Source organism: Phoxinus phoxinus (assembly GCF_949152265.1).
Source record: "Phoxinus phoxinus genome assembly, chromosome: 18".
Lineage (NCBI taxonomy): Eukaryota > Metazoa > Chordata > Actinopteri > Cypriniformes > Leuciscidae > Phoxinus > Phoxinus phoxinus.
The window spans coordinates 17,217,933-17,276,570 of NC_136893.1; the positions used below are offsets into that span (position 1 = coordinate 17,217,933).

At 38.7% G+C, this 58,638-nt stretch overlaps 1 protein-coding gene across 2 annotated transcripts; it reads left to right on the plus strand.

Annotated features, from left to right (window-relative positions):
- The first annotated feature begins 11,807 nt into the window (after nt 1-11,807).
- On the plus strand, nt 11,808-51,725 carry tafa1a (TAFA chemokine like family member 1a). 2 transcript variants are annotated; one of them, XM_079588589.1, is made up of 5 exons: nt 11,808-12,102; nt 12,777-12,906; nt 42,891-43,031; nt 47,851-47,975; nt 50,658-51,725. In XM_079588589.1, exons 1-5 carry the CDS (start codon nt 12,094-12,096, stop codon nt 50,685-50,687), a joined length of 435 nt encoding a protein of 144 aa, XP_079444715.1. In that variant the 5' UTR covers nt 11,808-12,093; the 3' UTR covers nt 50,688-51,725. The 2 variants fall into 2 exon arrangements, with proteins under 2 accessions (XP_079444715.1, XP_079444716.1); XM_079588590.1 differs by having other exon boundaries at nt 42,894-43,031.
- The last annotated feature ends 6,913 nt before the right edge of the window (nt 51,726-58,638 follow it).

Here is a 58,638-nt window from a genome sequence, read left to right on the forward strand (position 1 = left end):
AGGCAGTTTTGACTTTTGCCAGGCAAAGAGAAAAGCTTCTGTGCCGAATCCAGTCTCGACAACATTCTCCACACCTTTCTCGTGCTCATCCTCTTCCTCCTCGTCCACCACCTACCTCTTACACAAACCTCTTTCTATCTTGTTCGTATCAACATTCAATGTGCCAACTGTGCACTCTGAACTGTACAGTTAGTTTGATCACATTCACAACACAAAAATGTGGGTCATTGGGGGAAACGATGACAACTGTGTTTTAGTTGTGTTTAACTTTTGCTTGCCTGTGTTTAGAGTTTTGCATGAGATTTGCAAATGGTGTCTAAATGCCTGAACTTGTTAAAGATTTTACAGAAAGAGTGATTTAATCGACAAATTGGTTTAGGCTATTGAGAAATTTGGAACAGAGAATGGGGTTTGGAGTTTTAGCAATTCAGAAAAACAGTAACTCTTCTAAAAACTATTCTCTTGTGTCTTTTGCTTGTTCAGTGCAGTGGAATACACAGGACTTTGTCATGCACTTACACGTATGTGCATAAACACACTGTATACATGCTCAATAGATAAACTTGACAGTTATTGAACTGAACTGAATCAACTGAAACTGAAGTTTTAGCTGTATAATTACACTACTGGCTTGTTAGAGCTGCTTTACAACAGAATTTGAATTTGTTCAACTTTGTTTTACAATTGCAAACTGAGTGTAGAGCATAATGTTTAAATGTTTTTATTTGGTATTACAGCAGAAGATCGTTGTAATTACAATCTTTTTTTATACAGACAAATAAAACTTACATCCTAACAAATATGTAAAAAAAAAAAAAAAAAACCCACCCCGACCAAAATCTCAACCCAAAAGTGCTATCCAGTGGTAAAAGCAGGTGATGAATTTTTTTTTCACATATCGAAATCTTATTTTTTAGAGCACATCTAATTCTTTCTAAATGTAGAGTACTAGTCAACTCTGTCAGCCATAGTTTAGTCGTTGGAACTTCCTTTTTCTTCCAAAACAAAAGAATAAGTTTTTTAGCAGAAATTAAACCATATGAAACAAAATGTTGTTGTACCAGTGTAAGTCTCAAAAACAGAAACAGAAATATAATTAATATAGGATCTGGTTCAAATCGTATGTCCAATGTATCTAAAAAAACCTGGAAAATCTTATTCCAGAAACTTTGTAATTTTGGACACATTACAGCAATGAGACAGGCTGGCATCTACAATTTGACATTTGTCACATAATGGAGACAGCTCTGGAAATATTTTGTTCAGTTTACACTAGGAATAATAAAGCCTATGAAGCACTTTAAACTGAATAAGACAATGCCTTGCATTAATGGAACACCTGTGGACAAGTGTAGAGCATAATGTGCTTGCAGTTTTCACACTTGTTTTGAATATTAGACATATGAGTGAACGGTTTCACTGAGTTGGCATCAAGTACACCTTTAAGTGTGTAATCAGTTTTAAAAAGACCACAATGTTTTGATCAGTAGTCTAAATGTAACACGTGTTGTGCTGCTGATACCACAGAACCGGAAGTGCATTTACAGTCAATACACTAATGCAACCGTGCAAGACCGCTAAAACAATCGTGAAGGTCATAGTTCAGGAATTGTTCAGTAAAACGGTTTGTTACTCGAGGTGTTAAGTTGCTACCAGTGGGAATCTGAGGGAATGATGCTGGTAGCGCTGCTGGGAGCAACTAATAGCTCAAGCAACAAATATTTTGCTGATTCAGCTCCATGTGAACAGAGCTATACAGATGGTGATATCACTTCCTGCTATATCCGAAAAGATACTTAAAGAAATCATGTTAACCTGTGAAATTGGTCATGACATGAGTTGAAAGATTATAAATAACTTTAGCACAGAGATGCGGTGTTACTGGTCTGATTTTGCCTGTGCTATGGTTAGTTGCATATATTAAACGTTTATTTCTGATTTTGCCTGCTTAAAGACGACAGCTATATTTACTGTAAACACGTTCACACAAATACATTCATACAGTCATATGGTAATAGTAAAGTCAGATTTAGGATATTTGTATCTATTTTAACAGTTTTTATATGTATATGCAGCATAATGTATCAGCAGATTTTGGATCATTAATAATTAGTCTTTGATAGCTACAGTTTAATAACGGCACGCAGAAATAGGGCTAAACATAATACCCCCCAAAACAAAGTTTATTAGGTTGTTATGGGGAAAAGGTTTAGTGAATTGTCCCCAAATTAAAAACAAGCCATAATAAACAAGTGTTTTGGTGGAAAAAAGCTTTTGCAAACAGTTTTCCGATCAAACTAAATGAATATGATCCATCCTAGCGGTTTAATGGGACCTTTCAGAGTGCCTCTGTAACAGCTTTCACTTTGAACAAAGTCTGAATTGCTCTCACTCATTACTCCAACACACACTCGCGCACCAAGAACAAAAGAGAGAAACGTCTCTCAAAAGACCTCTGCTGTACAGTTCCTCTGAAAAATTGCAGACTTATCAACTGAATGATGATGGCATGTATCTATCAACAGGGCAATACGGGGCAGGGGAACGACAACCTCTCGGCGCTCAGCCTTCTGCAGCGATGTGCCGTAAATTTACAGGGCAATAATTATGAGTCTTTTCAGGAAGATAAAGGCAGGACCCTGTTTCCCAAAAGTAATAAACCTGACTCACGCACCCCTAGTTGAGGATGAAAAATGTTCCCCTGGCAACTGCGTTTGTCGTGCATGCTGGTTTTCCTCAACTGGCATGCTAGGCAAGCAATCTCCTTTCATCACAGGGAGAGAATGCAATTTCAGGGCTCATATCCACCAATTTTGTGTAACTCACATAAGGGAAGAAGGAATGTAAGCTGAAAAACATAATACAAGGTGGGGGGAAAAAACTGCACACTAAACACGTCTCCTCTTGTAGGACTTTAAATACTCAACTTTTTGGTTAAAATATGAGACATTTCAAGCTAAGAAAACAAAGATCTAAAAGAAAAATCCAGATTCAAACGTCACATGATGTCATGCCTGGTCAGATTTATGTGGCAGGAAGCCGTCGGGCGGCTCGATGCAATAAGCCCTCCTAAAATAGACATCTTCTTCGGTCTAATCTTTGCCACTCTAGTTTCTGTTAGGAGAATGGCACTTCTCCCTCCAAAATGGAGTTTGGCAAATTGGTGTGTGTTAAAAGAGAGTGGAGCCATTTTATATCAGCGTGTCCCTGCAGGCATGTTTCCACTGACAGGCCCAGTGCGAGATCTGTCCATCACCGCGTGCCTCTGCTCCTTTCCATGCTGATACGCGAAATGTCCTTCGCCCCTCATTCCACGAGACACAATCACACCAATACATCTGTTTCAGAGAAAGAAAAAAGTGGATGGTTCAGGTTTGATCAGTGCTTAGATGCAAACACCCTCATGTCATCTGTGTCCACCAAAAAGAACTCTGAACATGAACAAATATAGACCGTTTCAACCATTAAACGTGAGAAATAATTGTGTCGTCTGCTCTAGGTAGGTGCTTTGTGTCAGGAATGAAAGCCTCAGACATCAAGCAAAGAACTCAGGCATTTCAACAAGTCTAGTGAAAGAAACAGACTGAAGCTTTATTCTGCCGCGCAGTGACCTTGACATTTTCACTAAGAATGCGGTCTCGCGCTGCCACAGAAAGAGATGAATCTGACTTAATCAGGTAACCGGGAGCTTATGCAGTTTTGAAAAGGTAAGCTGTTGATAAAACACTTACCACTGGCTTTGCAGCGATACAAATAATACCTTAAACACTGAATGAAATAACAAGAAAATTGTTATTTGCTGCTATTAAATAAAGCGGCATTTACCGCTGTTAAATAAAGCAGTATATATAGTTTTTTTTTTTTTTTTGCAAACAAAGCACTCGTGTTGCTTCATAAAATTGAGGTTAAACCAATAAAGTCACATGGATTACTTTAATGATGTGTTTCCTACCGTTCTGGAACGTGAATGTGGTAGTTGAGTAGCTCCCAATGGAGGGACAGAAAGCTCTCAGATTTCATCAAAAAATATCTTTATTTGTGTTCCGAAGATGAACTAAAGTCTTACAGGTTTGGAACGACGAGTTTTCATTTTTGGGTGAACTAACCCTTTAAGGGTTTTGCACACATTATTTGAGCAAATTTCAATTATACAAAATACACCATTTCATTGTATAGATGCAAGGTAGGTTTTCCTTTAAGACATTATTCAAGCTGCCCATGATGTGAAGAGCTGAATGCATGTTGTTTGAACTATGAGACAACATGGCCTTAAAATATACACTATACAGTTCAAAAGGTCAGTACTATTTATTTTTTTGAAAGAAATTAATATTATATTATATAAATTAATATTTATATTTCTGTTTCATATAAATTAATCAAGTTCTGAAATAAATGCATCACGGTTTCCACAAAAATGTTAAGCAGCACAACTGTTTTCATCAGTGATAATAATAAGAAATGTATCTTTAGCAGTAAATATTTCACAATATACCTGTATAAAGCATAAATAAATGTTGCCTTGGTGAGCACAACAGCCTTCTTTTAAAAACATAAAGAATTCTTACCAACCATAAACTTTTGAATGGTAGTGTAGGTTTAAGAAAGAAGACACCCACACACAGACCTTCACTTTTTCAGCTTGAATGAATCATTTTGAGTAGAAGGTATTAAGGTGTTGCAATAAGAATCACTAAACTTGACAAGATATCAGTTATAACAGTGCAAATAAAACTGGTTAACAGGGAAAAAAGGTAAGGCCATTAATTCATGTTACATGATGGGGAAAAAGCTAGTCAGAGTTTACTTAATTTTATACCTTTAAGGGTTAAAAAAATGCCTTAGTTATTTACAAGTTAGAGATTTAATTTCTACAGACCTGAATGGACTCTAAATGTAGAATAAGTTTAATATTTTCAAGTTCTTGTCTGCTATTTTTACATCCACACAAAATATTTTTTTCCTCTGTGTATTCTTATATTACCGATCATCAAAATGCACTTTCATGCAAAGGTTTAAAAAAAATCCCTTTGCGTGAATAAAGACTCTTGAGACTGCATTTCAATCTCAGGAAAACATCACCTCCAATCTTATGACATCATCAAAACATCTATGCCAAACAGTGTTAAGAGTGTCCCTGTCCAGAGCCGTTCAGTCCCTGTCCACCATCTTAAAATGTCACTTAGACCTCTTACAGGCTCAAATCACTTTGTGACTTTCACTTTCACGGGCCTCTCAAAACCCATTTAGATGTGAGTCCGAGTGAAAGGGCAAAGCTGTGACTCAACAACAAACCACACAGAAGGGTGGAACAAACACTGATCTCAAACCTCAATGTCACAACATGCAAAATGTCCTTATCTGCTCTCTATTAGTCTGCACCTGAATAACATTATACAGGGAATTGTTCATAAACATACAGCATGCCTTCTACCGGTGATATTCCATGAGAAAATGGCTAATAGGCCATGTGATTTAAGGTTCATTAGAGTGAAGGCCTAGCAGATGCTCTCTCTGGAGATGTTCATCAGCATTCTGGAGTGAACCTCTACAGTCATATTCCAGTCCATCTGCCTGCTTCTGTCTTTCAGCTGCAAATGGAGCACCTAGGTCCATTAATTCTCAAATAACTGCTCTGCACATCCAAATGCTTCCAAAGAAGGGCATCCATTGTGGACTGTCCATTAAAGCACATTATCTGGGCCAGTCAAAAGTGACAGCAATTGAGGGACTCGGTAGCAAGGATGAAGCAATGTGGTGTGACGTGATATGAGCTGGAAAACTCTTTTTGTAACAGGACAGGAGGAGATAGACTTTGTCTCTTTGGGCTTGTTCACATAGAACACACTTTTGCTTTGGAAAAACGCGAGAAGTGGAATGGGAAAAAATGCAAGGTCTTAAGAAAAGTCGAACTGATGAATCTGAGCGTCGCGTTTTTAGAACGCCGTGTCATGAGCGAGACGCTGCGACGCAAGACGTGAGCGCGTGTTTGCATTGAAAAACAATGGAAAAAGTAGTGCAGTGGAATGGAAAAATGCGTTCTGTGTGAACATGATTGCATGATTGGACAAGAGGTGAAGAAGATGTGAGATTATGCAGTTTCACCCTCAGCACTGTCAATGACATGGCACAATTTTTCTTGTCGGGATATATTCATTTATAAATTATTACCAAGTATAAACATGAGTATGTGTTTTTTAGGATTCATTGATAAATGAAATTAGAAAGAACAGCATTTATTTGAAATGGGAAACTTTTATAACATTATAAATGACCTTCCTGAATAAAAAGTATTAGTTTCTTTAAAAAAAACAAAAACTTTTTAACTTTTGAACCTGACTTTTGAAACGTAGGGTATATTTTTTTAAAGAAAAGTAGTTAAGAAAAATATTCTCATTAAATGAAATGCTTGAAAAGAGAATGCTATTAAGTAGTTTATAATCATCTTTATTGTTATTATTTCTTTAAAACAATTAACCAAACTACGAAATACTTTTGTCCACCAAATCAAAGTCATACAGTAACATGCAGAAATGATATCATAGAGAAGACCACCATTAATTTGTGGCAAGGTCAATAATTCTCTTAGCATACCAGATAATTGTAACTTTTTTTATAACAACGTTAGTTCAAATGGTAAAAATTTATTTTTACAGTCACTATATTTAAATCTGTCTTGAATTTTTTTTTTTACCATACAAAACCAAAACGAATACAATGAGTTAATTTCTAATAACTAGATTTTTCCTTTTCTTTTTTTTTAAAGACACTTCTATTTGTCATTGACCCGATTGTGTAGGATTCATTGTGCTCTATTTCTTCTGTGCCACCACATTCCTATTCATTGCCTGTGGGAACACCAGCAAAGGACAAAGTGCAATGCTTCATTAACGTACAGCATGTGCTCACACTTGCTCTCTCTCCTCGATTGAGCCGCAACCAATTAGAGCTGATAGGCTTCTGCAGTTGTATGCGCAGGAGCTGTCCACTCAGCCGCGGTGCTGAACGGACGGTGGGAGGCTGCTGCCGCTGTCCGTGGTTCTGAGGATTAACTATATCCAGCACTGGCTAAAATGGCCATTGACAATCACTCTAAAAACTCATCCCATCCATCATCCATCACATATTTGCCCTTGGCTTATCACTACTCCTCAAATCTTCATCCCCTCCAGCTCCTTCCATCTTCCTCACTCTTTTCATCAAGTCCCTCTCATCCTTTCTCAGACACCACTTGTCAGTGAGATGTGCTATGTGGTAAGATGAGTGTGTCCATGTGTGTGTGTGTGTGTGTGTGTGTGAGGCCCACAGGGTATCTATCCCTCCATTGAGAGATCAGAGCAGGTGCCAGATGCCTGGAGCTCATAAAAAAGAACATCATGCTTTTCAGCTCACCTTCAGCAGCTCCGCGGTGCCCACACATATCCGGTTAACTCACTTACTGCCGACAACACCTGCACACTACACCACAGTTACAGGATTCTTGTCTCACGCGTCACGTGGCGCGAGCGCTTCTCAGGGCTGCTTTATGTTGTTCATAATGCTGTTTGACAGAGGTCTCGAGTTCATGAACACTGCATTCTTATGCCGCAGAAGGTATAGAATAAACCAGAGCGACTTGAGGACAAGTGACAATTTATCATTTGTCATCGAGTTCAGCAGACTGGAGCTGAAGAAACGCAAGCCACGTTTCTCTCAGACAAGATATTACAATTATTTAACCGTGCCCTCTTGACCTGAACACGCTCAGTCAGACACGACGTGCAGATATGAGATGTTTAATCAGACTTTTCATCACACCCGGCTGGCTTTTGTAACTGGCGTATCAGAAACTCTTACAACATTTGAAAATCACCTGTCGTCCACCGACTTTCCCTAATGAATATAAAAATGCGAATCCATTTAGAGGACTAGATTCAGATGGATGACGTTGACAAGGATGACGAGATACAATGCAAATCCCTGGCATACCAAAAAAAATAAAAACTCTCTAATTGAGCATATTCACAGCAAGGACGTGTGGAGGAAAGAGCAAAGTGTTTTTTTCTGCTGTCATTAGTAATCTCTTCAGGGCAGGTAGGAGAAGTCACTGATGGGAGAACCGGCTGAGAGACAGACTGTATTAGAAGTGAGATAGTGTATCTGGCAGGTTCACTGTGAAATGTAACTGTCAGCCATTAGAAAGAATCAGAGGAGAGAGATTTGTGCTCATGAGATAATGAGTTTCAATCTAATTCCACTGCACACAGAAATATTCTCATACGACTGACGTTTAATTCTCCCACTGGCGGCGGAGGTATTGACATACGCATTTCCTTTGATTTCCCTTTTGTTAAAATCCACATCAATCACACCCCAAAAGGTGTAAATATTTAAAAGTTTCAAGGCGCTCATTATGAAAAGCCTGCTTTATCAGCACTATAGCACATTTCTGTTTCTCTCTCTCTCTACAGCGCCACTGGTTCTCTAGTTTCCTCTGGGATTTGTCTTACATGGTCCCCTGGTTTTGCTGAAATGTCTTTATTTCAGTGTTACCCAAAGAATAACATCTTGATTCTGAATTCCCTTGGCAATATCCTGGTGCTTCGTCTCTCTAAACACACCTCATAGATTAAGGGTAACAAGGGAATCAGGAGAGATGCTGATGCTGTACTATTTCACCAGGTTTATCTTCCTAAAATCACTGAAGTGCTGCTCTCGGAATAAAGCTTCATAAAAATATCACGAGCAATTCAAAAGTCCAGAGATTTTAGAACATACAGAGGGTTCGATTTAAAAAATATATATATTTCATTATATTTAGTTTATTCTATTCTAAGATTTTGAAATGCAATTTAATCCATTCATTTAATCATAAACCTAACCAAAAACACACACCTTTTGTGTGATATCAAACCGATGCTAAAGTACATTGATCCATAATGTAAAAAAAAAATATTTCAAAATGACTAGAAAAACATCCTTAAAAATTCACTGTAAGAAAGTATTCCCTAAAATTCTGCTCAAACCTCTCTTATATCTGTGAACCTTTTAACATATATAAAACATACATTTAATATATATACTGTATATATATCTAACATGCTTTGTTTCTTTGGGTTTTACCATTTTGTTTTAATTTGCTTACAAATTCTACCACAAAACACACACAATGTGCAAAACGTTACGCATCTCTTGCAAAAGCAAACACTTTATTAAAAAACTATTTTAACTCTTCTAAAAATTGTGTTTTTTCATTGTAACTCTACACACAAAGCCACATGCACTCCAATGGCAGTGTTTTCTAAATGTTTTGAATGATGTGTCCGACATACAGCATTTTGTTCAGCATTTTGCAAAAACACCGTTTTACCATTGCAAACTGAGTATAAAGCATAAAGTGCTTGCAGATTTACAGACTTGGTCTGAAGATTAGGTGTATGAGTGAATGGAGTGAATGAGTTGGCCTTAAGTACCACTTTAAGTGTAAGTGTATAAATTATAAAAAAGAGATAACATGATTTTGCATGTGGTTTTGCAAAAGGGACGTCGAATAGTCCTATATGAGGTACGAAATTAACAGTGAAGTCCCAAAACAAAAAAAATTATTAAATAAATGAAGATGTAGAGGTGTCAAAGAAAAGCACACAAATATGCTCATGACTTTTAAACCATATAACAGCTCTGCAGACTTAAAATCTATACTGGAAATGTACACCAAAAAATATTGCAATTTTAAAGGTAAAAGACTGTAAAAATGCTATGGTAAAACCCTGTTAATTGGTTTTATGGTAACTTTCTTTACTCTATACGGTGAAAAATTGTGATATAGATCTAATGGGACATTTCGTGTAATTTTACAATAAAATACTGAACTTACAGTAATTTTCCCTGATTTTGACAGATTTTATAGTGTAAGTGAATACAGTGATATTGGCTAAATTAATTTGCACACAAAAAATGTATAGGCAATGAATGCCTTCATAGGAAAATTCTGTAAGTGTTAATGTCCTTTAAATGTTTAGTAAGTTAGAGATGTTTTACATAATTAAATGTTCCAGGGAATTATGAATGGAAAAGGCCTAAAAAACATTTTTATTCAGATTCTGACAGGAGTTGAACATTCATTGGTGGTAAGCACCCAAACTATTTAAGAGACAGCTCTAAAACCCACTTCACAATTACGTCTGGTTTGGATGCAGTTGTACAAGGGCTTAAAAGGGAGTGAGTAAAATTAAGACTTAGCACAAAATGAGCTTGTACTTGTCCAAAATCCAAACTCAAACTTTACAAGAAAAGCAAAGAAAACTCTTCAGGAGTCGTGGTTGAGCAGATCTACTCTCTCGAGTAGGCAAACTCCACTCAGAGAAGCACTGTTTTTATTGTAGATACCTGTTCTACAGAAGGACTGCAATGACTCGTGTTTAGTGGGAGGGATATCAGGTTCACAGCAGCCAGCAGGTGGAGGAGAGCTGGCCAGGAAGGGAGTCAGTAGGCAGGCTGAGTGGGATTTCTCCAAGGTAGTGATGGTTTCCAGCAATTTCACAACACATAACCATGGTCTGAAGGTCTGCTTTACAAACGTATAAAGGAGCATCAAATCCCATTACAGGCAACCCAAGGTGGTAAAGCTTAAGATACTGTGAGTAAGTTCTCTTTTAAAGCATCTTGGAGCTTAGTCGATCCATAGTTGATAAAACATCATTTTGATGTAATTTGTTAATATGTAATTGAACATTTTATTTACTAATATATATTTATATATACTGTATATTTATATGCATCACTGACACTAAATATATATAACATTTAGTAAATTAGGTGTGGATACATACTGTATAAAACCTATAACATTTTATGTTAAACATAATTACAAAGAAATGTATGCAAGTTTTCATTAATACTAAAAACATCTTGTAGTTTTACTGCTGTTCGCAATTATACCCAATTAAAACTAAATGATTTACCATGTCAAATATATCAGACACTGATCATGTTTGTCACTTTTACAGGACAAATACCATTCAATTTTGTGCATGCTTTACATATATTTATTCAAGATAATTTAAGATGTCTTTCAAATAAACGAGGCCACATCCAAAACAACTCCTTTTTCTTATCTCCAAGTTCAACTGATTTTGAACATTATTGACAATGAGACTTTATTTCCGCACTAATCTTTGCATTTCATGCCCTGTAAAAACAACTAATTGATTATTTTTAGGACCTTCTTATTGTCTCCCAAGTCAATAGTCTGTAGCCTAGTGTGGTTGAAAAAAAAAAAAAAACTTTTTTGTGCATAACAGTGTTGCTTAAGCAATTTGTCGGTGACAAGCAAGTGACTCCAGGTCTGTCAAGGTCTGGGGCTCAATTACAAGCTGAGGGAAAGAGCTTAAAAAAACCGGCGAGTTCCTGAGATCACAACCACAATCTGTTTGCATGTTGAGCGAAAAATATCGAACCCTCAGCTACCCAAGGGGGATTCATGTTGCTCTAAAAACGTTTCTTATAAATGTCAGTTCAACATCACCCATTGGAACGTTATACTACGATACAAATGCCCGGCATCATTTCCCAGTTTCAGGCGGCTGTTAGATCAAGGCAGGTTTTAGATGAGAGATCACATATAGCTTGAAGCTAGGAGCTCTCGCGTATCGGGAAAAATTATTACGTGCAAAGGAGGGAGAAAGAGAAAGATTGAGTGAGGGACTAAGAGAAAGAGACAGAGAGAAAGTGTGTGAGGGAGAAAGAGATGAAATGGGAGAGTGACACGAGAGAGAGAGAGAGAGGGGGGGGGGAGGACGAGAGAGAGAGAGAGAGTACCGCCCTTCAGTTGTGTTTAAATGTGAAGCGGAAAATCATCTCTGTGGCTCAGGGGAGTGAAGAGGCGATTCTAGTGTTGGAGCGGGTTTGCCGTGTTTTAGATCATAGCGCTCTCTCTCTTTCGCTCTTTGTTTGTCCTACAGTGTCCCTGATTTCAGCTTCAGGCTTCAAAGTGAGAAGAACTGAGAGTTTCTACAAGACAACAATACCTGGACCCGGGAATATCTAGACACCTCGCAATGGATGGATTGAGGATGAGGACAAAGTATTGAGTTCTCCTACGGCTGTCCCTGAATGACACAGGTACAGTAGAACAAGCTTTGTTTTCCTCTTTGCATCTGATTCAATAGTAATTGTTAAGAAAAAACAAATATAACATGCTTTTACCTTGATGCATGGAAAATGTTTTTTTTTCTCTGTCTCTGTGAAAAAAGAGTGCACTGAAAGATCAGCATGAATACCTTGAGCTGGTCTCGCATTCGGTGATTATTATAGCCTTCATTAGGAAGCATATGCCGTGAGACTGAATGTCTGGCTCTTTTCATAAGTTCTCCAGACATTTTTATAGTTCTATAGTATGACATTCAATTTCAGTTCACGCTATCTGAAGAAACTGCTTAGTCACAACTCCTATTTATTAATATAAATAGACAATTGGAGACATTAGGTTAGAGGCAGGCTGTCAGGTAGAGAGGAAAACAAACCGAGTGGCACTTTCATGTCTAAATGTGGCCTAATAGACACACTTCAGTCTACATGAAGATTGGAGCTGTGAGAGATTTCCTCAAGTTCTGTCAGACTCTCTCACGCTCGCGTACAAGATAGTGATTTATTTATTTTGAGATTGAATTAGAAATGTCAGGTCTGAATGCACCTCATGGCATTCACGGCACTTAGGTAGGAGTGAATGTAAGTGAGAGGAAGAAAGCAAGATGTTACTGACCGCTCGCTTGCTCTCGCTCTCTGTCTATCTTCAGAGGAGTGTTGGGATGTCGTGGCTGGTGTGGGTGTGGGTCAGTGTGACAGTCCTGCTGATGTGTGAGGCCACTTTCTACGAGACCATCCAGCAGCACCTGGCCCCTCCTGGAACCAACATACAGATCCTCGGTGAGTCCTTCCTTCTGTCCAGCTCCTGCTTCACCGTCCACTCTGACTTTTCTTTGTTTAATCTCTGTGGGGGAAAGGTTCAGGAATGCATTTATCAGGGTGGGCTGCACAAGTTTTATCTACTACTTCAGATGCAACACACTCAGGGGAGGATCTACCGGGACGGCAACTGCCACCCTGAAATAAAAAGCATTGCCACCCCAGAATTATCCCGGTATAAAATAAAAATGTATGCAGTGTTTCTTGTACAGCTTTTCAGCAGTGGTGCGTCCATGTCCGTAAAGACTAAAAATAAGAGAGGCTGCTCACTGCAGAGCCAATGGGTGGAGCTTGACGTCCAGCTCCCCCTCTCTGGATGCAATGGGTGGAGCTAAAAGGTCCAACCACACCCTATAACTCTACCCATAACCCGATCCCTAAACATTACTAGGTCAAGCTCCACCCATTAGACCCACAGAGGTGGAGCTGGATGTCATTTGACTCTCCAGTGAGCACCAAGAAAACACGTCTTTCCATAAATTGTGCTTTCTTGGTTCTTTATGAGTTCTTGGTTTTTCCATTTGTTTGTGAATCGGAAAGTGACTGCTTCTTGGCTAACTCAAAGGTCCTCTGAGAAATGTAATCTCATCCGGATATGAATTGTCCGGGATTCCGTGTTGTTTGGCGAGTTAATTTTCCGACCGCCCGCTCCACTTTCATTGTGGACATAGGCCTTTTTGCCATCTAACGGAAAAAATGAGATTAAATCAATAGGAAGATCCTGAACACGGAAACTGATAGTTATTAGTTTAGGTAAGAATCTAATCTTAATTTACTAGATTGAAAAGTTTGAAAGATACATTTATGCTGGCTTGTTTTAAAGCCAATTTAAAGTCTTGTTTATAAAATGTTAAATAATTTGAAGTTGGGTCAGAACTGATAGATGTTCTGGGTGCTAAGGTGTTGCTAGGTGGTTGCTATGATATTCTGGGTGGTTGCTAGGCTCTTGCTATACAGCTGATGGGATGTTGCTATAGTATATGGTTGACCTCCCATGACATCCACATACAGGCATTTCCACCTGTTAATAACAGAAACTCTAACATCGTTTGCAAAACTGATCCAGTCTCAGTGCTTTGATGTTTTGGCATTTCTTTCTAATGTTAGCATAGTCAATTCAAATTCAAAGCTTTTTTTGCTCTTAAAGTTGCATTAATACTTGTGATTTATACTATCCATGTAGCTTACGTATTACTGATAAAACTACTTTGCTTTTTATGTAGTAGTGATTACAAGCTCATACATTTAGAATATGTTGATGTTTTTGATATACAGTGTTTTTGATATATTTTTTTAATATATTGAATAAGTTTGATATTTAGTTTTTGATATATTGACATTTTGTTATTTATTTTTAAACAGTATAGATGATTACTGTGTGGTAATGCAATATTCGTGAACACGGCTGTGTATGTTAGGCCATAAATCTACTAACTGCACGGGCACTTGCTTTGGTGTTGCCATCTCATAGACCTGGTGCCACCCTTGCTAGATCAACCCCTGATCACACATTAAACCCTTTAAAATTAAACAAGGGTGCATTTATTCCATAATGTTCTGCTTGGTTTCAGTTTATCCTTCTCCTTATACTTTAAATGTAGCTGCTCTAGTACTTTAAACTTACATTTCAAATTTTAAATGGTTAATTAACTTAAAAATGAAAATGTTGTTATCATTTACTCACCCTCAGGTTGTTCCAAACGAATAAGACTTTTGTTCATCTCCATAACAAGTGAAGATATTTTTAATATTGTCTATAGTTTTAATGTTATTTTATTATTACAATATGATATATATATATATTACTATTTTAATATTAATATTCTCTATATGTGTGTCCATAAGAGAGAGAGAGAGAGAGAGAGAGAGAGAGAGAGAGAGAGAGAGAGAGAGAGAGAGAGAGAGAGAGAGTGTAAGCCTTTCTCTGCAAGCATGTCAAATAATAAGCCGATCAGATTTCCCTCCCCTTCTGACGTAGGAAGGGGATCTTATTATAATATTACCGCCCCTCATCTGCACGTTTCCACTCACGGCGCCACCATTTGGTTTTCGCAAGCGACGACAGTGTAACCAGTTCTAACGCAATGGCAAAAGTTCGAGCAAAGCATGCAAATTGCAAACTGTTCTGTAGTTGGCTGCACAGACGAGCACAGAGCACTATTTGACCAAAAAATGTCACAGCTGTGTCAATGAGATGAATCAATGTAACTACTATACATGTATCCATCCACTAACCATTCAGAAACATCCAGGCAGTCTAAAAGTTGCAACCTCTTCCTGAGTCTCTCCATAAGGCTTCACTCCGCTACTGGTGGTTATTTCTGAGATTTTAGATGAGTGAAATTCGCGTTTGTTATTGCTTGAGTGTCCGAAGCACATGTAAAGGGTCGACCGTCTTCTGAACGGAGGCGGGGGAAAGCAGCTCATTTGCATTTAAAGGGAACGCCCAAAAATGGGCAACTTTGACAAGCTATAATAAATGATCTTGGTGGTATTTTGAGCTGAAATTTCACAGACACATTCTGGGGACACCAAAGATTTATATTACATATTGTGAAAAGGGGCATAATATGTCACCTTTAAAATCAGTGACGTTATAACATCCTTGCTGAGTAATATAATGTAGCGATTTAGTAGCGAAGCTAATTTCTTAATAAATGTTGATAAGCGTTGATAAGTTTCTGTGCTAATCAATGTTTCTGTGAGTGCACAGCGTAATCTCTTGACTGAAAGTGTGTGTGTGCGTGTGTGTGTGTGTGTGTGTGTACTTCAATATAAGCTGCGCATTAATATAGAACGGTGATAAAATAGACTGGAACTACCTGTGTATTAAACAATTTTAATGCACAAGTTTCAGCCAATCAGAATATTCAGACAGATAAGATAGTAGGCTATATACACTATTTCAATATTTTTGTATACAGTAAAATGTAAACATTATTATAATAATATAATATAATCCTTATGTATATGACACTCAAAAATGGAAGATTGGTGTCAGAGTATTTGTATTGAATTTTTTTTTATACAGTTTACTTGCATTGGTTAATTCACCATGGTGGACAATCAAAATTAATTGCAGGTGAAGGTTTTAACCACTGGTTTGTTTAGCAGTGTATTATTAAGTGGTGCAAAACAACTTCAGCGAATCCTTAGCTTAATTTAATTCTCATTGGAAACAACTAAGATTCAGGAAAGTACACACAGGGGATGGATTGCTAGCACAGAGCTTCTCAACATAATGTTGCTGCAGGACCCAGATTTGGACATTTATCAAGTGGCAACCCAACACAGCACCAGAATTGTTTTGATCGTTTCAAGCTCGCGGTTGCCGATAATTCACTGCACACAACATATTGTGGTCAGTATTTAATGAAGTTGGGGTCATATTTTTTTTTAAGTTTGCATAATTTTGTTCATGCTTTTCGAGGGGGGCATGTCAAGAAACTGCTTAATTTGGCTAGTATTTACCTATACTGTTAATGTAAGATATATTTTGCACCAAAATACCGCAGTTTTGTAGGAGACATCTTTTGACAACAGCAACAACAACAAAAGCAGCATTTTTTCATCCCTATAAAATGCCTGTTACTGTGCTATCTGTACACAATTATCTGGTTAGTTGTATATTTTATTTCAATTTGACATTGCTTTTTTAGTATTTTATCCCTATCAGGACATGCAAACAACCAGCTGAGAACCACTGCTCTCTGACCTCATAGTGCGAGAGTAGTTTTCAATATTAGTTGATAATAAACTAATATTCTTGCAAATATCCTCAACAATAGTTTATTTATGTTGCAAACCAATTTAAGTTGTATCTAAAACAAACCATATTTGCATATAGAGGAATGTAGGAACAAATAATAAAGTGCCCATCATGGTAAAAATCACAGTCTCACTTTCACAGATCAGGTCAAGAGGATATGAGACATTTGTATCAGAATGTAAATCTATTGCGAAATCCTGTTTATCTAATATCTTCACGGTCTGGGGTGGTTTAAAGGTTCACCTCAATTGAAAGCACGAAGGCTTCTTGTAACCTCACACCTTCAAATGTGAGGGCAAAAAGCAATTCGAGATCGTACCACTTACCTTAACTAATCTTGCTAGAGGCACTTTACTGGGATTGGATCCTGAATTGGAATTGATTTTATTGTACAGACTTTAGAACAATTATAGAGGTACATGCTATTCTTGATTCAAAGCAGCACATCAGTGGAGTTTTGCCACCGTTGACAATAAATGCTTTGACTATTTAGATTTGACCGATTTAGCTCCAATGCCATTCAGAGCGTAGATAGAGCAATGTTAGTAAAGCTAGTCCTGACTAAATAATCGAGCTCCAGCTGAGAGTCTTAACAGAGAACAAGTGTATTTCTTAATCACGTTCATCCTAAATGGAGGGCTATATTGTGGCCCACTGAGCGCTTGGGGGATTCCATTACCCCCAAATCTGAGTATCAAAGCAGATCAACAAAATGCACAGATTGGGCTTTTATGAGCTTTGGTGACGTTGCTAGAAATTCACATTTGTTGCTGGATGGAATGAATGGACAGAGATTACGTTTAAGTGTCCATATGTTCTCTCAAAAGATGAACAATTCTGAGGCATTTAGATGTTTCTTGACTGCAGTGTGAAAGCAGAATAGAATAATTCTGATTAAAAGCCCCCATTCTGCTCCAAAATGATTATTTCTTTAAAAGATATAATCATTTATGGTTATATTTTCTCCAAAACTTGGTTTACAGAGGTTGGAATTTGAGATGTCACCGTTTTCCAAAACCACAGCTTCACAGCCATTTTCTTTTATCGCTTCTCTTCTCATTTTCCTGTATGAAAAACACAAACAACCGGCACCGATGGCTCTAGGATGCATTTGCATGTTGTAAAAAATGTCAGGCTCAGCAAACATTCTGTCAAACTGTCAATCACGTAAGAAAAACTGTTTAAAGGCCAGCCAAACTGACAACATCTGCTCTGCTTTCAAACCTTGTGATTATGTGGACATTTTTTTGATGTAATGACAACTGTGTCCTGTAACCGTAATGCTTTTTCAAGTCAGGGTGAGATTGTGGCTTTGGAGAGGGTGGGAGTGTGTGCATGTGTGTTGTATTAGTAAAGAGAAATTTGTATAAGTATCGAGTGCTTTGAGGCTGGTGGATTGTCCTGAGTATCAGGGTTGACAGGTCATGAATTGTTGCGGCACCTTTGCTTTCGCTGAAAACATCAATGTGACTAGTGACCAAGATTCCACAGCAAAATGTAGGAAACGGTGTTGTTCTGAAACTGATTAATTGAGTTGCATTCAATACAAAGATGTTTTTTGTCCTTATTGAGAATTTTAAGTTTGTATTTGAATTTCAAAAGGAGGTCGAGGTTTATAAGAGCATATGTTTGATTTATGCAGTATTGATTATTATGCAGTATAAACTGCACATATTAATGTGCCAAGATACTATGTCGCATGGCAACTGCAAACAGTCTATAGTTAGAAAAATGAACTAAATATAAGCAATAAGATTTGAGAAGATATGCAATATTGCAAAAAAAAAAATCACGGTCACAGCTAAAACGTGTTGGTAGACACATATCACAAAAATCAGCTACCAAACAATACAAATATTAAATATATTTGTATTATTATTAAAATGTTATTTTATAAAGCAAATTCATTAAGGGAAATTATTACGTTAGAAGATCGGGATAAACTTTAGATTAATACAATACAAGTTAGTAGATATTGTATTTTTGACAATGTTTAATATTTAATAGTTTTTTCCAGTATTTTTATTACATTTAAATGATCTGTGCCATCATTTCACACTCACTTAAAAGTTAATGCTGTAGTGCAAAACACTACATTTAATTACACTGCTAAATGTAATCTCAAAATGAATATCCATCTTCTCATTTTAAGACCATTTACTGGACCATCGACTTTAAGACCATCGGTTAAAATAATTATTGGCATCAGCCAGAATAATATTTTAATATCGGTGCATCCCTATAACGGGGCCAGAAATCGACTTTTACATGTTTTTGACCTTTTTAAATGTGTCTGTGTTGTCTTTCATCCCAAATACTTATATTTAACTAATTACTTCAATCAACCATAATACTATAGACTGTTACACTAAAATTACCATGAAGCACAGTTTCTTGTGGCTTATTGCTTTAATAAATTGAATGCAACCTTTTAAAGGCTGAATAAAGATGATCTTATAATTATAAAAATTCCACATGAAAAGCATTTCAGCAAAACACCAAGCAATCAGAATTACTGTAGCTATATGCATTGAAACACCATGCCCATAGAGTTTTAATTTGACTATGTGATACATCAGCTGCTCTGTGGGCTCAAGGGTCCTGATTTACTTGCTGCTGAGATGCAAATCGATGATTATATGTATTTTAAATGTAGAGATGGGTGAAGTGAGAGACGGAGAGTGAAAGACAGACGGAGAGAGGAGCGTGTAGCACTTCTCACAGATGTGCTGCCGGCTGTTCTTGCTCTCCGGCTTAGACAGACAGATGAGGATGGGTGATTCATGAGACCAGGTCTTTATTCAGCACTGACAGCTGCAACAGCACTAAGCAAATTGTTTTTGTCATGCATGCATAGCTGCCATGTTTTAGTGTTATGAGTCTGAACTCTCCAGATGTAGAAAATAACCCATCTCTAACAAACCGAGACCTGAACCAACCCTTTAAACTCCACACAAACAAACACACACACAGTTTCTCGGGGCCCTGGGAGAACATCACTGAGGCCAAGGACATGTAGGCTATTATGAAAACATTCACACCGGAATCGACCTGGGTAGATCAGAGATTAAAGTGCAAGTGTTAATAGTAGACTGGCGGCTAACTGTATTATGTTGAAAATAACAGCAGTCTAATCCGATAACTGCAGTTCTGCTGCCTCTTTACTTTAACAGCAATACAACTGTGCTTATGAACAGCTCGCTGTGGTTTTAGAGGGCAGATATCATATCAATCTCGCTGAGTTTCTGGGAAATATAGATTGTCTGTCAGATTCACTTTACTTGTTAGCTCCTTGATCAATGCGTCTGGACGTGTGAAAATGCATGACACACGCATATGTATCAACATGCACCCGAGCATAGTCATATGAGGAATCAGATGTACCTCACATCTCCATTTATAAGAGCAAGAGCAAATTTCCTTGAAAGGACTGCATGCTTTTACCAATGTTAGGAATGGTTGGGATTACTATTTTAATGTTAAAATGCATAAGGAGTCTTATGTTTGTGATCCTAAAAAAAGAAAATGTGAAAAAAGGACAATTAAATTGAATAAATATAAATATTAACAAGGTTTCTTTTAGTAAAAAGCAGCATGAAGAGACATCTGCAGAGCTACAGTGTTTCATAAAACACGCAATGCAAATATTTCATTATATCACAGTATATGCTTCACCAGAGCCTGATTCTTTTTAAGGGGCTTTTAAAATGGAAATTAAAATGTATATTTTTGCTGCTGACTTCCCAGCTCAGGAAGAAGGGTTTGGGACAGTGTGCGGCCATCAGCCAATCAGTGGGATCATGACATAATTTCCCTCTCGGCTCTACAGTCATTAGTCACATGCCATTTAAGTTGAGTTAATTGGCTCAAAACAACCTGGCAGCAGAACTGAGCACCCATGAAGATGGCAGCCTCCAGGTCACGTTCTTCTAGACCTGGCCCTACGCCAGCCCAGCAATTGCCACTGAGACGAATGGGAATCCTAACGAATCGCTCTCTCCAGGTACTATATAGACCTTGTTTGCAAATATTTAAACAAACAAATACGCCAACCCCTAACTCATGCCGTTTTGCTTAAACAACAGTTAAACGCGCTCATTGCGGGAAATCAGGCAATTTCTCCCAATCCTTCCCAGGCTATAAAAAAGACATGCCCGGATCCCTTTGTATAAAAGAGTCATCTGGTTTCTGCTCTTCCATTAGAGTTTCTATGGAGGAAATTTCCAGGAGGGCTCAATAAAGCTCAATAACAGAGGAGACGTTGGATGCCGGTTCTCCATCTGCAGCTCTAGGCTGCCGAAGCCGCCCGAAGACTTCCTCGCAAAGTGCCTCTGACAGAATCAGGGCTCGACTGCGGCACGGCATCCTGCGTGTCCTTCTTTGTATTAAATATATCTCAGCGGCATAAGAGAGAGAAGACAGTCATCTGTGATAATTCCCCCCACACGCACCGACGGATGCAGGCCATGGATGTACATCCAAAACAAACATGGAATGTGTTTTTCATCTGCTTCAAAACAAAGGTTATATTCCTGCATGTACGCCAGCACACACTGACAGTTTAATAGCCTTATATAATGCAGTTCCTAAAGGCACATTATTTTAGCAGAGACGTTCCGTCCATCTCTCCCGCTTCCATCCAATCTTCCTGACAGTGCCAGCTCGCCTGTAGGAACAATGGGAGAGTCGTACAGCTTCAGCCCCTGGGCTGTCCTCCATCTGCTCTCTGTCACACTTCCGCTCACTCTCTCCATCTCTCTCTCTGCTTCAGACAGCGGTTCTATGAATGCCAATCTAACCTCACAATACCTGAAGCCACCAGACACATACAACCACATATTACCTCTGAAATCTTCCCTGGCCACAGCATGGAAGTTCTATATAAACTTTATTACATCAACCGTATAAGTTTTATTAGACACGTGACATCTGAACAAAGAGACAGATTTTTATTTCTTTTCTCTTAAATCACAAAACTGTTACCCATTATTGCCTCTCTCATAATTTCAACAGTCTTTAAACTTACACTGTCAAACCAAATAAATATATATACTATAAGTGACACTTCATACCGATTCTCAATATCAACAATATGGTGCCTATAAAAAAGTATTGACCCCCTGGGAGTGCTCATGTTTTATTATTTAACACTAACACACAGACAATTTGTTTTTTGCTAATGACATTTCTTTTGCATTTCTATGATGAGTGATTCATAGAAAAAATGTCTGTCATGTCAATGTAAGGTCTACAAATTGGTCAAAATTAATTAGCTATTGAACACAAAAGAAATATTCACCCCCTTTGGAAGTTTTCATGTTAAATTATTTTCACAGCACTGAACCACAGAAGATTAATTTTTGGATTTTATGACACTGAGAAACAGGATTGTTTTTCTTATATGTCAAAGGGAGAATTTTTACAAATTGGTCAAAAATAATCTGCAAAATAAATTCACACCCGGGCCCTTCCAGTTAAATTAGTTGGATCCATCCCTTTCAGCACTTCCAATCTTAATTCTATGTGGATTTGGATCTGGCCACTGCAGTTTCCCCTATTGTTCTTTTCACAAGTGTTCAAGTCAGGCTGCATGGAGACTGTGAGTAGAGTCTTATTCAAACCACTCATAAATTCTCAGTTGGATTGAGATCTGGACTCTGACCAATCCAGGACATTATTGTCATTTTATGATTGGAATAACTATATTGCTGGAATACAAATATCTATAATGTGGTGTCTTGCAGATTTGAGTCGGTTGAGTGGATTTAGGCATGTGCAGTGTGAAAAATTAGCTAAATATTACATTTAACAGTGATATTAAGTGTTTTTAGCAATTAACTATCTAATATCAACCAAACCCATTAAAATAAAAAAAAATGCCAATGATGATTTAAAAGGGATGAATAATTAAGAATTTTTTTTTTTTTTCAATTTTACATTACTTTGGAGATTTTTCATTTTTCATGTTATAATAAACGAGTCTTATAAAAAGTATTTTTTCTGTTTATCATTAGCTAAAAAGTCAAATTTAGTATACTGTGACTCAGTGCCCGTGAAACAATAAAATTATACATGAAACCAAGTGGGTGATATGGCAATAATGTTAAATCTGTCAAGAAGAGAGCCAAGAATTGACATAATTCAGCTGAAGTGTGAGCATTTCTACTTTATATCTGTATGTTGGGTCGTTACAGACTTTATCCCTGTCATCTCGTTCTAGTTGGATGTGTTAATGCTCTCCAGATCTCCCATGATGCAATAAGAGTAAAGTGACATATCGCCGATGTTGTCATGGCTACAAAATACTTATGATATGAAGCTGTGTTCTCCGTTTGATGATTTGTGGTTTCAAGGGGGATTTGCTGGGGTAATCAAAGTCTTCACAGCACAGTAAAACACTGATCTGCTCTATCCATTAATCTCCTCTAATTGATTTCATATCTCGCAAACGGCAGAAGTTTAATAGGCTTGTTTGTGCCATCAGTTTCAAAACAAACTATTTCTAGGGTGCAAGTGAGAAATCTATATTGCAGATGAGTTCAGACTGATGTTCAGATATTCAGCAGGGAGGAACAGAAACTGCGCCGGTGATGCATAGCCAAACATTGCCCGTATTGTTTTTGTTGTGGTTTTAAATTTATTCTTACTGTGAAGCAAAATGACAGTTCCTGAATTTGAACAAATATAGACAGAGAAACAGACTCAAGCGTGGAGGATAGTGTAGTGCTGTCTCGCTTACAATTCAACTTTCATGCCAGGGAAGATTTCTGCATAATTTGTGTATATGGGAACAACCCAACAGTGTTTTGTGAATCATTTTCTGGGAATAGCTGATGAGAATCAATACCCGAGTCCACTACGGCCTGAAGATGTCAACAGAATATTGCTGTTGCTGCTTTGTGTAACTGGGCATATTTGTAAAATATTGGGATGAATTCGAATATTAGGATTAGAATTAGGATGACAGAGATGAAGAGGAGAAATAATGAATAAATCTAGGGTGCAAGTGCCAAGTTCTTATAAATGTAATCTTTGTATTCATGCTGGTTTTATTCATTCATCAAACACAATCTTTAACAACAACAAAAAGTCAAGTTAAATGTAAAAAAATGTGTTCCTTACATCCTGAAAAAAGTTAATTGTACTCAACTCACATTAATCATTATTTTCCAAAATGTTCAAACATATTTCATTTAAAGTTTTTAAACAAACGTTTAAAAAAAATCAAGAATATCATCTTGGGGTTATTCCATTTGACCTGAACTAACTTTGCCTTTTCATTAAAAAAAAGAATTGTTTTACTAGAGTGAATTAAATTATCCCTGCGCATGAGAATGAACTAATTCACTAAAAATAAAACAGACTTTCCGTTGTTACATACTAGGAGAGAGGAGAACATTCTGGACCAACCATTTCACAAGAACGAATCAGACTTTAAACGGTAGCCTACATATAAAGAGAAATATTAGTTAAAGGGATAGTACAACTAAAAATACAAATTTGCTGTGAATTTACTCACCCTCAGGCCATCCAAGATGTAGGTGTCTTTTTTTCTTCAGTAGAAAAATAAAGAAGATTTTTAACTGAAACCGTGGTCCTTGGTGATTCGTAAAATGCAAGGGCTGCCGACACTTTGAGTCCAAAAAACATATACCGGCAAACAAAATTAATACCCATGACTCCTGACGAAGTCTTATGAAGCAAAATAATCGGTATGTGCAAACAACTAAACCTTATTTACTACATTATTACCTGTAATCCACAGCCTCGTCAAACTGTCACGGCAGTCTGGAGTTTCCTGTTGCATTATGACGTATGTCCAAGAGCAAACTGACCCGTGAGATGATGACACGTCACATTCACCACTATAGAAGTTTACCCTATTAGTGTTTTCCACGTTAAAAACTAAATTAGTGAAAAGGGTATATATTTTTAATATACGTACACGTCTCTTTCTCCCGTGCATAGTTCATTATGCCACAGAAAGCTCACGACCGTCTACAGTCTACAGTCGTGAACGCGCTCAAGACAGTTTGACGAGGCTGTGGATTATATGTAATAATAACCAGTGTTATAAATACTGTACAGTTTCTAGCACAGACCGATCGTTTCGCCTCATAAGACAAGGTATTGTCAGGACCCACTGGTATTCATTTTGTTTTGCCTGTATGTTTTTTTGACTCTCATTGACGATAGCCATAGACTTTTATGAATCACCACTTTAGTTTCAGTAAAAAAATCATCTTTACTGTTCAACTGAAGAGAAACTTACACATACATCTTTGATGGTCTGATGGTCTTTTTGGGTGTACTATCCCTTTAAGTAGTTAAGTAGCTACTTTCAGTTGCGCTCTAACACTGAAAAGCGTCTCCAAGTTTTGGAGTCTTCTATAGCAGTTAATCGTTTGAGTCAGAGTCAAAAATCACTTTTGCAGTTGATGAATAATTCAGAGAGTGTACCAAGAATGTGTTTGTGTGTAATTGTTTAAACAGCAGGAGTAATTGAAAGTGTACAGGCGGTGGTTGAGAAAAATGGATTTTGGTCGCCTACAGCTTAATTAATTACACCACACTTTGTCCTCTCACGCCGCTCACAGCCACAAACACCCAATAAGAGGATCCCTGTGCAATGATAAACATGCCATCGCTCTGTACGTCTCTTTCATTTACTCTTTCTCACTTCCTCTTTTGCACCTACTCTCTCTCTCACACAATTCCTCCTCCTACCTTGAGCAGCAGAGGTGGCGAGGCAATTTAACTGTTTTGCATGCGAAAGTTGACGCCATCAGCCATGCCGAGAAGTAATCAATCAAAAACCGTCATGCAGGCAGGGAAAATGAAAACCACATTGAGAGGAAGCAAAATCTCTCACAATGAATTTTAAGACGTTCAACGTCACTTGTAGCGTAAAGCAGCTCAAGTTTCCAGTGGGCTGAGTGCTTGTGCATGAGTACGATCAGTGACTACTATTCCGAAAGATAAAAATGCTTGTTCAAACACTGTGTGGTTCAAACACGGTTTGATGAAATGCAAAATCATAACACAATCATTGTTTATATTAGTAACAAAAATGTCACGACAGTCACGCTCCAATGCTTATTAATACATTGGTGAATCGTTTTTTTGTGAATCTTTTCCTTTACATAGAGCGTTCAAATTAACGGTTCATTAAAATGACTCAAACTTTCGAATGTTAAATATGAGAGAGAGAGGACAGTTCAGGAGGAAACGATACACTAAAATGAATCCGACTTTTCAATGTTACATTACATAAGAGAAAGAAGACCATTCAGGACAAAACTGATTCACTAATAAATCAAGCTTTCCAACGTTATATACAAGAAAGAAGACTGCTCAGGATGTACCGATGCAATAAAATGAATCAAACTTTACATATAAGAGAGAAGAGGGTTCAGTACGAAACAATGCACTAAAATCAATCAGACTTTCCAATGTTACGTATGGGAGAGAAGACAACTGATTCACTAAAATGAATCAAACGTTCAAACACTAAGAAACCTAACATAAACCACTTTAATCTTGACAAAATTGATCATGGTATTTTTCTTCTTTTTGTTCATCTACGTTCTTAGTCGTGCGAGAGAAAAGCAGATGTAGAAGTATAAAGCTGCAGACCATTTCACTGTCCTTCTTCAGAGATGTAGCATGGAGGACATCACTCTTAAGCACACATCTGAACACACTGAGGGCCCTTCAGATCAATAGAGAGAGCCGGAGAGAGTGCTTTAGTACTTGTGCGTTTGAGGGCAATTCTGGACTCATTTACACACATAATGACTCTCTTCAGCAAGGACAGGACTTTTTCCTGTCTGGACACCACTTTCATGAATTCAGTGTGAGGTAATTAATTCTACAGCATGGCCAGATCATCCGTGCGCCATTAGCATGTCCCAGCTGTGGAGTGACAATAAAGCATAATTGCTAAATTTTCGGAAGGGAGTTGTCCCAACCATAGATAAATGAAGCATTAAACACTACAGGGATTCTGAGGACAAGTTACACAAGTTGATGTTCAACTTTTAATAATAACTCAAAGCGGTAATAGTAGAGTGCAATGTTTCTGACATTAATAAACAGAATATACATGAAAAATCAATAACTGAGTCAAACTGCTTTGCAGCACAACATGTAAATAACAATCAAACTGGAATTCCCATGAAGGTGCCAGCTGTCTACATAAACAAGCACTTAGGAGAACGGGTGTGAAGTAACATCTTATTTAAACGTCTCTAGCTCAGTGTATTTTGGTGCTATGCGTCTCACACTTTAATATAATATTTTCATAGTTTTCTGCTACAAACTGGTTCAGACACCATGAACTCATCCATAAACTGTATAAATTATGTAAAGAACAAAGAGTGCTGCTACAACCTACCACACTACTGGGTCTGAAACAATATAATAAAACATGGGACATAATTTTACATTTTATACATTCATATATCATTGTTATGAAAGCTTATTTCTGCCACTGAATAAAAAATAAAAAAGGTAATTGCAACTTTTTATCTCACAATTCTGCCTTTTTCTCAGAATTTCGTGATATAAACTCGCAATTGCGAGAAATAAAAGTCAGTCAGGGTAAGACAAAAAACATGTTTTGGAAGAAGGATTGATGATGTATAGAGGGGTGACGTCAAAACACAGAAAACTAGTTCGCCACTGGTTCCCTTGAGATTTTCAATGTGGTTTTATAATTGGGTCTTTCAATTTGTGAGTAAAATAAAGTCTGTGGTACATAACTTGACGATACATTTAGTTCTGTAACGTAAATGACACACACTCACACCACAAACGTATCTTACTTATTGTAAACACGTTTTATGCATGGATTTTCTGTAAAATCTGTGTTTTCTGTATTGGTGTGTGTCATTTACGTTGTAGAACAAAACGTCAAAGCATCATCATGTTTACCACACTTATTAAAACATTTTTAAAAAGTGTATCTTTAATCAAAAGTGAGTAATTTTCAAATAAATTACTGTTTTTTTTACTTGTTGGATGTGCTTTAGAAGCAAATTAGCATTGTAGAATGATTTCTGACAGATCATGTAATTTCAAATACAGCTTTACCATCAATTTTCACAATGTTACCGTTTTCTGTATTTTTAATCTAATAACTGTAGCAATGACTCCCTGTACTCCCCTACAATATAATATGCTCACATTGCAAGAAAAGATAAATATTAATCGTGTTATATGCAATCAAGAGCAGTGAACGTTTAAAATAAACCTGCGCCACTGGAATCATTTGCAAAGAATTGGAACATATTTCCACAGTGAGGGGAAAAACTCATCACACCAGGAAATGACCAAGAAATTCAAGTCAATTCCCCTCTAAATGTGCACTATGCAAAGAGCAAGAGATAATGGGAATTAAGCAGTAGTGAAATTAGTGCATTTGAATTAACACATCAGTTCAGTGTTCTTCCCCCAGGCCATGTGAATATTTGTAATGAGAGTTTAAAAGGCCCACTGTGAGTTGTATTTTGTATGCCCTGCAAGCAAAATGTTGAGATTAGCACTACCTAAAATCACAGCCAGAAGAACGCTGTTTCTCTGATCCACGATTATTAGCTTGCTAATAATACATGGAAATTATGGTTTACGGCCAAGAAGCATGATCTCTTTTGTGGAGTAATTAAACCGGACAGGCGAACGCTCTGACAAATAAGAACCCCTGTGTCCATATTCACAGAGCAAATGTTTAGACTCTCATTCACATTATTTTTATTCTTTTAATCCTTTTTATTTGTGCCCACAGCGGTATAGGACTCATTAAAGCCGAATATCATGGGATTTTAAGACAAAATGTGTGGTAAACAGTGTCATACCCATAAATAATCACTTCAGTTGAGATAAGCATTATGTTTTGTTGAGATATGCTTTTATGTTCTGTTATTTTCCATTCAAGTCCACTGGGAAACTGCAGATACATTTCAATGAGACGCATTTCCACTGAATCCGCATTCTTGCAATAAGACTTCTTCAAGAATACACTGCAACATTAATTACCATTATTTCATACGGTATATATTTAATTACCTTATTATTTCGAAAGAAAGCATCTTGAGCTTGAAATTGAGCCGAAAGGGAGGGGAACTTCATAAATTAGCAAGATAATGAGCAACCCAATCTGGGGCTTGGTACGTGATAGGCGCCGCTGTTCTTTATTCAATACCTCGTGTGCTTTAGCACCCACACATTCTCACACTCACCTTCATGAAGTTATGAGGCCATTATTGCAGCCCGAGCTCATTCCTCTCATTGTGAGAGGATGAAGGGATTAGACGGAGGTTGTTTGAGGTGTGAATGGTTTAAGGAGGCAAAGCAGAGCGAGTGTGTTTGCTACTGTTAACATTGGACAATTTGAGCCGGCCGCATTTATACGGCGCGAGTGGGCCGCTTTGATCAGTGTGGCAGTACTGAAAACAGATTGCTCTTTCCATGAAGACAGGTATTCAACAGGGTTCAGTGGCTGTGTATTTTTAGAAGAAGAGTAGATAATACTTATGTGCTTGAATGCATCCAGAACAGCACAACCGAGAGCGGCTTAATTTGGTTCTACCGGTTCAAGCTCTCATCTCCTGGTTATTCATGCATGTGGGCAGACAATCTCGTCGTGTAATTGTGTTTGTCTGAAACACTTCTTCGCGACATTTACGGCAAAATTACTCGGGCCACAAGGCTGTCTGTCTAGGTCTGTCATGCCGATGCCTATAGCGCTGGTGATTACGCTTGAGCATGAGAAAGCTGTGTGAAGAGCAGCCAGGTCCGAATGTTTCACACACACGCCAGCCTCTTCTGGAGACGAGATGAGCTCTGTTGTGAAGACTGGAGGACGGCGGAGAGGTAGAGATTAGGAAGAGGACAGGGAATCGCTCACACACTGATCACACACTGATCAACAAGATAGACGTGACTATTTCTGCTGCACCTATTACAGACAGACGCAATCTCTCTAGACAGAGATTTACAAGACCCCAGAAGCTTGGTGAATTTCAACATGGTGCGGCCCATAAGAAATGGTTTACAGAGACCAGTGTGTGAATGGACCTGACTGTTCGGCACAGACCTGAACCCCGCCAAACACCTTTGAGATGAATTTGAAGCACTTGACCTCACTTACGCTCCTGTCTGAAAGGGAGCACATCCACACAGCCATGATCTAGTGGAAAGCTAAAGAGTGGAAGCTGTTAAACCAGTAAAGGGAGGATTGAATCTCTATTTACGCTCATGGTTTTGAAATTGAAATGTTCAACAAGCACACAAGTGTCATGCGCTTCAAACCTGAGGGGGGACTTGCTTTGGAGCAAGTGTATTTCAAATTGTGACTTTAAAAAGAAAACAATTTATTCACATTTTTATAATTAAGTTGCACAAGTACTGTAGATGAAATAAAAAGAGTTTTGTCTAAAAATGCTGCGGCAGAAATCGTGCATCCACAGACTGTTAGGCCAGTCTACTCATGCCTTGTGCATATCTTTAAAACATTTTCATCCACCCACTCTCTTGTCAGCACAAACTAAAACATATTTTTTTAGTGGAGGACAACAATGGAGATGTAAGGTGCTCACTAGCTGTCAATATGGTGGATTTATAAAAATTTCAAATTTTACAATTCAATTTTAAAGTTCTGTAAACCGTGTAGACTACTGTTCAAAAGTTTGGGGTCAGTAGGATTAAAAAAGAAAGAAGAAATTAATATTTTTTAATCAATGTTTTTTTATTTAATTTTGTTCATATTTTTTAAGGTTGCATTAAAGGTGAGAGTAAATAACTCTGTTTTAAATAAATGCTGTTCTTTTGAACACACTCACTCACACACACACACACACACACACACATATATAAATTAAAATATGAATTAAAAATATTAAAAGAAAGAAAGACATGTAAATATATTTTCTTTTATGAATATTAATCAAAATATGAATATGAACTACAAACCTATAGACAATAGCCCTTAACTATAGTCAGGGTAGATTACCGTACATAATGTTTATTTAAAAGAAAGAAATATATATTTGTGTTTTTAAATATTTATTTATACATTTTTATATAAACTAGGCAAGTGTCCTAACTTGATCTTGACTATGCACCAAGCAAAACAGCATTTTACCCCTAACATAAAACAAACAAACAAACAAAACAAACACATTGTGCATATGGCTATGCTGTTCATATGTCTACATTATACAATAGTGTAACTTTCTCGCTCTCACTCTATCAACAGCCTCTCGTATGCGTTTCCTCTGCTTAAGTTTGGCGTAAAATTGCTAGTGTAAAATCACTGCTGAATCAAGTGCACAAACAGAGCACCCACAATTTTTTTTTTCTTCCTTTGGACGACCAGCTTCTCTTAAGGTCTTTTAGGAGAGTCAGAATATGATTTCATGCCCCAGATCAGTTCCAGTGTCTGAAGCTTCAGCCCCCTCTGAATGTGACAGCCCGCTGACGGCCTTTGAGGAAACGCATACTGATGTGGAGAGATTCTCTCTCTCTTCCCTTCTCCTTCTCCTCCCTCTCTCTTCTTCAGTCCCTTCTCTCTTTACCCCTTTCATGCCATTCTTATTCATCTAAAAACAACACCAGCTCTTCCCTTTTGTAGTTGCACGGCATTTTAATAAAACATTGGCAGTTTTATACAGGCCTCCCTTGGCAGGCTGTTTTTCACTCTGCGCTTGGATAGTGGTGCTCGGAGGCATGTGTAGTTTTATAAACCACCAGCTTTCATTTGTCTTCTGTGACTCGTGCTTTCAGTCCCGCTATTGATATTTGCTTCACCCATGTGTAAAATACACGTGTTGTAAAAATCCTATTGTGAAAAAAAAAAAAAAACTACCCGCCATTTGAAAGGGCATTGTTTCGGAAAAATGAATCTACGACAGAGATAATAAATGGAACATGTGCTCATTCACAGTTTTTGCATAATTTTAGCGGTGATATATAACCATGCCCATCGGCCACTGGAATGAGTAAAAAAACAAACTGTATATTCACACGTGAGTTGCTTACAGAGATATGGCAAAAACGCATTAGCTGCTAGTCAGCGCAAATATTTTATTCTTTAGTGGCCGGGGTCGGTTGCTCTGCCTCGGCACTCAGGGCAGAGGTGAAGAGATGCCTGAGCAGAATCTCCGATTTGTTTACTGGAGAGCAAATATTTGTTCAGAGCACCTTTCAATGCCATCCTCCTTTTTATTTTTGTTTAAAACACAGTGCTGTGCATTTAAAGGGGTGTGCGCTGATGGGACTCTCTGTTTGCCCTTCATGTGAAATCTCTCATTGTGAATCAGCTTCATCTCAAAGCTCTGAACAGCATGACTCCATCAGACTGACATCATGCCAGCAGCAGCAGAGAGATTGAACATTTTAAAGTTTTTTTTTCTTTTTCCCAAAAGAAAAATTGCTAGCATTTTAGGGAAGTGTGTATTGTTTCTATGCTAGTCTGTGAAAAGAATGAATTATCCATAAGCTTTTACAGATTTACATGATGGAGCAGAGTTGTTAAATAGAAAAAAAGCCTGTTTTCACCTCAGACTATTAAAGAAAAAAAGTGAATTGCAACCGTGTGTATCTTGTTGCTTTATTATTATTATTACAGTCTTTTTTGTAACACTTTATTTTGATGGTCTTTTTTGAACATTCTGTTGACTATAAGTGACTTTGCAGCAACATGTCCACTAATTCTCATTTGAGTAGTAGTAGACTGTCTGCTTAATATCTGCTAACTCTTTATAAGGTGATGGTCCTCCAACAGACTACCAGTCTACTAATACTCTAATGAGAGTTAGTGGACATGTATGTGCAACGCTACTTACAGTCAACAGAGTGTGTTAACGGGACCATCAAAATAAAGTGAAAACAATTTTTTTTGTTTTTGAAAGAAATCGTGTGCTCACCAAGGCTGCATTTATTTGATTAAAAAAATAACGTTCCATTAAAATAACGGTTTTCTATTGTAATATATTTTAAAATGTAATTTATTCCTGCGATACAAAGCTGTATTTTCAGCATTATTACTCCAGTCCTCAGTGTCACATGATCCTTCAGAAATCATTCTAATGGTGATTTACTGCTCAATAAACATATTATTATTATTATTATCAATGTTGAAAAGAGTTGTGCATAAATATAAAATATATTTATATATTTAACAGTCTTAACTGTTACTTTTGATCAATTTAATGCATCCTGCTCCCTGAAGCATTGATTTATTTCAAAGTTTTCAATTTAAAGTTTTGAACAGTGTTTCCCAGTTCCCAGCCTTGACTTTATATCTCACAATAAATATATATTAACTGTGACTTTTTATCACACAGTATGACTTTATTTTTTATTTTAAACTTTAGCTAACAATTATTTAGGCATAAACGGGCGTCCATAGTATTTCAGATTTTATGGCTCTCAACACAAACTCAAAGATCATTATTAAAGTGGTGGTAAAATCGGTTCCACAAATGGGTCACAAATCTGTTCTGATCGGGTCACAGACAGCGAGAAAAAAGCAAAGCTGAATGCAAATAAAATAAAATGCAACTAACCATCTAATCATTCATAGATTCCATAATGGCTGAGCAATAAAACTCAATTATGTTTTAGTGTCCATTCATCTGTTACTAGGTAAAAAGAGGTCGCATGCATTCACTCATCCTCAAAAACAAGGTAAAAGAAAATATGATGCGGAGCACATTAAATATGGGTTGAACTTGTTAAATATGTTAAATAAATACATGGAAGGAGCTGATTTGTATAGTCCTGACTCATTTTTCAATTACTCGATTTTAACAACATTTACGTTTCTGAGAAAACACTTTTGGCTCTCTGTTGGGTTGCTAATTGATATCCAATGTAAACTCCTGAAGCACAACTAGCTACCACTGCACTATAATGGGAAAATAGCTATTATATTAAGCCATTTTAAAATAAATTAAAAAGAAAATAATTTAGTATACATCCCTTTAACTTTTATAAAAGTTAATTACCCTTTGCCAAGATACACAATGACTTGACAGGAATCCATTTGAGTGTGTTTGAAGTTGTACGGGTGTATTGTATTTCCAAAGAAACGCCAGAGAACACTAAAAGTAATTATGAGACGAGTTTCTTGAAAAATACCAGGCAGCGGAAGGCAATCTAAAGAATTGAATGTACCTCTGAGCAGAGAGACAGCCATCGTTAAAATGGTTTGGACATGAGGAACAACTACGAATGTGTCCAGAACTGGCTGTTCTCCAGAACGGAGTGTCTGTCTGGGTGAGAGGAGCCACAGAAGCAGAGGTCATTAAGAGAAACACTAACACAGCAACACTAACAGAGTTACAGTCCTCTGCGAGACAACAATAGCGAGCACAGTTCAGAAATCTGCCTGGTGCAGATGGGTGGCAACCAAAACAACTTTGCTGAGAGGGAAAAAACACACATCACATCTCAGCAGGAGTTTTGCCGAAAGGCGTGTGGGAGAGACTCAGAATTTGGAAGAGGATTCTGTAGTTAGACCAGATTCCAACTTTCAGGCCCTAATACAAAGTGCTATATCGCAACAAGCCAAACACAGCACATCACAACGAGCACGGCATCCCTACTGTGAAGCAGCATCACGCTTGAGGCACGATTCTTTGCGGCACGGACCGGAAAACTCATAAAAAGCGAAAGGAAAATGGATAGGGAACTAAATCGAAAGCAAGAGAAATCCTGATGGCGCAGCAAGGAGATCTGGGATGTGGAAGATGATTCATCTTCCTACAGGAAAACAAAACACAAAACCTACAACAAAAGTCTATGGAGTGACTTAAAACCAAAGTGTGTAATGTCCTGGAGCCGCTCAGCAGAGCATCTGTGGAATGACTTAAACATTTGAATAATTTTCAAATAAATTAATTGAACAAGGGGCTTTGCAGTTAAATCTGTTTATTGTTGCTGCAAAAATTCACATACTTGCATAAGACAAAAATACTGACTATCCAGCCTGGTCTCAATGTATCAATATATATAACATTTTCAGGTGCAAAACTTTACATTTTGTAAACTCTTCATTTTTGTACATTTGGATAGAAGCTAAAAAGTACAATATGGACGTACTGTAGGCTACTGACATTTTACAAGTTAACATTGTTACGTACAGCTAAAGAAACAAAATATAATTACAATCTTTTATATAACAAAGATATTTGTACAATTGCCCTTTTAAAATGTTATAGCCTAGATTCATTTTAGATCCAATAGTTTGAGGTGCAGAGCAGAATTTAAGTTATTAATTGCTGTGAATATTATCCCGATCCACTCTTTGTTTGAAGGCACTTATTAGTCATTCAAACGCACATCAACCGAAACACAGCATGTCGCAATCTATGAAGAAGCAGGTGAGAGCCACCAAATCCACTTAAAGGAAAGCCTCAACCTTAGCAGAAAAAAGTGTAATGCTAGCTATCCGGTACGCAGGGAAGGAGATAAGAGGCCATTTTTTAAAATGGATGTCAATGGAGGAGAGGATTCACTATGCTGAATATCCCCCAATATTTCCGTTTTTACAGTATATTTTAAAAAAAACAACATTTAAAAAATCTAACTTTTGAATGGTAGTGAAGATACTGATAAAAAAATATCGTTATAAAAAATATCGTTTAATAAAAAAAATTCAATTATATAGTTTTGCAGTATATGTTTTCCTTCACTTGGTAATAATTCAGCTCTATAAGTAGCCTAGATGTTTTTCTGTGGCAGTGAAAATACACGGCTAGGGATGTGTTTCATGTGCACTGGAATAGATAACCTCTGTTTGTTGCCTCAGAGTTCATTCTTTGCCACGGTGGAAGCAGCTTGGTTGTAAGAAACAGGTTTTTTTTCCCCGTCAGTGACAAATTTGTTTTGAGGGTTGCGAGGATGAAGCAATTCATCAGTGAACGGTACTCAACAATTTCAGCTTTTTCCAGAAGAATGACAGCATTCTGTGATGTAACACCCAAAGGAATAAACACCCCTGGCCAGTGTGTAATAGCGGTGGAGGTTGTGATTTTTGTGCGTGTCATGAGTCTGCGCTCTCATCAACCGCTGTTGACAGCACTGTCAGAGTGTAGGGCTAAAACCTGTATTCTGACAAGGTCACCTTAATGAAACCTTCTGGTTTTGGGGTTTCAAATATTCTTGTTTCCTGGCTGTTTCCTTCCTGATTTAAATAGACCTGGGGCCAGTTGCATAAACATACTAGTATGACCAACTATCGATTAGTCAAGGGGTAATCTAATCAGTCTTACTTTTTGGTATCAAATTAGACAATCTACGTTATGTAACTGACTATGAAGAGAAAAAAATTAGATTACTAACTTGTAATACTTGTCTTATCAGGCTGTATGGGCTGAATAATAATAATAATAATAAAGTAATGACAGAACATAACTTGCATGTTACTACACTGTGGGTGATGGGTTGGATAGACGACTTTAAAAAGAAAAATCCTTAAGATCATTAAGGAATATGCAAACAAATAAAGCCCCTTATTGCCTCAAACAGTTTTTAAACAGCAATTTCTTTTGACATTAAAAGTAAAATTTGAATGGAGTCTAGAAGGGGTTTCTTTTGCCATTTTGTCTTCCTCAACAAGACAATGGTGGACAGAATTAGTGTATATTGACAGACTATTTGCATTTAGTGTAAATAGACATTACAAAAACAATTGCTTAATGTCTGGTCAGCCCTTTGGCTCTGTTTATCATTTTCAAGCTGACGGTTAGTTGGTGTTGGGTAGATTACTTACAAATTGTAGTCCGCTACTGATTCCAAATTACATGACAAATATCGTAGTTAGTAATGTAAGCCACTACATTACACATTTTAGGTCATATAATCAGACTACTTTTTGATTACTATTAGATTACTTTTTACCTAACTCATTTATCACATTGAATTGAATAGGATAATATTATACCGTATTGTTATAAAAATACAAAGATAAACATTTTTTTTTTTTTTTTTTTTTTGCTATCAACAACATGAATACATTACGTCTGGGTTTCTTGAATGAACTGGACAGGGTTTGTGATTTTAATGAAAAGGGAAGTTACATTTTCATGTAATTAGTCACCTGACAAGTGGCTGGTTTGTGTGCAATTTAACATAACTAGAAGACTTTTTGAATGTACATATAAGCGAGATATAAAAAAGGAATATTTAAAACATGAAAAAGAAGTGGGAGAATCAATAAATTATGAATGGTTTACTGCCACTGTGTGAATAATATGTAATCAATAAAAAACTAACTGTAGTCTGATTATGAGTATTTTAAAATGTAATATAATCTAATTACAACAAGTACCGTACTTAATTTTTGGATCTGATTACGCAATCCAGATTGTAATCAGTTCCTACCCAGCACTGCAGTTAGTCCAGCCAAAACTCACACCATTGGTCAAGCCAGAGGTTGACATGTCGAATCATTCAAACATAGTGCCACAGAGTCACAGTGTTTACACTCTTGTAAGAGATGATTCAAGATTATAAATTACACACCTGTAATGGACTACTAAAGGGAATGGATGCTTTCAGTGTGCAGCTCTTCTGTGTCCTCCTCACCCAGACTAGCTCCTCTTTTCGTCAACCCGTTTCCCTTCTAGCTGTTTTGCAGTGCATGTGACTGAAATGTTTCCTGTCCAGGCTCATGTGTTCATAGGCAGAGGCCCATTGTGCCTGCTCATCTGTCGCTGTTTGTTTGTCCTCTGAAAGTGTGTTTGTTTGCTGTTGAGAGGTTGTGATATAACCTGCCTGTCAGGGAAAACTCTCACACAGATGGTTGCGGATGAATGGAACAATTGAGGCCGAATGCACACACTATGCCTTCTCCAGACAGACAGACACAACACACACACACACACACTCCAGCTGGCTAATTAGACAGCAGAAGAGTCAAAGTTATAGCCCGTGTGTAATACGCTGTCTATTTTTCTCTCTGCGCACCCCGGCTGCTACAGGAAAATGAGCCTATATTGGTCCCCGATGGCCTGGTCTCATATCCATTAAACTGAATAAGTGCCTGAAATAGCCCTTGTAGTAAGCAGTATGATGCAGGATTCCCTACCACAGCAGCTATCAGTGCATCCGCTAGATCAATCAGCGGTGTAGCCCACACTCCCTCAGGGTGACCTTATGCTATGTCTTTTAAAAATATGAAACTCAGCACCATTCAATGATACTCTGTAGGTTTTCTAAGTTTGCTTAGTCATTAACATTTAATGGAATTATACGCAAGACTTTTTAAATTGAATTTTCGGGATGTTTTTGAGTCGTTCCTGCAGAGGTTAGTGAACATTACAGCAGCAAAGTGCTAGACTGCTTTTGGCTTCTTCCGTTCAAATGGATACCGGATCTAATTTCAGATATAAATTTGATTAAAAACTAGAAAAGAGATCCAAAAATGCAAAAAAAAAAAAAAAAGGTATACGGTTTAAAAAAAGAAAGAAATTGGAGAATGGTAAGTTTTGTAGTCTGTTGGACGGTATACAGTGGAGTCAAAAAGTCTAGGGAATCTAATTCAAATCTGGTAATAAACCATTTTAGGACAAATAAACTTTATGATAGGTTGCATAATTAATCAAAATAAAACTTAAATCAAGGTTTGGCTTAGAGTGATTATTAAATCGCAATGGCTGTGATTTCATTCAATATACGGTATGTACTGCGTCTTTCATAGTGAAGCATGACACTGTGTTCTTCTTTTGCATGCGAAGACAGCATGATCTGGTGTTTTTAACATCTCAGAGTGGCTCAGTTCACAGTAAATGCTGAGTTTGGGTCGCTTATGCATTCAGAATGCAACATACATTAACCATCTTCCCAAAATTGTAATGAGAAGTGCTTATAGTTTTAGATGTTTGAAAATGAATAAAAAAAAACATGAATATTAGTGTTGTAATTTTGCAGTCAAATAGTGCATCCCTATGTTATATGACTTAAAATAATAAGGAATATTTGATTAGGGACCTAGAAGTAATGCATAATCTTAAATAAGTAAACACGCGACTGTTTGTACAGAAAGTACAAAGTACAGACTGTTTGTATTCTTCCACAGAAGCTTAAGATGCTCTTTGGAGTCATTCTCAAATCATCCCGGGGCAAAAGGCAAACAAACCAAGTACTGTGACAAATTCATGTAATTTTTCAATACAACTTTCCACTCAATAATCTGTATTTAAGAAATTGTAGGAATAAAAATGCATTTTCACTAGTGGTCTCAGACTTTTGGACCCCAGTGTACAGTATATGTACTACACACCCACCCTCACACACACATACAACGTCCATTTAATGAAAGCTGCTTGACAGTGCTTTACCAGAGCTTTAAAAGTCCTCTGACCCTCTGTTTGATATGTTGAGCAGGAAGGAGCCACACGGAGGCCTATACGAGATAACGTTAAGCCCCTGAGGTTCAGCAATCAATTTCTAGTGAGTCGCACGAAGTGACAGAATACAAAAAGCAATCACGTCCCTGCATGGATCTGAGCTGTCCACTGTCACCTGCTTAAATATTCAGAAGAGCTCCAAAATATTCTGATGTGCTGTTAACAGTCGACAGCCAGCGCTCTGTTCCTGTCTTTCTTTCTGTGTCTTTCCCCTCCTGCTTTGACTAACTTCAATCTAGAGGTAATGAGAGCCTAAGAAGCTGGAGACAGAGAAGCTATTTACATTTTTATTGATTTTTGAAAGTGCATTTAACTTTTTTTTTCTCCCCTTTCCTCCACTCTTTTCAAATCCCCAAATGAGAGTCCCACTGCTCTGTTTACGCTCATTGAGGAGTCAAGATATTTTAGTCAGGAGCTCCAGTATTTTCTCCTTCTCTTGATAGATCAAAGAGGAAACTGGGTCTGTCTTGTGTAATTAAGACTAGGCATTACAGAAAACAAACCCCTATGAATTCTGACTGAAGCACCACTGGGGAATGGGGTATTTTTCATAATTATAGAAGCACAAACAAGGCCTACTCAACAATCCACAACAGTTCTCAGTAGTGTAGCTTTATTGTCGACGATGCTATTTGCCTGTTTAACTCATTGAATGGCCATGACTGGAACTTTTGTTAGCAAAAGGTCAGGTATAACTTATGCCATTTTTGACCAATTTGAAGACTAGACTGGAAACCCATTTTTTTTTAAATGAAGATGATTCATTTTCAAATTCTCATTTTTGTATAATTACATAGTGTAATATGAAAGGCCGTGCTATATTTTGAAAACGCGCAGTGGGGTAATGTTAGCCATTACAACATCAGCTTGCAAGTTTGCTAGAGCTAAAGTTAAAAGATTAGTAGTGATGGCAATTTCAAAACACTGCTTCATGAAGCTTCGAAGCCTTTACGAATCTTTTGTTATGAATCAGTGGTTCAAACAGCAATGGTGTGTATCAAACAGCATTAGCATTCCATTGACTCCCATTCATTTTGGCGTCACTTTGACAGCGAATAACTTTACATCTGAGGCGTCCAAAGACTCCATTTGTCCATTATTTATTTCTAAAGAAACACGACAATGTATAAAAGGCTCCATTACTTTGTATCTTACGTTATGACCTCGTAGAAGCCGGTTTAGTAAAAAATAGGTTAACGATTGCGTCATAACCACGCGACCCTGTCGCACTGTAGAGAAATTACCGTATAGACCGGCAGAGAAGCTCGCAAGCAATCGGGGGGACGTAGAGGCATAAAGTCCGATAAAGTCAAAGGAGAAGCTCATAGAGAGAGTGATAAAGTTGCTCCCGCTGCTACCTCATGGACAGCTAATACTCTGTCTCAGCGAGCTTCGGAATGGAATGATTCAGATTTCTCTCAGCACTGCTACTAGAAGACTCACGTCACATCTATACGTCGTCAAGCTCAGTTTGAGTCTGCGCAGTACGCTCAGCCATAAGGAAGTGAGTGCTTCTAATGGGCTTCACTTTTCTCCGTTGAAATCTATGGGGGTCGCTGTGTCCATCTTATATACTGTCTATGGTTTTACCTGATCTCTGATCAGTTTTATACATTTGTAGACGTTTTAATTAGACATTAGTAGGCCTATAAATAAAATGAATAATGGTAGTTAGAGTCTTATTGGCCTGTTTAGCATAGAACAAACAAAACAAACCCTGACAATTGATAAGATAACATACATATACACTTGATAATCTTATAAGATGATTAGATACTTACAATTGAAAGATTTTACTTTCAGTATTTTTTTTTGCAATAGATTTGTAAAAATTTGTTTTTGTGCATGTTTGGCCCGGGTTTTTGTTGCCTTTACACTGTTCTGGCCACTAGGGGTCTCCGTAGCCGTGTGTCGGATTGTTTTGTAGCCTCCCTCGAGTCGACACAATACGACACATTTGCTTCCACTGACCACTGTTTCAGTGTTTCTCGAAGCCTCGATCTGCCCACCCGTAAAGATTAGTAGCCTACACATTACTAGCCAAAAATAAAGATAACTTACTCACCACAATGTTGTTCCCAACCCACGTCACGTGACTTCCGTTCTTCTATTAAACACCAACTGAAAAAATACCATAATGTTCACGGTTTTCCATGCAATAAAAATAACGCAAAGCACCATAAAAGTGATCTATATTCATCTTGGGCTATATTCTAGCTCACCTGAAGACATACGATATACTTTGTGCAGACTGATATGCAACTTGTTTGTCGATGTTATTTTCTGCTCCCGGATCTTTCTTTGCGAGTGAAATTTGCGAACGAATGAATGAATCATTTACACTGGCTTTGGGAACTGAATCAACTGATTCAATGAAAATAATGATTCACTCACGAATCAGACAACGTCTTAGTTGTATCGTGAATGTACTACGGGGAGATAAACATTCAGTGAATAGTTACTTACATTTCAGTCTGTTCCACACATGGGCATAAATGTATTGTTTGATTTCACCAGAATATGATGCACAAGTCATATGAATTGATTAGCCTACTCAAAAAGAGAGCAGGATAATAATAAAAAAAATCAGTTGAATGAAAGGAAAGCAAATGAGTTGGAAACTAAATGAGAGTGAGTTTAATATTAATTAGGCTACAGAATTTTCCATTTTAGATGAATATAGGGCTTCCTTAATATTTGGCCTCTGTGGGTGTTGTGTGGCTTTCTGAGTCAACACTTTGCTACTGTGTATTTACTGAATATCTTTGTGAATTCAAGGTTTACCTGAATATATTTTGTTATTTTAACAGGTCACTACAGAATAATGCTCAGTATTCAGAGAAGAATATGTCCAATGAACTGAAGATTTTCTATCTTTATCTGAGATTAGGCTATTATATAATCTCATTTTAAGTAAAGGAACTTACAGGTCGTCATCCTTAAAGGACTTTGGTTCATTCTAGATCACTCATTATTAAAGTACTCTTATACAAATTGCAGCAGCCACCAAGAACCTTGAACCTATAGAAGCCATTTCTCTTCTCTCAGCAGAGTCAGCAAAGCTTTATTGGCATGACTGTTGAGCGTACAGCTTAAAAATAGACAATGCAGACAATAAATAAGGTGAAATAAAGAAATACAGAAAATATATAAAGCAATATTAGATTTGAACAGGAACATGAAAGGAAAAATAAGCTGACTGGGAGTAAAAAGGAATGAGACAATGAGTAAATAAAAACAAAAGATAATGAAATAAAGTTAATATAGGATAGATATAAGGGACAAATAAATAAAAGGAATTATGTTATGTAAATCAGGAAATGAAGAGGGAAAATTAAAAAGGGACCAGGAAAATTTATAAAAAGATATATTTCTATGGGAACATAAAAAAGGAAAAATAAAATAAAGGGACACAGGGTAAATAACATTAAAAAATAAAGAAAGTTAATATAGGAAAATATAGGGTCAAAAAAGAAATATGGGAAAAAATGATTAAAATACAATATAATTTAGATCTAAAATGTACCTGTAAAAAATGTCTCATGTCTCATATATATCTCCCTCTTTCTCTTCTCTGCTTCTAAAGCAGTGCCTCATCCTCCCTAACGTGTCTGCGGTGTCTAAATTGAAATGCATGATGAATTATGTGGCAGTTTAAGGGGACCATGAAAGATGACATGCATGAGATAATGATTGTAAATGTAGATCCGTGGCGAGTCAGGAGTGTTTGTTTGTTTGCTAATGGCTTTATCTTTCGACAGAAGGAGGGACATGCGAGGTGATCGCGGCCCACAGGTGCTGTAACAAAAACAAGATAGAAGAGAGGTCTCAGACGGTGAAGTGCTCCTGTTTACCAGGGAAAGTAGCAGGAACCACCAGGAATAAACCCTCCTGTGTTGACGGTAGGTGAAGAGAGACATGGCACAAGTCACCTTTCATCTTAGGTGCGTATAGCTTCCTTTGTTATGTTGAATGTAACAGATGCTGACTGTTTTAAACCATCTTAGTGCAGCTGTGCAGTGGCTGAACAGGCTTGCACAGTGCAGCTGTGCTTAAACACACTCTGTGCAGCTGTGTAAAGCTGCTCCATAAGACTGTATAGTGTTTTAGAGGTGTGGTATGTTGGAAGAAACTCTGTTCAGGGTCGCTCTTGCAGTGTCCCTGCCCTAGAAAAGCTCAGATCCTCAGGGCTTTTTATTATTAATGCTCTGTCCTTATGACAAACGAGCTGCTGTAAACTAACACTTCTGGGAGAACATCTCACTCGCAACGCACCTAGAGATAATCAAAGAACATTAACTTTGACTGCATCTTGCGGAGGAGCATCCGACCTTTTCCCTAAGTAAAGCTCATTAGGATATTCTTTTCTTAAAGATGACGTCTGTCGTTTTTCTGGATGTTAAAACACTTAAATACCTTAGCTTAAAGGGATAATTCAGTCAAAAATAAAATTTCTTTTATAATTTACTCATTGTTGGGTCGTTCCAAATCCCTGTGACTTTTTTTCTTCCATGGGAAGATGTTAGACAGAATGACAGGCTCCATTCACTGTCACTGTATGGAAAAAAGATGAATCGAAAGTGAAAGGTTGGTGACTGAGGCTGCCATTGTTTGAGGCTGATTTCTTTAAATGGCAAGGGCTAAATCAAGGGTTAGCATCATGATTTGATAAAAAATCTAAGACATTTATATAAATATACATTCTATAAATATTTTGAATAAATGAATCCAACATGAACACACACTCACCGGACACTTTTTTAGGTGCCGGGTTGGACTCCCTTTTACCTTCAGAACTTCCTTAATTCTTCATGGCACAGATTCAAAAAGGTGCTGGAGACCTTCCTCAGAGATTTTAGTCCATATTGACATGATAGCATCATGCAATTTCTGCACATCCATTGTTAGCTCCACATCCATGATGCGAATCTCATATTCCTCCACATCCCAAAGGTGATTTATTGGATTGAGATCTGGTGACTGTGGAGGCCATTTGAGTATAGAGAAGTCAGTGTCATGTTCAAGAAACCAGTTGATTTGAGCTTTGTGACGTGTGTTATCCTGCCGGAAGTAGCCATCAGAAGATGATACACTGTGGTCATAAAGGGATGGACATGGTCAGCAACAATATTCAGGCTGTGGTGTTTAAGTGATGCTCAATTGGTATGGGGCCTAAAGTGTGGCAAGAAAATACCCCATTACAACACCATTACACCACCAGCAGCCTGAACTGTTGGTGCAAGTCAGGATGGATCCATGCTTTCATGTTGTTTATCCCAAATTCTGACCCTCTAAATGTCGAAGCAGAAATAGAGACTCATCAGACCAGGCAAGATTTTTCCAATTTTCTACTGTCCATTTTTGGCGAGCCTGTGTGAATCACAGCCTCTGCAGGTTCCTGTTCTCTGCTGACAGGAGTGACACCTGAGTGGTCTTCTGCTGCTGTAGTCCTGTTTCTGCTTCAAGGTTTGTTGCGTTGTGCGTTCAGAGATGCTCTTCTGCATCATTTGAGTTACTGTTGCCTTTCTATCAGCTCGAGCCAGTCTGGCCATTCTCCTCTGACCTCTGGCATCTACAAGGCACACATAACTGCTGCTCACTGGATATTTTCTCTTTTTTGGACCATTCTCTAGTCTAAACCTTAGAGGTGGGTGTGTGAAAATCCCAGTAGATCAACAGTTAATGAAATACATTCAATGGTGCACCTCATAAAGTGGCAGATAAGTGCATATTTATAACATATTTAGCCTTATCTAAAACTATAGCTGTTGTGTTTAGGATTTTGTATTAAATATTTTTTAATAAATAGTGTCTGGTTGGGGAAAGACAAACGCAGGAAAGTTGACAACACAACAGAATTTGCCCACAAGACAGCAGCATCATTAGAAACGAAGGCAGTTACTTTTTCCATCTTTTCAGGCTGCAATGTGTTGTCTATTCTGTAGAGGACTAAAGTCCACAGGCCGTGTGTTTGGAAGTTACTTTTTTCCTACTGTATATTGTTATTTTACCAAAATACACAAGGATGGTCTGCACTCTGAAAAATAACTTTTTTTATCTAAAGCAACAGGGGAAAAATACAGATGTTTGGTCTAAAACCATCTTCAGTTATTTGGAACTTCATGCTGTTGCTGTTTTACCTAAAAAGAGTACAGTTTTTGCCAAGAAAGTAATTAAAAGACAATGACACAAAGATGCTGGAAGCGTCCTCCACTTTGCAAAGGAAATCCCATATTAATATTTTTTTGTCTTGCAGCACTATGAACTGATGTAACTATACTATTTTATATAAATGTATTGAAATAAATTTTTATTATTTATATTTGGGTCTTGCAGCATAACATGAACTGATATAATATTTTATATAAATGTGTTGAAATATAATTTTTTATTTTCTATTTACATTAATTTACTAAATATTTTTACTTATGGTCTTGCAGCAGTAACATTTATCGAAGTAGAATATTTTAACGGTAATTGTGATTTTACATTTTGCAGGATACTTCTGTTGCATTTTATGGTTACCAGTTAAACTGAGAGATGACACATTTACTGAGATAGTGGCCATTAAAACTGGTCCGTTTTCTCGTTCTCTTCTCATTCATATTGATATTCTAGGATATGAGGCTGAAGGCTATCTCTCTGTCAAAGGAGTACATGACATTGAAGGCTACATGTTGTGTATGAGATGTTTTGTTTACTTATGGAGGATAAGAGACCTAGTAAAGTGAATTTTAATCAAAACACAGAGCCCTTGCCTGAGGTTGTTTTCCATTGATTTTATTGCTCTATAGCCAAAAGAGTGTTAGATTTGCCTCATCCATGCAGTGTGACTATTGTACATGTGAGCAAAGTCTATGAAGCTTGAACGGTCATTCACTCTTTTAAAATATCCACAGAGAAAGTGTTGAGCATATACAAATTAAATTTTAAAGGCCTACTCGCAAAAAGAGACAACTATTGGTTGAGTGCTTTTGCAATATTAATGAATATGACTTAGGTTCAGTGCCGTTATCACGGAAATGGAGTAAGTCACAAACTTCGAGTACGTGTCAGAATATTAATAACATAAAAGTGCCTTATACAAGCCGTATACTATATTTTCAGGTATTAGTAACACTCTCTGCTGAAACGTTTGGTGTTCAATGCAATGTGACAGCATTACAGTGATACATTAATGTATCATATTTTAATATAATCATAGTGATGCCAATATTAGATGTTCTCAACCTCCTGAGCACCTGATTTTTTAATGGTCCCTACTTGGTCTCCATTTGGTTATTATCATACATTTTGCAAAGTGGGAAAAATTGATAGTTTTACAAGAATGCTTTTCTCTCAAGCAACTGAAATGACGTCAAGTTCCATTGTAATGTCAGTAGATTGACCTTCATTATATACATAGAATATGGACCATATCTTTTTTTTCAGAATATTTCCTAAGACTACAAGGTGATTTAAGTGAACAATTCGGCATAGGATTTCATTTCAGAATAATACCTTTCATAAAATGCCACTCTGTGAAATGGCTCTGCTCCTACTGACCGCAGACATCCACTGAGGCTATTCAAGCACATTAGAGTCAAGTCAATTTTATTTGTATAGCGCCTTTCACAACATATCGTTTCACAGCAGTTTTAAAGAAAATTGTACTTTAAAGCCCCAATGAACAAGCCAAAGGCGACTGTGCCAAGAACAAAAAGTGCATAAAATGTTCAAGATGGAGAAAAACTTCTTTGAGAGGAACCAGACTCTGGTGGAGGAAGCCATCCTTTCTAATGACAAAACACATATTACAATACATATAAATACATGTGTAACACTGTATACATATGTATTCAATAAACATTATATAGCACACAATCCTAAGAAAAGGATCTATATGGACCGTATTAGGGATCAATTTATGGGTTTAATATTAATTAATTGTATTTTTTATTCATTCTTAATTTTAATTACATTATTATTATTTATTTATTAAACCGCTCATAAACATACCTTAAATTTATAACACGTTAAACATGAAAGTATTATGCAATCATTAAGACATTTCTCCTTATAAAACTTTATGACCTAAAAGGGTTCTTTTAAATTAAGTCAAGGGTTCTATATAGAACCATATTTAGCTTTTTTCTTAAGAGTGTACATTCATTTATCTATCCATCCATCCATCCATTCACATTTTTGTAATTCAATTTGAAGGAATAATTCACCCACATTTTTTTATTCTGTCATCATTTAGTCTTGCTCATGTTGTTTTAAACTTGTATGACTTTTCTTTCTTTGGCAAAACACAAAAAGTTATATTGAAAATATAACTTATATATGTTATATATGTTGAAAAATGTTGTTAACCAAACAATTTTGCACACTGTTGACTTCCATTGTGTGAACACAAAACATTTCTCAAAATATCTTCTTTTATGTTCCACAAAAGAAAGAAAATCGCACATGTTTGGAACAACACGAGGGTGAGAATGTGGTGACAGAATTTTCATTTTTTTTTTATATTAATTTAATTTAGACCATGCATAAATTGCTTAAAGTCTAAATACTTAAAGCAATTGGAGTGATGCAGTCAGTCGGGAAGCATTATGCATGTAAACATGTACATTTTATTTGTCAGATGGTCAAGGAGCAGTGGAGGATGGAGACTGGAACCTTACCCTGTTTTAAATCCGATGCGAGGAAGAGTCTAACTCAATTATGATCTGCTTGCAGCCTCCATAGTGATTGGGAAGTGGTGGTGTGAGATGGAGCCGTGTCTGGAGGGAGAGGAATGCAAGACTCTACCAGATAACTCCGGCTGGATGTGCTACTCCGGAAACAAGATCAAAACCACCAGGGTGAGATTTAGAGCACCTGAAAGCATTCCTTGTTACTTTACATACATTACTCAAGCTACTGAACAATTCATGACTCTTAGTGGTGCGGTGTATGATTAATCGCATGATGTGATTGAGTATGTGTCTGTGTTGTCCTATTGTTTTTGTTTTTTTTTGCTTATTTCACTGAAATATTTGGTTAATAAAGAACAGAACAATAAATAAACAACCCTCATACACCTGAATGGTTGCAGGCAAGTGTGTGGGACACTGGACTTATAATAAAAATAGAAGCCCTGCACACTGCTGTAGCTCACAAGAAATCCAATATTTATTAAAATAACAGTGATTGTTACTTCCGTCAAGCAGAAAATGACACACCGGCAAAAAATCATAGCCAATCAGAGGGTTTCTTTAGGCAGCCAATAACAATATGGTCAATGGTCATTTCTATTTAAGTTTTATTGCCATTTAGAATGTAAAGTGCGTCCCGATGGGATTAATTAAGAACATAAAAAAAACACTCAGGCCCTGTAGGCCTTGTCCACACTAATACGTTTTCATTTGAAAACACATCTTTATCTCTGTTTTGGACTTTCGTCCACATAGAGACAGAATTATTGTCAACGAAGACGGAGCTTTTTGAAAACGCTCTCCCAAGTGGATAAATTTGAAAACATTGTTGCCACGTTGTAATGTGGACTATGAAAACTGAGGTATTTAAAAACGAGGGCGCATGTTTAGTCATGTGACATATATTGTACCCATAGATATCTATTAGATTAGAAAACTTTATTAATTCCTGTAAGGGGAAACTCATTTGCCACCATTGCACATTACAAACACAGCAGCGTGACATGTATGTATTGACAGTAGCAAGTCCCATACTTGCTCTATCACAGCAGCAGCAATAAAAGGAGCAGCTTATATCAAAATAAGTGTATTGTGTTATCGTCAAAACATTTGGTAACTAAACAGAATTTTGTTAAGTTTAGTGAAAACATTTTACAATGTTTACATGATACAATGACTGGTAGGCTACTGTTTTTACTATTGCTTGACACACGATTTCAATTCAATTTCATTCTTTTGATTTGATTCCAATCTTTATTTAATTAATATCGATTCATTTGGATAAATTTTAGGTAGCCTACATTCATTTTTCTCTAGAAAAAAAAAACTCACCTAATGCTGTAAACATACAGAGAGCCCTGTCAACTGGTATTAATATTATTATTAAAGGTTAAAAATGACACCCTTAAATATAATGCAAATGTAATATAATAATAATAAATAGTGCACATATTTAGCAAAATACTCCTCCTAATTTTTCTAGCCAACTAACGTGCTAATATCATTAAATGGGTTTCCTGAGGTAAATGTAAACATTATGGGACATTGTTCTCCTGCTCTTTTATTAACCTTTATTGAAAAACACTGATTGCTCGATATTAAGTATGAGGCATATACATTTTGGTGAGTTGTACTGAATCTTTCAACATATTGTTGATTAGTGTTTATTTACTATTTACTAGTTGTAAAGAGTATTATTATCGGGTCACATGCCGCTTGAACTCAGGCGCTACACGATCAGTCACGTCATATTTAAGCGTCAAAGCGGTATTTATTGTTTGAACTTCGTAATACAATTGACAGAATCTCAGAGTTGAGAACTTTTTTCATATGAGTCTGCTCTGCTCTGTCTTGTCTGTTGGTGTCAGTGTCCTCTTTGCTTTGCAATTTTTCTCTGCGTGAGAAAATGGATGTGTGGCGTGAAAGCGCGTGAAAAGGGTCAATTGCATGATTCTCATTTGAGAGTTGAGAGTTGGCAGCCCTGGCAATAACAATGAGACGGAACTGCAAGCTTTGCTGACTTTGTTGTCCTCTTTAGCATCCATTGGGCAGTTCAACTCTGCATTTTATAATACTGGAGCTGCCTAATATGTAAGAGGCAAGCAATTATTTGAGCAATCGGCAACTGTTTACACTTGTACTCGCATGCCCAGTGTGCATGAATGGTCATGTGATATGCGTTTTTGGTCGTGTAGTGTGGATGGAGATCTTTTCTGAAATGCAATGGAAATGCCAGTGCAACTGTCGTTGGAAGATCTGTGGGAGTAAACCTCACTCCCCTGATCTCAAGAGGCACTCTAGCGACTTAAGCTAGAGGCTGTGGTCTTTAGCCTCCTTGTTAGAGCGCCCGCCGACCACACTGGAGACCATGGTTCGAATCCCGCTTGAAGCAAGTTGAGTAGGACCATTAACATTTGGTGCCATGACCCGTGAGTGTAACTCACCCCCCTAAAGTAAGAGCTGTGCGAGTAAACCTCACTCCCCTGATCTCAAGAGTTGCTCTAGGGACTGATGCTAGAGGCAGTGGTCTTTAGCCTCCTTGTTAGAGAGCCCGCCGACCACGCTGAAGACCACGGTTCAAATCCAGCTCAGATCGGGTTGAGTAGAACCGGTTACACCAGTATGGACGAGGATCATTTTCATTTTAAAACGCCATGTTAAAACGAAAACGCACTAGTGTGGATAGCCTCAGTATGATCCCCCCCCATCAATAAATAGTTCCAATCACATTTGGTTGTTATTACAAATCATTTCTGCACAATATGTTGTTGCTAATTATTTGAACAAGAAAACCATTCTCAGATTGTTTTCATATTACTCATCCATCTTTTCTTTACTTTACTTTTTCAGGGAAATATCCAAGACGACAAGCTGAATTAAGTTTACCCAACTCGAAACCAACAGACGTGTCCAATGACTTGACATGGAGCCCTTTTCTCATAAATCCATCTGTCTCTTACACGGACACCAGACTTTCTAAGAGAATCTTTGTGGGCGTGGAACTGCCGGTTCTTTCATTATTTTGTTTGACAATTGTCAAATATTTGTTTCCTCTCAGTGAGTCCTGGATAATTAAACTCGTATCCCTCTGTGTGGAGTGCACTCAAACCAGCTACACCTTGCCTGAAATAATCTTCAACTGTAAAATTCTTGGATGTTCCTATGTCTCTGGAAGAACATGTTAATTTCCCTACTATATGTAGTGAAACTGGCTTCCTGTTCATGTGGATTTTCAGAAGGGGATCGTCTTCAAGCTACTTTAATAAAGACACTTTGTGCATCGACTATGAACAAAATGCAGAGGAGCATGTGTACATGGAATGACTGATCCCATCCTATCCGGCCGGAGATGTTCCTCCATTTCTTGGAACATAATATATCAGATTAAGAGTTCTGAATGAATTATGGTGTGATACTAAAACCAAATAAGTCCTTAGCATGATTTTACGGGAAGTTGTAAATATAGGTGAAAGAAATGTTTTTCATAAATAAAATTAATTCAAAAAATGGTGAGAATTATGTTACAACTATATTTAATTTGCAATAAACAAGTTTAAATGTGAAAATAATGGGTGAGAAGGTGCAAAGGAACAGCCATGTTTACGTGTTCTTGTTCACTGTTCTATTGATTGGTTAAAGATGCTATTTTTATTTTTGGGCTTCAGTAATATTTTGACAAATTGAGTCATCACGGCTTAACTGAAGTGTTCTCAAAATGTACATGTTTAATGAAAAACTAATAGGCCGTCACTTTGGCTACAGCAATATATAAAAGCTGTGGATTTATTACTGAAGTTAATGAAGCCTGATTGAAATATGCTGGTGCATGCACATATAAAATACCGTGACATTTAAATATTCTGAATCAAATTCATTTCCCATTGTTCAAATATACCTTCATTAAATGGTACAAGACCTACTAAGACCATTCTGTATATTAAGGGTTCTGGTCATTTGAATGGACTGGAGAAAAGAGGGTCGAGAGGGTATTTGAATGTGTAGGCAGGCAGTCTGCACTGAAGGACACTGTGAAAATTCTGACACCCGCTGGGACATTTACCTGTCGTTTACATTCAGAAATAGTCCTCTCCGCTCGGAGCAGCTGAGGGCCAGAGCACGCACTCACTCTGAATATGTAGCTCTAGCATTTTAAGCAGGGAGCTGGGAACATAAGAGCCTCGGTGTTGCTGTCGGCATGCAGAAAGGAAGCTCTAACTACAGGCTGAGTGAATACAGATCACTACATTTACAGTCCTCCACATGGGACAGCAGAGGATGAACTTTAGCCCTCACCTTCAGTAGAGCTTTAGTGGAATTTCAAACAGTTGACTCCAGAATATCAGAGTGGAAAAATGAATAGGCTACACGGAAATCTTAAGCAAATACCAGCATTTTCTCTTGCAGGCTGAGCTTTTGTTGGAGAGGTCTTCAAATCATGTTTTTTGCCAAATGGAAAAAGTTCCTTGTTGTAGAAAAGATGTACAATATAAAGAGGAATCATAGTATTACCATTAAGATACATAAATCGAAGGAAATGAGCTAATCTACAAATATCATTATACAATAGTTTTAGTTCTAAAATTTGATTGGCTAGTGCTTGTGGTCACATACACACTGTAAAGTTTTAGGAGTGACAGGCGCATTTAAATACGGGAGCTGAATCCCCTAACGTATCGTTACGTGTGTATGGGTCTATGGCCGGGTATGGAGGGGGGGTTCGATCTAATGGACTAAATAAGCTCAAGCTATTTACATATAAACGTAGCTGTGTGTTAGAAATCAGGAATGAGAGAACATTGTGTTTGGTACGTTTTTCGTCTTTAAACCAAACTTGGTCTCCAGCCGACAAAGTTTAAATCCCAGCCTAGCACGCTTCCCATTATGTTTACGCGTTAGGTCAGTAGGCGGAGAGTATGTGGCCTTTTGTGGCTGTTCGAATGCATTCGACCACATGAACATCTATACCAAGAAAGCAATCTGGTCAAATGCACTTTCGACAACTCTGGAAGTGGTCGAAAGTGAACAAACTTTTTTTGTTTACATCTGTATTTAGAATCGTCTACTTGTGATCCGAACGACCAAAACGCATCTTAATACCAGGTGTAAACAGGGCCATAAAGCGATCTAGTTAATCGAGTTAATAAAGTAGGCAGGTGTAAGTCGCAATATTTTGGTCATGTTTTCAATATTAACCATTTGGGTTTATCTGGGTTTAGTATGGCCTTGTTCTTGTTTGCTGTTTTTTTTTTCTAGCAAGATCTGGCAAGACGAAAGAGTCAACGTTCATACCACTTGCCATGTGGTTTTCTTGCACCACACACATACAGAAGGCTACATCTCTAATGCGCATTTAAATTGTCACAGTGTCTGGTGGTTCCCTGGGTTTAACACTAGAGGTCTCAGTTTTCACGGTGTCTAGGCATTTTCACTACATTTCCCATAATCCTGTCTGTCACTGATTGTTGATTTCCTTCAGCTGTTTCTCGTCACCTTGTTTGCACTTGTGTATATATACCCTGTCTGTTTCAGTGTTTGTCACGGAGTCCTTGTATATTGTCCCCACACTTCCGTTGTGCTTTTGAGCTTGTTTCTAGTGTTTGTGTTTCATGTTTTTGGATTGCCTTTTTGGATTTCGACCCTTGCCTGGACTGGTTTTGTGAGTACGGATTACCCTAATAAATAATACTGCAATTGGATCTTCTCGTCTTGTGTGTGTTCGTGACAGAAGGACTCCGTCACCTAAGAGATCCAGCATGATGGGGTACCGTATCCTCCCGCCTACCACGGAGAAAGAGAGGATGGGGCGTGTCTAAAATTTGATGAGCTTTCGTCAGCAGGGCCTGCCGGTGAGTTGCATAGCTCAGTCATTTTGGACGCTCTCGAGGAGAATGGGATATAATGAGGCAGCATTAAAAGGAATTTTTAATACCTGTCTTGATGACACATTGCCGGGGTGGGAAATGCAGGGTCTGGAAGTCTTGGACTTTTGGGGTTTTACCAGATACCTTGAGCATCGGAGTCAGTGGGATACAGCAGTCACGTCTGGGTCTCCTGAGAAGATGACCAACACACCTGAGCCGGTGAGTGGAACTTCCCCTGAGGCGGTGGGCTCGATGCTACCGTCTTGCCATCGTAGGCGGAGAAGGAGGAAGCACGTCATGTCTGCCCAGCCAGAGATGGTTCAAGCCACGTCTGCCCAGTCGGAGACAGATCGGGAGATGCCCATTCTCATGGCCGGGGGGGGCACTGATCGGCTATTTAGAGCATTTAGCTCGGATCCGGGAGACGCCATTCAGACCTTCAGTGTCTGCTGTTCCAGAGCCGGAGCCAGTGTCTGCTGTTCCAGAGCCGGAGCCAGTGTCTGCTGTTCCAGAGCCGGAGCCAGTGTCTGCTGTTCCAGAGCCGGAGCCAGTGTCTGCTGTTCCAGAGCCGGAGCCAGTGTCTGCTGTTCCAGAGCCGGAGCCAGTGTCTGCTGTTCCAGAGCCGGAGCCAGTGTCTGCTGTTCCAGAGCCGGAGCCAGTGTCTGCTGTTCCAGAGCCGGAGCCAGTGTCTGCTGTTCCAGAGCCGGAGCCAGTGTCTGCTGTTCCAGAGCCGGAGCCAGTGTCGTCTGTTCCTGAGTCGGGTCTGGTGGTTCCGATTCCGGTGGTCCGGAGACGAAAGAGGAGAAGAAGGACCTCTTCAACGGACCGTCCGGTGGTTCCTAACCCAGAGACCATCCCAGAGGTGACTGCCATCCCTGACGCGCCGGTTAGGCATGCTGCTCTGCCGGCCCCGACCGAGCTGCTCGCCCTGCCAGCCCCGACCGAGCTGCTCGCCCTGCCGGCCCCGACCGAGCTGCTCGCCCTGCCGGCCCCGACCGAGCTGCTCGCCCTGCCGGCCCCGATCCAGCATCACGTCACGCCTGCCGAGCCTGTTCCTGAGCCGGTGCCCGTGTCTGTTCCTGAGCCGGTGCCCGTGTCTGTTCCTGAGCCGGTGCCCGTGTCTGTTCCTGAGCCGGTGCCCGTGTCTGTTCCTGAGCCGGTGCCCGTGTCTGTTCCTGAGCCGGTGCCCGTGTCTGTTCCTGAGCCGGTGCCCGTGTCTGTTCCTGAGCCGGTGGCCGTGTCTGTTCCTGAGCCGGTGCCCGTGTCTGTTCCTGAGCCGGTGCCCGTGTCTGTTCCTGAGCCGGTGCCCGTGTCTGTTCCTGAGCCGGTGCCCGTGTCTGTTCCTGAGCCGGTGCCCGTGTCTGTTCCTGAGCCGGTGCCCGTGTCTGTTCCTGAGCCGGTGTCTGTTCCTGAGCCGGTGCCCGTGTCTGTTCCTGAGCCGGTGGTGTCTGTGACTGTTCCTGAGCCTGGGTCTGTCTCTGTTCCGCCTTGGTCTTCACCGCCATGGCCGCCCGAGTGGTCGGCTTCACCCTGGTTGTCTCCGCAGTGGCCGCCCGAGTGGTCGTCTTCACCCTGGTCGTCTCCGCCATGGCCGCCTGAGGGGTCTTCACCGCCGTGGCCATCCGAGGGGTCTTCACCGCCGTGGCCGCCCGAGGGGTCTTCACCGCCCTGGCCGCCCGATGGACTGTCTGCTTCGCCCTGGCCGCCCGATGGATTGTCTGTTTCGCCCTGGCCGTCGCTTAAGCCGTTCCCCCTTGTTCCTGTTCCCCTCCATGGACCTGGCCCCCCATCCCAACCCCTGATCCTCCACCTTTCCTCCTCCCGCCTGGACTCTTGTTTTGTTTGTTTCTTGTGGTCTTGGAGCGTCTGGTAGCCGCTCCGTAGAGGGGAGGTTATGTCACAGTGTCTGGTGGTTCCCTGGGTTTAACACTAGAGGTCTCAGTTTTCACGGTGTCTAGGCATTTTCACTACATTTCCCATAATCCTGTCTGTCACTGATTGTTCATTTCCTTCAGCTGTTTCTCGTCACCTTGTTTGCACTTGTGTATATATACCCTGTCTGTTTCAGTGTTTGTCACGGAGTCCTTGTATATTGTCCCCACACTTCCGTTGTGCTTTTGAGCTTGTTTCTAGTGTTTGTGTTTCATGTTTTTGGATTGCCTTTTTGGATTTCGACCCTTGCCTGGACTGGTTTTGTGAGTACGGATTACCCTAATAAATAATACTGCAATTGGATCTTCTCGTCTTGTGTGTGTTCGTGACATAAATACGTCATTGACAACTAGTTGTTCAGTTCGGTTCCGTGCATCTGCAACAATAGAACTCATATGAATTGCAATAGACTTCAGCAGATGATTTTGCTAAACACAATACAACAAGATGAATGCATCAGGAATGATTCTGCTGCCTTCGACACCGTGAATCATCAGATCCTCCTGTCCACCCTCTCATCACTGGGCATCACAGAAACTCCTCTCCACTGGTTTGAGTCCTATCTCACAGGTAGGTCCTTCAGGGTCGCATGGAGTGACGAGGTATCCAAAGCACATCAACTGACTACAGGGGTTCCTCAGGGTTCAGTTCTTGGACCGCTCCTCTTCTCCATTTACACCACATCACTGGGACCCATCATACAGGCACATGGCTTCTCTTACCATTGCTATGCTGATGACACCCAGCTCTACCTCTCATTTCAACCTGATGATCCCACAGTAGCTGCACGTATCTCAAGCTGCCTGGCGGACATCTCGGCATGGATGAAGGAACATCACCTGCAGCTCAACCTGGCAAAGACTGAGCTTCTCATCCTCCCTGCCAATCCATCTCTACAGCACGACTTCACTATCCAGCTAGATTCAACTTTAATCACTCCATCAAGGTCGGTCAGAAACCTTGGAGTAACATTTGATGAGCATCTGACCTTCACAGACCACATCACAAAGACAGCTCGATCATGCAGGTTTGGACTGCACAACATCAGGAAGATCAGGCCCTTCCTGACTGAGCATGCAACACAACTTCTCGCCCAGGCCTTGGTTATCTCTAGGCTTGATTACTGCAATGCTCTTCTGGCTGGTCTTCCATCATGTGCAATTAAACCTCTACAAATGATCCAGAATGCTGCAGCCCGTCTTGTCTTCAACGAGCCCAAAAGGGCCCACGTCACTCCTCTGTTCATCTCTCTGCACTGGCTACCACTCGCTGCTCGCATCAAGTTCAAGGCATTGACGCTCGCTTACAGATCGACCACAGGCTCCTCTCCCTCGTACTTTCACTCGCTCCTACGAGTCTACATCCCTACCAGAAGCCTGAGATCGGTCAATGAGCGACGGCTCGTGGTACCATCACAGAGAGCCACAAAATCACTCTCCAGAACATTCTCATTCACGGTTCCTTGCTGGTGGAATGATCTCCCTACCCTCATCCGGAATGCAGAATCCCTGACCACATTCAAAATACAACTGAAAACTCATCTCTTCCGTGAGCACTTGACATAAAAAAAATAAATAAAATAAAATAAAAAAAAACTCTCCTTTACCCTCCCTTGTTTTGGCTTATGCTCCTCTGAGCAATGCCAGAACTTTGTATTTTGAGCACTTCTTGACTTGACTTGACTTGACTTGACAGACTTTATTGTCATTCAGAATACAACAAGTGTATACAGAACGAAATTTCGTTTGCATAGGCCACAGTTTTTACAGTTTCAATGCAGTGTAAATGTTCATACAAAAATTCTGTAAACCAATTATAATAAATATACAAATAGCAAAGTGGAATAAATAATTAAATATCTAAATATCTATCTAAATATCTGACAGCAATCTAGTGTAAGACCAGCAGAACTACGTATTATTTATAAGTGTTCAACAGTCTGATGGCTTGGGGGACAAAGCTGTTATAAAACCTGGATGTCCGACACCGCATGCTGCGGAACCTCTTTCTGGAGGCCAGCAGAACAAACAGACCGTAATGGGGGTGAGAGGGGTCCCTGCAAATTTTCCTGGCCCGAGATGCACAGCGGTTCTCTGCAATGTCCTGAATGGAGGGGAGAGAGGTGCCGATGATTCTCTCTGCTGTCCTCACCACCCTTCTCACATCCTTCCAGTCAGAGGCACTACAGCCTCCACACCACAGAGAGATACAGCTGGTCAAGATGCTCTCTATGGTGCTTCTGTAAAATGTGGTGAGGATAGGTGGGGGCAGATGGGCTCTTCTCATTCTCCGTAGGAAGTACATCCGCTGCTGTGCCCTCTTCACCAGTGATGCAGTGTTTACCGACCAGGTGAAATCGTGTGTAATGAACACCCCCAGAAACTTTATGCTGCTAACCACCTCCACGGTTATGTTGTTGATGAGTAGTGGAGCATGGCTGGGCTGGTTCCTTCTGAAGTCGACAATGAGTTCTTTAGTCTTGTCGATGTTCAGGATCAGGCTGTTATCTCTGCACCAGCCCACCAACTGATCCACCTCCTCTCTGTAGGCCAGGTCCTTGTCATCCTTGATTAGGCCTACCACTGTTGTGTCATCCGCAAATTTCACGATGTGATTAGTGGCGTGCTTAGGGACGCAGTCATGTGTCATCAGGGTGAACAGCAGAGGACTCAGGACACAGCCCTGAGGGGAGCCTGTACTGAGAGTGATGACATTGGAGGTATTCTGTCCAACCCGCACTGACTGAGGTCTGTCAGTGAGGAAATCAAGCAGCCAGTTCCGCAAGGGTGTGCTGAAGCCCAGGGGTCCCAGTTTGTCTACCAGATGTTGAGGGATGATGGAATTAAAAGCTGAACTGAAGTCCAGGAACAACAGCCTAACATGCGTGTTCTTCTCCTCCAGGTGTTCAAGGCTCAGGTGTAGAGCGGAGGAGATGGCATCCGCAGTGCAGCGATTTGGCCGGTAGGCAAACTGGAAGGGATCAAGCATGGAAGGGAGTCTGGAGATGATGTAGTCTTTAACCAGCCTTTCAAAGCACT

Excerpts from the sequence above, each read along its gene's own strand:
- tafa1a (XM_079588589.1), top strand. Across the intron at positions 12,907-42,890 it reads AACCAACATACAGATCCTCG|AAGGAGGGACATGCGAGGTG; the intron begins GTGAGTCCTTCC and ends ATCTTTCGACAG. Across the intron at positions 43,032-47,850 it reads TAAACCCTCCTGTGTTGACG|CCTCCATAGTGATTGGGAAG; the intron begins GTAGGTGAAGAG and ends ATCTGCTTGCAG.